Source organism: Berghia stephanieae, chromosome 1 (assembly GCF_034508935.2).
Source record: "Berghia stephanieae isolate SIO BIC M18660-M18661 chromosome 1, UCSD_Bste_1.3, whole genome shotgun sequence".
In the NCBI taxonomy this organism is placed as follows: Eukaryota; Metazoa; Mollusca; class Gastropoda; order Nudibranchia; family Aeolidiidae; genus Berghia; species Berghia stephanieae.
In genome coordinates, this window is record NC_088360.1 from 39,062,327 (window position 1) to 39,124,826 (window position 62,500).

At 35.5% G+C, this 62,500-nt stretch overlaps 2 protein-coding genes across 2 annotated transcripts in view; one reads left to right on the plus strand and one right to left on the minus strand.

Annotated features, from left to right (window-relative positions):
- The first annotated feature begins 3,161 nt into the window (after positions 1–3,161).
- On the plus strand, positions 3,162–35,190 carry LOC144974080 (uncharacterized). Its single transcript, XM_078916974.1, has 19 exons — positions 3,162–3,284; positions 11,353–11,562; positions 12,661–12,735; positions 12,975–13,163; positions 14,086–14,117; positions 15,219–15,291; positions 15,695–15,844; positions 16,255–16,348; positions 17,620–17,752; positions 18,139–18,247; positions 19,268–19,420; positions 20,216–20,346; positions 21,916–21,997; positions 26,670–26,728; positions 27,286–27,524; positions 28,610–28,655; positions 30,760–30,910; positions 31,438–31,542; positions 34,745–35,190. Exons 2-19 carry the CDS (start codon positions 11,382–11,384, stop codon positions 34,783–34,785), a joined length of 2,043 nt encoding a protein of 680 aa, XP_078773100.1. The 5' UTR covers positions 3,162–3,284; positions 11,353–11,381; the 3' UTR covers positions 34,786–35,190.
- Positions 35,191–54,016: 18,826 nt separating this feature from the next.
- The window catches only part of LOC144974258 (kelch-like protein 9), a 9,220-nt gene continuing 736 nt past the window's right edge, over positions 54,017–62,500 (minus strand). The window contains exons 2-3 of the mRNA XM_078917168.1: positions 59,679–59,884; positions 54,017–58,951 (exon numbers count right to left, since the gene is read on the minus strand). Of these exons, the coding sequence (XP_078773294.1) occupies positions 57,291–58,951; positions 59,679–59,877 (1,860 nt within the window). The 5' untranslated portion in view covers positions 59,878–59,884 and the 3' untranslated portion in view covers positions 54,017–57,290. The remainder of the gene's footprint in view (positions 58,952–59,678; positions 59,885–62,500) is intronic.

Sequence of the window (62,500 nt, forward strand, 5' to 3'; positions counted from 1 at the left end):
TTTCCATGGCTTGTTTCTGCAGTCGAGAAAAAACAATCGATGAGACAAAGCGGCAGTTAGAAAATGGATAATTATACTAAAATATATTATAAATAAAATATCCGATTCGCATTAGGCCAACTAATTTACAGTTGGTAAATAAAGGAATTTGAAATAAAAAATTTCTGAAAGAAAAATATTCTCTCTCGGATACCGGTCCATTCGATAGTGAAGCGAAAGATTTACCATCTGGGATATTAAGATCCCAAATTAACCGTTATCATGCAATATACCAAATTCAAATCAATCTGTAAAACTCAATTGTAACACGTTTTATCAGCTGACGTGTGTCATGTGCTCTGTATAATATTATTGTGATTTGTATGTGTTTTTTCTTCGTTTCATCACTGGAATTTTATATCAAATATTCCTCTAAAGATCCATTTCTTCGCCCAATATCCGCTATTTTTTTAAATATTTTATCAAAGGTACCAGACAGAGCAAGAAAGAAAAATACAAGAAAAAAAAAACATCCCAAAAAATAATAATGACCGTAGACAGCTGTCACCCGAGAAGCGGGGTATTTGACGAGGACCATTGAATGAGAATTTTTCTGGGCTTTGTAAATACGATGTAATTAGAAGGGAGAAAACTCATTTAAAAGATTAAGATATAATATTTACAGGGTTTGATCCCTGCAATGTTGAATTCTCTCGTTTTTATGACAGGGATGAAATGGCAGTTATTTTAAACAGCAGAGACATGAGGCCCTTGGAGCCGGTGTCTATCCCGGTTCCTAGAGCAATACACGGGCAATCACACTCACTTGCAACCCTTTGCTGTGAGTGGGGTTTCTAGATATTTTCTGTCTTGTCTAACAGGGGGGGGGGGGGGGGGGGGGGGGGAGTTCCCGAACTGCACCTAGGATACAGGTCACTTCGAAAGTGAAGCGAAAGATTTACCATCTGAGATTTTTAGACCCCAAATTCGCCGTTATCATGCAATAGACCAGATTCAAATCAATCTGTAAAACTCAATTGTAACAGGCCTTATCGGCTAACGTGTGTCATATGCTCTGGATATTATTGTGATTTGTATGTGTTTATCCTTCGTTTTATCATTGGAATTTTATATCAACTTGTATCTACTGTCTACAGGATCTCCTCGTGTAATTTATAATAATTTTTAAAAATTAGATTTTTAAAAATAGTAAACTGTGACTTATTTCATTTCAACGCAATGGATACAATTTATTTTACAACGTTTTGTCATCGTGATCTGTTTTTATCAGCTATTTTTGGAATCCCACTAATTGCCATTCTTACATCATTAGAACGTAATGTTTATTATCAATATTCGCAACGAAACATTCTTACCAATGTTCACGTCGTCGTAAATAACACACAATTGAATAGTAGTAGTAGTAGTAGTAGTAGTAGTAGTAGTAGTAGTAGTAGTAGTAGTAGTAGTAGTAGTAGTAGTAGTAGTAGTAGTAGTGGTAGTGGTAGTAGTAGTAGTAGTAGTAGTAGTAGTAGTAGTAGTAGTAGTAGTAGTAGTAGTAGTTGTTGTTGTTGTTGTTGTTGTTGTGGTCAGTTCTTGGACCTGTGATTTTTGTTCTCTACATACATCCACTTTCAAAGGTTATCAGGGGCTTTGGCCTGTCCTATCACCAATATACTGATGAAACCCAGTTATTTGGATCTGAATGTACTAAAAATGTCATTAGGACATATGAAAAATGTGTACTGGGTGTAAGGGATTGGACGGGTATCAACAGGTAAGGTTGAATGACGACAAAACGGATGTGATGTATTTAGGGAACAGAATATTTTGGAAAGGGAAGAAATTGAAAGTGGGAGAGGTGTCAATAGATATTGATGACAAGGTCAAAAATCTTGGAGCATTCTTAGATTCGGAACGGTCGATGGGCCATCAAATTAAGACAATGATCCAATATCCAATACTGATATGTCATTTGAAAAAAAAAAATTGGATCTATTCGACAGTTCCTTTCTGAGGATGTTACCAAGAAACTTCTTTTTTCTCTTTTATTTTCAAAGCTGGATGACAGTAATGCTCTGTTGTTTGGTGTCTCAGAAAATAAGCTCAGGCGGCTGCAAACGGTCCAAAAAAAATGCTGTGAGATTGGTCTTTCGAAGGCGGAGGGTTGACTCCATTACCCACATCTCCTCCGAATGTTGTCTGGAAAACACTGCCCCTCCATACATCACTCCTAAAGAGGTATTCGACAACCCGACCTTTCCGTTCCTCCAATGACACCACCCGTTTGGCTATCCCACGCATTCGTACAAAGGCGGGATAAGGTCCTTTTCTCATTTTGGTCCGTCTGTATGGAACAGCATTCCACAGAGCATCCCAGAATCCATATCATTGTCTGTTTTCAAGAAATCCTTGAAAACATAAATTCTTTTTTTTTTCCATGTCATGTACTTTCTATATTGTTTTGTGTTGATGTAATTTAAAGAGTCAAGAGCCTCATTGCTGAGGATACCGCGCGCTCTATAGCATATTATTATTATTATTATTATTATTATTATTATTATTATTATTATTATTATTATTATTATTATTATTATTATTTATTATTATTATTATTATTATTATTATTATTATTATTATTATTATTATTATTATTATTATTATTATTATTATTATTATTATTATTATTATTATTATTATTATTATTATTATTATTATTATTATTATTATTATTATTATTATTATTATTATTATTATTATTATTATTATTATTATTATTATTATTATTATTATTATTATTATTATTATTATTATTATTGTTTTATTATTATTATTATTATTATTATTATTATTATTATTATTATTATAGTAGTAGTAGTAGTAGTAGTAGTAGTAGTAGTAGTAGTAGTAGTAGTAGTAGTAGTAGTAGTAGTAGTAGTAGTAGTAGTAGTAGTAGTAGTAGTTGGTACAGTTGAATCCACATATAGTCATCAACTCTTGTCTCAAATTTTTTGTTCTTTATCTAAGTTTATTCCATTGATAATGAATGAAGTCATCCTCGCTTAAAATGAAACAATCTTTCTAGTCCAGCGGTGTTAGTTTTATCAGGATTCTACTGTGTAGTTATGCAATTGATAAATTAAAAAGTCGATCAAAAACATCAACGAAGCCGCCGGAAACTCAGTGTAGCCCTTGCCGATTGCCTTGTTATTCTTGACTTGATTCTTGCAAGAGACGACTGATGAGAGAAGTTGCAACATATCTTACAGCGAACTATTTATAAAAAACAATATTCGTTCTGAAAGGTTTATTCCTGCTTATAATCATTCATTTGCTATACATTAATTGCCAATTGTGTTATCCTCATAAATTATATACTTTAAATATGAGAGGAGGGTGGTCGTTGTCGTGGCCGAGAACGCAAGATGGCCAGTTAATAGTTAACGAAGTTGAAGTGGCGGGTTCGAATGGGTTGATTTTCTTTTCTTTTCTTTTTTTTTTTTTCTTTTTTTTTTTTTTTGTTGCTTAAATTTCAATCTCGAAATCTAAGCAATTTGTTTAATTGGTGTGTACATTCGCGTTGTAACTTTTAAAAATATAATTAATCACAAACTCAAAACTATCTTTTTTAAAGTCTATCTCTCTAGAACTTACAATAATACACAACTATTGACACTGATTGATTCAATTGTCAATTTTAATGTCACTGTCATTGCTGTTGCCATTTGTGCTATATAGATCAATGTTGTTGTTTTTTAGGAGGCCTTCCATAAGCTCCTGGTGGCTGTAGGGAAACAACCCAGACCCATAAATGACTGTCATTAATTCCCAGACACTGGGGATAATTAAAATTCGTTATCCCCAGACACCTGTCTGGGGATAACGAAATTTCGATATTCCCAAACACATATTTGAAACTGCGCTCTTTTAAACAATTATCCACATTCCAGAATATGGAATTAGGTAGTTGCATGAAAATTTGAGATTGCAGCAATTGTTTTCAAAATAGTCTCATGCTATTCTGCAAGAAATACACTTTTCAATGGTACCAAAATTATGACAATGTGACAATTAGAACCAAAGTTACGGGATTATTAGTCCGCAAAAGTGGACCAAAATACTTAATATAATTTAAGAGGAAAAAAGAAACTAAAACTGTGACCAGAGAGCAACCGAAAAGCGGGGGAAATGGAAAATCACGGTTATTTGGGGTGGAATACATATAAAACCATATATCAAAATGATCGCAAAGGAAAGACGAAGCAAATTTTTAAAAAATTAAATGATTATTATGCAATATTATGCAACGTCATGCAATTACATAACCCTAGAAAATGAAAAAAAAAGACGCGAGGAACGGATAATAACTTTAAAAACAGATTTGAGGGTGGTCTTCTTCCAGAGCATGCTTACAATACTATGGCTATGATTAATTTTGAACACAAAAATTGTTAAAACAAGAGGAAAGGAGCGTAAACGTATGAATTTAGACACTAAAGTTGTGTCCTTGGGGAAGGCACTTAATATTTGGCATTGGCAAATGAGCAACAGACGAAAGATGACTGGTATTCGGAGAGAAGAAAAAAAAAAACAAAAAAAACAATGAACAGGGCTAGAAATAAAGTTGAACAAGTGTCAGTAAATGCAACTTGCAAATGTACTGCCCAATGTTTTTGCATCCTTGGACAAGACATTTGGGCACCAACAGTACTCGGGAGAAACAAGCTTGCCGCTTTATATATGCAAACATGGTCAGTGATAAAAATGCAAAATTAAAAACAAGAACTACATAAGAGTGGTAGAGAAAACTTAACCTGAAAATGCAAAATTGAATATTACGTAACATATTACATAATAACAAACAATAAGCCGATAAATACCGACACTTTGCAAACTTTCTGCAACATGGGCATGTCATATATCAAACTGAACATCTCGAAGAGATGTATCATATGACTAACTATTAAACTACATTAAAATTGAAATGAACTTTAGAAAATTTGATAATTGCTTTGCATTCAACATCACTAAGAGAACAGATTAAAGGGTACTCACGTACTGACTCGCTTAAATCCATAAGATGGCTGATATGTGGCAAAAGACAGAAGACAACAAAATCTAGGCACTCTGGGTTGTTGGCTGCATGGAATGTAGACACAGGCAATATCCAGGTAATGATACTGAATAAATACATCGAAGTCCAAGCAATGATACAGAAGTAGTTGGGGGAGACTGACGATCGAATTCATGTTGTTACTTCAATTTCATATTTAAAATACAAGGCAGATTATTGGAGCTGGAGGAGGCAGTCGACGGGAGTTGGAGGTGGCAGACAATCAAATTCATGTCGTTATTTCAGTCTCATATTTAAAAATACAAGACAGACGACTGGAGTTAGAGGCGGCAGACGACTGGAGTTGGAGGTGGCAGACAATCAAATTCATGTTGTTATTTCAATTTCATATTTAAAAATACAAGGCGGATTATTGGAGCTGGAGGAGGCAGATGACGGGAGTTGGAGGTGGCAGACAATCAAATTCATGTTGTTATTTCAATCTCATATTTAGAAATACAAGGCAGATTATTGGAGCTGGAGGCGGCAGACGACGGGAGTTGGAGGTGGCAGACAATCAAATTCATGTTGTTATTACAATTTCATATATTCAAAAATACAAGGCAGATTATAGGAGCTGGAGGTGGCAGACAATCAAATTCATGTTGTTATTTCAATCTCATATTTAAAAATACAAGACAGACGACTGGAGTTCGAGACGGCAGACGACTGGAGTTGGAGGTGGCAGACAATCAAATTCATGTTGTTATTTCAATCTCATATTTAAAAATACAAGACAGACGACTGGAGTTCGAGGCGGCAGACGACTGGAGTTGGAGGTGGCAGACAATCAAATTCATGTTGTTATGTCAATTTCATATTTAAAAATACAAGGCAGATTATTGGAGCTGGAGGAGGCAGACAATCAAATTCATGTTGTTATTTCAATCTCATATTTAAAAATACAAGACAGACGACAGGAGTTAGAGGCGGCAGACGACGGGAGTTGGAGGTGGCAGACAATCAAATTCATGTTGTTATTTCAATTTCATATATAAAAATACAAGGCAGATTATTGGAGCTGGAGGAGGCAGACGACTGGAGTTGGAGGTGGCAGACAATCAAATTCATGTTGTTATTTCAATCTCATATTTAAAAATACAAGACAGACGACTGGAGTTCGAGGCGGCAGACGACGGGAGTTGGAGGTGGCAGACAATCAAATTCATATTGTTATTTCAATTTCATATTTAAAAATACAAGGCAGGAAATGAAACATGAAAATGTGGTGTCATAATGAACGTCTGACTCTGAAAACAAAAAAAGTACTTCGATTATGATTAAATCAACAAAATTAAAAGTTATATAATAATTTTTGTTGTGGTAAAGAGTAAAGTAATGAATGAAATATACTTGAATTGGCTCTATCATGCTATTCTGTATTATTTGTATTGAAATTAACCACATTAAATTAAACCAACACACTTAACCTGCAGAACAAACAAAAATAAAAGATAAAAAATAATATCAGTGGAACATAATTTTTAGTTGTCCGGTATCATCCCAGTTAAAAAGTCATTTCAGTTTCAACATTCATTCATAAAATAAAACTAAAATTATGGATGGGACTATTTTCAGTCTTTTTACAGCAATTATTTAGCTTGAAATTATTTATACAAGTCACAAAAGCAAACGCAGTCGATAGTTTACAGACTGCACTGTACACAGGAGACTCGGGGATACATCGAGAGGCAATCCTGGTTGGCCGTCGCCAACTTCATGAACACGCATCGTATTTAAAGTCACTAAAAGACGCTTTCGCCAGCATCAATCACCACCAAAATTCACACAAATAGAGAAAAATGGTTGGCGAATAATATAACATTAATTAAAAATAGGTAATATAATGAAAAATGTATTTAAAATGAAGTTAAAACTTACCAAATTTTCAAACAGCTGGCATCTGAACAAAGAATGAACGGATTAAAAATCTGAAAACGCCGCCTGATGCGCTGGCTTCTCCCTTTAAAATGAGACCGGAAGTGACGAAATTAGTGCACAGGAAGCGATTCCACGGCAATGGAAGTAAAACTATGTTCACCGGTAAACACAATTTTCACTCCAGAGCCGTAACATCGATATCGGGGCTCGATCAGCGGCTCAGCCACGGGCGATGCGACTACCTATGGAATGTTTCCAAATGCACATATATGTAGTAGAAATAAGGAGAGTTAATAAAAATAAAATATCTATAAAAACATAAAATTAACCAACATTAAATTAGTTGTTACTACATATACTATATAATATGCGTCGATTTCGAAGTGGGTGTCATGGCCGAATGGTTTAGTTGTCTGCCCTGGAATTTTTACCAGAATCGACGTTGCGGGTTCAAATCCTGGTTCCAACACTTTTTTTTTTTTTTAAATTCCGTCTTCTTTTTACAGAACATTGCAAGGGATAAATGTCCCATCCATCCTCCCCCCACCTCTTTTATTTTTTAAGTCTCTCTCTCCCTCTCTCTCTCTCTCTCTCTCTCTCTCTCTCTCTCTCTCTCTCTCTCTCTCTCTCTCTTGGTTCCTTTCTAGTTTTTAGCAAATTGTCATATTCGTCCCCACTCCGATCTCAAAAAGTGTCTAAAAAGAATAAATAATTAAAAAGCAAACAAACATAAATATTCAGAGAGCGACCAAATGGTCAGATAGAGGAGAAAAAAACAAACAATATTTTTTTTTTTAATAAAAACTATTTTAAGAAATTCATGCTCAGAAACGGAACAAATGGCCAAACAAAAAGGAGAAAAGAATAGACTGGCACCAAAAAAAAAAAAAAAAAAATTGAGGTGGGGGAGGATGGATGGGACATTTATCCTTTGCAACGTTCTGTGAAAAGAAGACGGAATTTAAAATTTAAAAAGTGGCGGAACCAGGATTCGAACCTGAACCCACAACATCGATTCTGGTAAAACTTCCAGGGCAGACGACTAAACCATTCGGCCATGACACCCACTTCGAAGTCGACGCATATTGTGTATATATGTAGTAACAACTGATCTAATGTTGGTTAATTTTATGTTGTTATAGATATTTTATTAACTTTTCTTATTTCTATGTGCATTTCCATATTCACAGCGTCCATAAATTGCTTTAACCGACCCTAACCCTAAGAAAAAAGTAAAACCTAGACTAACAATATCAATAGGAAAAACAAACACCCTAGGATTGGATCTTTACTAAGACCTATATATGTACTAACCCTAATAGAAAAAAAAACAGGACTGTTTTGCACTACCTTTCAATACTTCAAGGCAGTGTCTACGTACACGGTAACCGGGCACCTAGCCTCAGGATCTACGTACACGGTAACTCCGGTAACTGGTTTGCCGCTACAATACAAGCAATGGATGGACCTCGCTCTGTATGTGTGTGTGTGTGTTATTTAAAAAAAAATCAAACATTACAATATAATCCATTAAAGGCGAGATTCAAGGTTACCATGTATGTTACTGTTACCGTGTACGTAGATCCTGAGGCTAGGTGCCCGGTTGGTAACGAAAATAATGATACCAAGATATCTGCGATATTCCTCTTTATAACGAAGTTATGCATCTTTAATTGAACCCCCCAAAAACTTAGTAAAAGGGAACGGCAATTTCCACTCAAAACTTTCTTATGGGCGAGTTGGGTCACAATTTGACTCCCACTGCTGCTGCTCACTAAACTGCCTAAAGTTACCGTGTACGTAGACACTCCGATACTTCAATGACAAAATGGTGGAGAACCAAAACAATGGTCATGTTAATGTTAAGAAATTTTATACTTTCACTTTCACTTATTTATCAAGGTTTGTTCTCGAGTTTTTAAAATGCTACTATAATATATAAGATAATTGAATAAATAAACACTTGACAAAAGATCCACGGTGAAAATACTAATTGAAAGAGATATACTTTTTTTATTAACAGTTAATTAAAACTAGTAATAAGCTGTCATTTTCCGCAGACATCCTTAAATTTAAAATGTTCATCCTTTCTGGGACTACGCAGCGATAATGATAACAACATCAACAAGTGTATAATTTGGATGTTACTTTTATAGGGTGGGGTGTTCCGATTTGGACCACCAAAATGGCTCTCTCAGCTCAATGACTTCTATTGGCCGCACACAGAGTAATTGTGAAAATAACTGTTGCATATGTTGCAAATACGACCATTAATCTAAAGTGTTAGATAAAATGCTAGTCCATTACCACATCTCATTTGTGTGTTAGGCCTTGATTCATGGGCCCTTGTCACTTGTCCCAATCCGGACACCCTGTGTTCCAATTGTGATACCCCTTAATGCCAATTCTGACACTCCTTTGACAATTGAGACAAATGCAACTAACTTTTCGTAGTTTGAGCTAAGATTGATGTCAAACAAGCTTACTTTCACGATTTGAGTGAATTCATTTGATAAGATTCAACTGTAAAGCTAGTTTCTTTATGAATTTAAGCATTTGGGACAGCGTGGCTCAGCAGTACAGTCTTTGCTTCATACCTAAAAGGTACCGAGTTCAATCAACCGCTGCACTGTGTGGTGTCCGGGGTCCCTCAACTGAGAGGGTCAAGAATAGCCCAACGCCAAGCCAGCGTGTCGTAAAAGGTGACTAATGGTGTGTGATTCCCCCATCTTTGAGTCACCTGGTCCTCCAGGTTTGGGGTTGGCAAAGGGTTAACACCCCTTTCCGTTAAACTCAAACCGTCACAGAAACGCAGACGGACAAACCAAATCCTTTTTTTTAGCTTGGGCGACCAATATACAGAGAAGTGGTAAGACCTGGAATGAGATAAAAAAAGTAGCTCAGGATAGAGAAGGATGGAAACTGTTTGTCTGTGGCCTATACCCTGACCCAGGGTGAAAAAGGCAATGATGATGATGATGACTGTGTGGCCTTGAGCAAGTCACCTCGCCCTAGCTCACTTTGCGGCGCTGCACTGCTGCTGATGCCTGGGTTATTCCAGTCTTCCCTTGGAATAGACCCTAAAGACTAATTTCCCGATGGAGATGAATAAAGGAAATTTTATATTTTATTAAAAAGAATGGAAAAGCATTAATGATTATGAAAAAATATTGATTTGACGATCTCAAGAAACAGTGACGTCATTATAAATTATCCTTTTTTGGTAACAGTCTACTGTACGACGAGAGGAGACTTCACTCATAAATAATTCAAATTGATTGTTTTCACAGAAAACCAATATTTTATTCAGAAGAATATTCAAATTAATAAGAAAAAAAAACTTTCAGACATTAAAATTGAAAACAAAAGACGACAAAACAGAGCAAATTGAAAAAGTCATGTTTGAAGTGTTGACAAATGGGTGTCTAAATTGGAACGACTGGGTGATTTGGTGGCAAACATTTTCAAGATCTATATTAATAAATATAATTTTTTAAAAAATACATAGATATACTTACTTTTTGATTCCAGATGATGTTAGCGCAAAAATTTCAAAACAAAATGTGAAAACTCCTTTTCAATTGTACAAATGTTTCTTTATATTTCTACTTCGACTTGAATTCGTGAAAAGGGGATGGGAGAAGCTTGTATCCGATCTTCCGAGTGAGACAAGGAATTTAAGAGATGATTTATTTGATTATTTCTGACTGTGTTAAATTGGAACTCAGCTTTATGTCATAATTCTTATTAAAATTAGGTGTTAAAATAGTAATATGTAAGGGTGTCCGGATTGGAACATCCAGCTCAACTACAATAGCAAACCCGCTACATCCCTGAGTGAAGGCTGGTGAACTCGCCTTTCAGCATTTTGGTCCAAAGTTGTGGAATTTGCTACCATTTTTAGATACGTTCATCTTCACTGGATGATTTCATGCGTCGATTGAAGACATTCTTATACCGACAGGCTTTCTTTTGATTATGTGTGTAATTAGCGTTATGTTACGCACCCAGAGCCCTCCAGATGAAGGGATGTTTGGCGCACTATAAATCTATACCATTATTATTGTTTCATTATTAAAATCTTTTTATTTAGCAATGAGATTGGGCTTTTATATAGCTCTGCAGTGCAGTATAAATTCCTCGTACTAATCTTAATATCTGAAATTTAGAAATTTCTCTGCTTTTTTTTTTTTCTCTCATCTTAAATATTCTGTCCAAGCAAAAAAGAGGAATACGTGTTGTACTGTATATATCCACTACAAAGTGATCAACAAGGAGTCCCTAGCTAATAATTCAATGACCACATTTAACATGTAGGACAAGACAAGACACTATATTACTATTACATTTGTTTTTTTTAAATTGCCTTTTGTTTACAGGCTGGCCTTAAACCAGAAAAATAATCAAGATGCCCAAGGCCTGCAACCACTGTGGTTGTACTGAGATTGATACAGATCCATCCCGAGGAGATGTCATCTGTACAAATTGTGGTACTGTATTGGAGGACCAGATTATTGTGTCAGAGGTCCAGTATCAGGAAAATGCCACTGGAGGGGCTTCAGTAATTGGGCAGTTTGTTTCCAATGATGGTGAGCTTCATTTATAAAATAAATAATGAATGTATATATAGCGCCAAACATCCACGTTAATAGTGCTCTGCGGCGCTTTACATAATTTTTTTTTAAAAATCATGATACTACATAATATGCATGAATACAGAAGCAAAATCAAAGCAACATCTATTTCATAAAAAAATAAGCCCTTCACGTCTTCAGACATACCCTGAAAGATATTAAATTTTCACAGGACTTTGTCTGAGGACTGAGTGCGTTCCATAGGTGTGGAGCAATGGATGAAAAGGCTTTTTTTAAAACCAAAAGTGGATTTTTAGGTGGTAACCTACTTCAGAAGTTGGGAATGAGATGATCTTAAAGTTCAAGTAGTTTCATATTTTTTAATTTGTTCCAGCATATATTCAGGTGCCAATCCATCCAGACATCTATAAACAAAGCACAATAACTTAAAGTCTATCCTAAACTTCACAGGAAGCCAGTCCAGTGCATTTTTTTTTTTGGGGGGGGGGGGTCGATATCAATACTATCCTAGTGTAACATACATTAGAATGGTTTGTTGGTATTAAAACATAATTATTATTGTTGATATCATTATTTTTATTATTAATTTTATTGTAATCATAAATAAAAGATAATGGCAATAATGTTTATAACCTTAATGCTATGGTAAAAGTAAGTAAAAAGCTCTATAAAAAAGAGAGTTGATTTAAAGGGAATATTTCTACATTGATCTTTTGTTTACAAACCTATCAATGAATGGAGCAAAAGGAGGGAGGAAAGATGATGGAGGTGTACTGGCTTTTATATTTATAATAAAATTCAAGTTGTTTTTAGTGATTGTTAGTATGCATTTGAAAAAATAGTATGAATCCTTCATATTATACTTTTTTGAAAATATGCTTTACCATCAAAAGCTGTCTGTGATTGTTCTTTCCCTTGAAGTTGAAATAAACCAAAGCAAAATAGGAGCATGCCGAAGAAGGATGATTTTTAAAATTCATCTTACAAATGTTCTTAAAAATTTTTTTGTTTTTTTTTTCATTTTGGTTTTTACAGTTTTCAGTGTTGGTGTTAAGAAATCTTTTTAATTTAATTAAAAAAAATGTTTTGCAGGTACTCGTGCCCAGTCATTCCGTGGGGCTTATGGTTTCAGTTCTGAAGATTCAAGGAAGATCACTTTAGAAAATGGTAGGTTTGTATCACTTTTTCTTCTTTCATTTCTTTAAAATGTCCTTTAGACAATAGGAACCATCTCTGTGTTTCACCTCGCCTTTTATGAGCTATAATTATCTGAACTAATAAATATTGAAATTTATTTTTGGTGGTCTCTAACTCTCCTTATTTTTATTTCACACTGAGTGTTGTTCCCTCAAATTACGTATTTGGGTTTCACATAATTTGATTTTGTATATCTTTTAATTTCACAGGTTACAAGAAATTGAAGGAGTTAGGTCACCAGGTACGCATGCACCAAAGCAGCATTGATACAGCTTTTGGATTTTTCAAGATAGCTGTCGCCAACAAGTTTACAAGGGGACGTAAAATGGATTACGTCTTAGCTTCCTGTCTTTACTTAGTATGCCGTGTTGACCCAGGTGGCAGTGAGGACTTGGAATATATCCTTTGTGGTTGCTGACTTGGTATTGCTTAGACTCAGATGTGATAGTGTGTATTAGTTGGAAAGAGATGATATTTCTTTCCCCTTAAATCATCTCTCTTTTAAAATTATCTCTTTTTATTAATATCTGAAACCTTTTTTTTTTTTTTTGTTTTTTGTGGGACTTTTGGGCGGCCTTATGCCAGCATTGGTTATCAACTATAATTTTTATTTGGTAACTGCAACTCACTGAACACTAGATCAGCCATAATACTGTTCTTTTGGCATTGTATACCATCTTCCTTCTCTCAGACAGTGAAAATTCCTAAAAGTTAAAGTGCCATTATAACTTCTAAAGCTAAAATCACCACTATCGCAACATTACCACTTATAACTACCATGTTATCATAAACAGCATCATTATCAATGTGCATTAGCAGAAATTTATGTAATTAGACCTTGGTAACAGCATTTCATTTGCTGACAGCATTGTTTGATATTGAAATGGAGATTGTTATACAATGCATTCATGTATTTTTTTAAAAAATGAATATCTGTTTCAATTGATTCTGATATTTTAATGATTAAGAGGTAAATGGAATCCAACTAATGTAGTACATTATGAACATTTTCATTTATTTTATTTTTTTTGGTCTCATTTGATTAAAGTACTTTTTTAATTTTTTTTTTTTGCTTTAACTTTGCTTCTGATAGCAGAGTGTTCATATTATTAAAATTAAAGGAAATAGGAATCAAAGCCATCAGTGAAGTATTTATGTTTTCCCTGAAATGACAAATAAAATGGATAAAGGATACTCAAAATTAAGGCAATGGTCAGACTAAGGTTTATTGTTATAAAAGTTGGAATTAATATCTTGTGTTGGAATAAAATTCAGGTTTGTTACACCATGTATGTTGTTGTCAACCTTGACTAAAATTACTGATGCTAATAGACTTCAGTGATCTGATTCAGGTACGTTAAATTTTTTTTAAACCTGACTAATTATCTTCGGGCCGTTTTACATGTCACATGTTAACAAGTTAGATTTGTTTTAAAAACCTGTGTTCAGCCATTTTGAATGGATATGTACTGAGAGAGATTTTCTACTTTACAAATAAAAGCGTTATTAAACAGTTCTGTTTTTTTTTAATGCAAGAGGAAAACGGTTGATGGCTCAGGTTATTTCAGTTTGTTGTAAATCTATAGTTTATTCTTTATCATGATATTTTTATTAATGTTTTGGCATATTTGGGTATTTAAATAATCATTAATATCACATGCGTAAAATAGAATAACGTTCATTAATTCAAATTTCAAAATGTTCTCATAGCTTAATTCAGAATTGGTGTAGGAGAAATATTGATTCTTGTTTCAAGTGGTATACATAGATTGTTATCTTTAAATCTCATAAATTTTGTTAAACTACATGTTTTTTTTGTTTTTTTTTCCAAAATAAAATCCAAAATTTTGCAAGCAAAAAAACCCAACCAAATTTGCAATTGATTTTCTTAAAAAACTAACCATAAGTTCATGAAAGAGAAAAGCGTTGTGAGCCTGAGTAATTGGTAGAGAGAGATTTAACTTTAAAATGATCATTATAAAAAGCTTATAAGGTTTTTAAAAATCCTCCCTAACAAAGCTGTGTAGCATGCCTACCCCCAATGTCAAATTTCAGGGACATTCTACGGATAAAACCTCACACTCCAGGAACAAAATGTTCTCGCTGGTGACCATATTACATCGTCCTGCATTCACTCCCCAGTGACATCTCCCTCTCATAGCCCAAGGTTCACTCCCTACTAGTGTCCGCCTTCCATAGTCCCAGGTTCACTTCCCACTGAGTCCATATTCAAAAGTTGCAGATTTTGAGGCTGCAATGATTTTTTGGGCCACGTTGCAAGCTATGCAAAAATCCGCCATGCCAGGTTATATATCACAGCTTAATGATCGCAATATAGATAAGCTTTGCCTTCATTTTCTGAATGCTCTCTCAATAAGAGTAGTTCTAGTACTGAAGAATGAATGTCATTGTTTGTTGTGTGCTCAAAGCTAATCATCATTTCTATTTGACAGGTAAATGTTCATGTGTTAGGCAGAACTTTTGTACAGCTTGCCGCAGAGTTGTGTCAGAATATCAGAATTGTAGGTAAGTCACAAATGTACATCAATTTTCATCATGCATTATTTGATAAGTAAATATATAGCCACCAGTCTTTGTATCTGGTTTGGTCCTTTTGTGAATCATTTAAATTGTGTTATTGTGATATTTAAAAATAGCCATTATGAATATATAAAATCCTGTTTGTTAGCTTATTTGAAAAGGAAACAGAAATTCTTTGTAATACATTGTGTGTTTGAATGTTATTCAAAAAAATATTTTGCAATATCCTCTTATTTTTGTTTATTTACAGTTATAAGATTATGCTAGTTTTGTTAACTAGAAATTATGTATTGATTTGTGTTCTGGATTAGCAAACTGCCTGAAATAAACTTTGACTTGAATATATTATATTGATTATTTTGCCTAATATCTGTATTTTTGTTTCTAGACCCCATAATCTACATTCGTCGGTTTGCAAACCAGCTTTGTTTTGGAGACAAATTAAACAAAGTCGTGGAGTCGGCAACCAGACTGGTGGCAAGGATGAAGAGAGACTGGATGCATACAGGAAGACGGCCTGCTGGGTTGTGTGGGGCAGGTAAGCATCTCAAGTGATGTTTTAAATGTCAAAAGAAAATGGTCACTGTTTACCTTGCCTCAGAAAATAATGCCTGAACAGCTGAACAATACCATATCAATTCTAAAGCATTTTAAAGGGATAGTTTATATAGAGTAATGGCCTCGCCATTTGAATTAATACAGATTTCTTCCCGAAATTTACAGATTTAAAATTTTTTTTTTTTTTTGCAAGTCTATTCACTGCATTCATAAAGAACAAAAAGCTTGAAGTTTTATTATTAAAAATTGATTATTTATGTTTATGACTTAAAAGCGGGGGTTCAAATTTTTTATTTTATATTTATTTATTCATGTTGAGACAGTCCTCATAGTTTGTCATATTAATGAAAAGCTCTTTTAATTTAATTAAATTTTTTTCTTTGATTTCAGCTATTCTCATGTCAGCTCGCATGCATAATTTTAATCGGACAATTGATCAAGTGATCAAGGTGGTGAAAGTTTGTGAAAATACTGTACGGAAAAGGTAACTAGTATATGAACTTGGGCCAAAAGGTCGCTTTTGTGACATTCAACACCTAAAGACATTAATATTTACTTATTTTGACCACTATGAGGTCCCAATAGCTCTGTGGAGCATTCACTTTATATGCAAAGGGACCAAGATCGATCCTGGGTGCAGTTGAGATTTTTTTTCTCACCCCTTCTGTCTACCCTGCAGTGAATGGGTAGCTGGGTCTGTTAGATCTAGAGGAAAGTACTTTGCAATAGACTAGCCCCCTATTTGAAGGATAGTAAGAAATTGCTATTGTCCATTTCACAATAAAGAAACCTGGATAAACTTCGGCTCCATGGGCCTATTGACTCTTAAGCACTACTTTTTAGAATGCTACGGAAGGATTTTGTCGTCATTAATTTCTTTGCGTTGAATTGTGATTGGTATTAATTAAGAAGATGAGAGTTTGCTGCTAAAAATTACAGCAGTAAGAGCTTTTTAACTTGTCGAAAAAGACCTTTTTTTGAAGCTGATTTGGCAATTCTTTTCGTGCCAGTATATCTTTTTTTGTCATTCACATTATTTAACCCAAAGAAAAAGATTAACCTTGGATTGTTTATATAATTCTTTGAATGATTTAGTAATGATGTTTTTTGTGTTCATCTATTACAAAAATAACCTTTTGCCACAGCCCCCCCTGGCGGGTGGTTGGATGGGAGCATCACCCTTGAATCATATACCAATGATGTTCGCATGGGTGTACGATCCGATAGTGATGTCGTTTCTTCTTCTCTTTACTAGCCTATCCTGCTTCTTTGGTTTGTGATTGTATTTTTGACAGGGGATATTTTTTTTCTGTAAATCTTCTGCCTGTTTGTTCTTGGTTATTTATAATTTAGCTTATGATATCTTTAGGTTATGATTTTGATTTACATTTGTACTATTTTTGTTGGATTGCTTGTTTTTTTGTTTCAGCGGTCTCTCATATAACCTCAATTGTGTTGAAAGAGACCTAAAGCAAAAAAAACAAAACAAAAAACAAAAAAACAGCCCCCCTGTACATTTTAATCAAAATGATCATAGAATAAATTCCTAGATGCTTGTTTTGTGACAACAACCTCCATTTTAGGCAAATTCAAATATCTTATTCAAAGTGTTCTTGTGAGTTTTGTCTTCCATAAACAATTTTACTGCTTGTCGTCTTTTAGAATTTTTAATGAGACCTAGGATTTATTTTCATTTTTGTAAATAATGTAATGTGTTTATTGTTTTTTTTGTTTTGGTTTGTTTGAATTTCATAGACTGTTGGAATTTGATAGCACCCCGTCTGCCCAGTTGACCATTGAGGAGTTTGACAATGTGGACCTGGAGGCTGAACAAGACCCTCCATGCTTTACGGAGGGGAAGATAAAGTCGAAATTGGCACAAGAAAAGGTTTGGATATTATTCATCTCATGACATGTTACTCTTTGGTAGGATGAAACTTCGAATCTTTTTCTTTTCCATAATTAGGTTTAAGTTTTCCTTTATTTATATTGTTCATATTTTTTTTTTTCACATGGAAAATGTATCAAATTAACAAGATGATGTTATTCAGATGGACTGAATGCTTTTTTTTTTTTATAAAGAGATTGGTTGAAAATCCAAGTTAGGAATAACCTCATGGTATTAGATATACCCAAACGTCTTTCTTAAAGATATGTCCTTTTTTTTATTTGAATCTGTCAAATTTTAGAAGCCCATTAATTTTGTGGTTGATTGTTATGCAACCTATAAATTTGAAATCCGGTTTAACTTTTTTTCGTTTCTTTTTCTTCCAGATGTTGCAAAATGAAGGAAAGCTCTCTGATGCTGTGATAAAAGAAATGAACAAGTTTCAAGAGAACATCACTAAATCCCTTAAATACAATAAGAAATATCCCGTTCAAGGTGATTCATGGCTTGGAAATTCAATATCAATATTTCAGGGATGCTAAATGTCTGTTTTTTCCAGATTTTCTCAGGGTTTTTTTCACATCTCAGTTCACGCCAAAGAAGCTTTTCCTGTCTGCAAGACCACAGAAGGGACCTTCTTCTCAAGACATAGATATTATTATTTGAATTGATACAACAAAAGCCCCATGCACCCACATAGGCAAGGGTAGTGTTAGGAGAGATTATTTTGTTTGCTCATTTACGAGGTTTAATGGAAGCTCAGGCCTCCTGATTACTGGTGATCTCTAAAATGAAAATTTTTTTTAATTGAGCTTTTGTATAGCGCAATATCCACTAAAAGTGCTCAAAGTGCTTTCAATGGGTCCCTGACCAACAGCAACATGTAACATGTAGAACGAAACATGATACCTGTTGGGCGATATTACAATTTTTTCTGACAAAGACAATGCTGTTAACGGCCAGGTACTCATTTTAGACCTGAGTACGGTGAGAGAATGTGAGTAAAGAGTCTTTTCCAAGGACTCACCTATGCGCTGAGCGAGGCTCGAATCCAGGACCTTCCGATCCGAAAGTGAGTGTCATACCACTAGACCACATAGCCGCCCTAGTCAGAGCAGGCTGAATTTCTGGGATTTTTTTTTTTTTTTCTTGTATTTTTCTCTCTACTTTGTCTGGCACTGTTTCATAACATTTTTCAGATTTTTATCTGTGTATTTCATTGAGAAAAGTGAATATAATTTCGTGCCATGTTTTTTGAACGACATGAGACCATACAGAATCAACAGTACCATTCAAGCTCATCAACGTAAAAGGAAATAATACAACTCGTAAAACACAAAATGAATGAATTAACAGAAAGGACAAATATTTAAATGTATGTCTTAACTTTAAAATTTCCCTTGTGATGTTACAATGTTGGTAACCAAGATAGTTTTCTAAGGATTCTCATGGTCATTATAGCAGTTATCCTTCATTAATCGTTGTCTTGTCCTATTTTGTTCTTCATCAATGTAGATAAGGAAGTGGTCAGAGATGAGGTGAGTGCTGTGAAAGTTCTGGATGAGGAGATTGTGAAGGAAGTGGCAGGGCAAGACTGGGATGGCTCACCTCAAGACTCTGTTGGAAATACTGACAGTATAAACAACACAATGATTGTTATTGATGATGGTATGTGAGATATGACTTCTTTCATTGAGTAGTCACCGGATGCTGTTTATGTAATCAATCTGATTCAGGGTGATGTATTTAGTGGGGGGGAAATATAATTTGTCTCTTTTAAAATATTTGCCATGGTAACGTCGTTAAAAAAAATTATTTTCCCCTTTATGGTAGGTTGTTTTAAAAATTCTTAGGATTTATAATGTCTAAATATGATCATATTAAATATTGCACAATGATAGTATACCTCTTAGTTTACGTTATTTATGGTCTTAAATAATCATTTTCTGTTAAAACTTTTAAAAGGATTAAATTGTATGGAAATACTCTCTTCATTATGAATAAATCAGCAAAAATATATGCATTTTGCTTTCAATTCTCATTACTATCCTATTCTTCCTTTTCCCCTTCTTAACAGTGCTATCAGCACCCATTATGTATCATAATGCAGTATTAGAACACATGGTGTCACGATACAAAAATTATGTCTTTTTCACCATGACATCAGAAGATATCGTCGTCTGGACATTCCACGAAGGAATATAGATAACTCTTCAAACAAGATGTCTAATGTTAACAGGAATCACCCATGTTGTCCAAGTGAGCAAATTGGGGGTTAATAATCTTGCTCAAGGAAAAAAACGAAAGTGCCTGAAGCGCAGCTCGAACCCGGGTACTTCCGGGTCACAGTGCAATGCCTTAACAACTCGGCCACTTCACCCCCAGGATACAAACTTAGCACAATTACATTCAATTTTGTATAAATTACTATTTTCTTTTCACTATAATTCCATTTTCTGTCAGATGATCAAGAGTCAATGAAAAAAGAAGAAATAAATACGGACACAGAGGAAGACAGCAAAAGTTGTGTGAAGACAAAGATAGAAGATGGAGAACTTGACTTGACAGGGATTGATGACAATGAAATTGACAAGGTGAATCTTTCTTACTTTGTCCCCTCTTTGTTTCTCTTTGAATTGCGTATAATTATCAACAGGCTAAGGAATAAGATTAACCCCGAAATCGCAGAAGAACAATATGGATTCCAACCTGACAGAGGGACAAGGAACGCAATATAACTCCTCCGTGTTTTAAGTGAAAGAGCTATACAGGTTCAGACCCCACTATACCTCTGTTTTGTCGACTACAAAAAAGCTTTTGATAGAGTACGCCACGAAGAAATACTAAAACAACTGCACTCCATTGGCGCTGATGAGAGAGACCTCAGACTCATGCAAACATTATACTACACCCAGCAGGCATCTATCAAAATCGGAAACTCTACAGGAAATTCCATTCCTATTAAGAAAGGAGTCCGTCAAGGGTGTGTTGCCTCACCAGATCTGTTTAATCTATACCAAGAAACAATCATGAGGGGCATAAATAATATGGAGGGAATAAAAGTAGGAGGTCACAACATAAATAATATAAGATACGCAGACGATACGGTACTCATTGCAACATCAGAAATCCAACTTCAAAAGATTGTTGACAAAGTGGTAGTAGATAGTGAAGCCAAGGGAATGGAAGTGAATATCACCAAAACGGAATGCATGGTAATACAGAAAAACCCGAAAACAACAACACCTGCAATATAACGATTCACGGCGAGCAACTTACCAACGTAGAAAGTTTTAAATACCTAGGTTCAATAGTGACAACAGATGGAAGATGTAACCGAGACATACGAGCAAGAAAAACTCAAGCCAAACAGGCCTTCATGGACCTGGGAAACATTTTGAAAAACAAACAGATGTCGTTCAGGATTAGATTCCGAGTCTTGAAGTGCTACGTGTGGCCAATCTTGTTATACGGATGCGAAAGCTGGACTACAAATGCAGAAACACAAAAGAACATTGAAGCTTTTGAAATGTGGTGCTTGAGAAGGATGCAGAGAATATCGTATACTGCACACAAAACGAACGAAGAAGTGCTAAAACAAACATACCAACAAAGGAAACTAATGCCCTTAATAGTGGATCGACAACTATCCTTTTTCGGACACATAGTAAGGAAAGATAAGAATGAATACCTGGCAAGTTGTGGAAAAATACCTGGTAAACGCGCCCGGGGGAGACAAAGAAAAACACTCATAGACCAACTGAAGGGCTTCACCAACCTAACAATCCAAGAGCTGTTTGAAAAAGCAAGAGACAGGGAGGAATGGAGAGAGATAATTCATGCAGTATCCGAAGCCTGGACCAGGCATGGAACCTAGAAGAAGAAGAAGATTTTCTGAACTAAGATTAAAAGTAATGAATTTATATAGCATCTTTTGCCTGGGCCTCAATGTGCTTTTACAATAAGTTATATCGTGGTAAATATTACAATAATATGTCAAAGGAAAATTATAAGGTAATACTGCTTTGATTATTTTTTGTGGGTTGCTTATTTTTTGTTTGTTTTGTTTGTTATTTTTTGGGATTTTTTTTTTGTATGTTTATGTTTTGATTATTTAATCATCAAATTTTATACACCAAATAATTTTATTCAATTACTTGCAGTTAATTATGTCAGACGAAGAAGTGAAACAAAAGTCACACTGGTTTGAACTGGAGTTTGGTGAATTTATGAAGATTGTTAAAGGTGAGTACGTCTCTGGTATCAATTTTATACTCTCTTTTTTTTAGATTTTAATAAGGTGGGGTTGGGGGCGGGGGGGGGGGGGGGGGGGGGGGGGGGGGGGGGGGGGGGGGGGGGGGGGCGAGGAATCATGTGGAATATGTTAGATAGTTTTTCTCTTTTGCATACTTTTAATCAAGTCATATTGATTTGCTTTTGTTAGTGAATAAACCCGATCGAATATTGAGTCATAATTTCTTAATAAAATGTTGATACAACATACACATTTTGTGGAACACCCCATTTATTTCTTAAAGCAGTCTCCATGTAGAGTCATGCATTGTTCTAATAGTTGCTTTTAGTTAATGGTCTGTCACTAACTTCGAAATTAAAGACAATATCTGTTAATTTGAAGCATACATGTTGTGTTTTATTGTTGCCAATGGCCGAGAATTGTCGGTACTGAACTGCTGATTACTGCCATTGTTCCAACAATTGTTGACTAGCTCTGCTTTTGTGCTTCTAATTCTATGCACAATTTCATTTTTAATCAACACTTTTATTGTCTTTTGAGCTCTCTGTTGCATACGAGCCATGGTGCATACGGAATGCTGTGGACTTTTTTGGGGGGGGGGGGGGGGGTATAAAAATGACCATTGTTCAAAAAGCTCTAATTCCAAAGTATTTGACCTACATACAAACATTTTAGTGTCTTAAAATGTAAGGGAATGGGAATTTTTTGAAAACAAGGCAAATAGTGCAGCACGAGAAGTTGGAAGTCTCCGGAGACCTTAGCAGTCTGGGAGTTCATGAGATTAAATGGTCTGATCAAAATAATATATATCAATACCATTGAAGTCAATTTTATTAATATCAGTTGAAATAATTAGATGTCAAACTTTTGATATTCCTCCTTTCAATGTTAATGGTTATTATCACTCGTTTTTGTCACAACTATTATTGTGCGATAGATTTTTAGATTGATTATTCTTTTGTTAATCTCTCATACACATTTTAGCTTTCAATTTTTTATTTTATTTTTTTTTCAGAGGGAGAGGGAAGAATCATGTGGAATATGTTAGATAGTTTTTCTCTTTTGCATACTTTTAATCAAGTCATATTGATTTGCTTTTGTTAGTGAATAAACCCGGAATCACAAGAATATAGAGTCATAATTCTTAATAAAATGATTGATACAACATACACATTTTGTGGAACACCCCATTTATTTCTTTAAAGCAGTCTCCATGTAGAGTCATGCATTGTTCTAATAGTTGCTTGAGTTAATGGTCTGTCACTAACTTCGAAATTAAAGACAATATCTGTTAATTTGAAGCATACATGTTGGTTTTATTGTTGCCAATGGCCGAGAATTGTCGGTATCGAACTGCTGATACTGCCATTGTTCCAACAATTGTTGACTAGCTCTGCTTTTGTGCTTCTAATTCTATGCACAATTTCATTTTTAATCAACACTTTTATTGTCTTTTGAGCTCTCTGTTGCATACGAGCCATGGTGCATACGGAATGCTGTGGACTTTTTGGGGGGGGGGGGGGTTAAAAAATGACATTGTTCAAAAAGCTCTAACTTCCAAAGTATTTGACTACATACAACATTTTATGTTTAAATGTAAGGGAATGGGAATTTTTGTTAAACAAGGCATAATAGTGCAGCACGGAGAAGTTGGAAGTTCCGTAGCTTAGCAGTTTGGAGTTTATGAGATTAAATTGGTTATCAAAATAATTATAATCAATTACCAATTGAAGTCAAATTTATTACATATCAGTGAAATAATTAGATGTCAACTTTTGATATTCCTCCTTTCATGTTAATGGTTATTATCACTCGTTTTTGTCACAACTATTATGTGCGATAGTTTTTAGATTGATTATTCTTTTGTTAATCTCTATACACTTTCTAGCTTTTCAATTTTTATTTTATTTTTTTTTCAGAGAGGGAAGAGAATCATGTGGAATATGTTAGATAGTTTTTCTCTTTTGCATACTTTTAATCAAGTCATATTGATTTGCTTTTGTTAGTGAATAAACCCGGAATCACAAGAATATAGAGTCATAATTCTTAATAAAATGATTGATACAACATACACATTTTGTGGAACACCCCATTTATTTCTTAAAGCAGTCTCCATGTAGAGTCATGCATTGTTCTAATAGTTGCTTGAGTTAATGGTCTGTCACTAACTTCGAAATTAAAGACAATATCTGTTAATTTGAAGCATACATGTTGGTTTTATTGTTGCCAATGGCCGAGAATTGTCGGTATCGAACTGCTGATACTGCCATTGTTCCAACAATTGTTGACTAGCTCTGCTTTTGTGCTTCTAATTCTATGCACAATTTCATTTTTAATCAACACTTTTATTGTCTTTTGAGCTCTCTGTTGCATACGAGCCATGGTGCATACGGAATGCTGTGGACTTTTTGGGGGGGGGGGGGTTAAAAAAATGACCATTGTTCAAAAAGCTCTAACTTCCAAAGTATTTGACCTACATACAAACATTTTAGTGTCTTAAAATGTAAGGGAATGGGAATTTTTTGAAAACAAGGCAAATAGTGCAGCACCGAGAAGTTGGAAGTCTCCGGAGACCTTAGCAGTCTGGGAGTTCATGAGATTAAATGGTCTGATCAAAATAATATAATCAATACCAATTGAAGTCAAATTTATTACATATCAGTGAAATAATTAGATGTCAAACTTTTGATATTCCTCCTTTCAATGTTAATGGTTATTATCACTCGTTTTTGTCACAACTATTATTGTGCGATAGATTTTTAGATTGATTATTCTTTTGTTAATCTCTCATACACATTTCTAGCTTTCAATTTTTATTTTATTTTTTTTTCAGAGAGGGAAGAATCATGTGGAATATGTTAGATAGTTTTTCTCTTTTGCATACTTTTAATCAAGTCATATTGATTTGCTTTTGTTAGTGAATAAACCGGAATCACAAGAATATAGAGTCATAATTCTTAATAAAATGATTGATACAACATACACATTTTGTGGAACACCCATTTATTTCTTAAAGCAGTCTCCATGTAGAGTCATGCATTGTTCTAATAGTTGCTTGAGTTAATGGTCTGTCACTAACTTCGAAATTAAAGACAATATCTGTTAATTTGAAGCATACATGTTGGTTTTATTGTTGCCAATGGCCGAGAATTGTCGGTATCGAACTGCTGATACTGCCATTGTTCCAACAATTGTTGACTAGCTCTGCTTTTGTGCTTCTAATTCTATGCACAATTTCATTTTTAATCAACACTTTTATTGTCTTTTGAGCTCTCTGTTGCATACGAGCCATGGTGCATACGGAATGCTGTGGACTTTTTGGGGGGGGGGGGGGGGTTAATAAAAAATGACCATTGTTCAAAAAGCTCTAACTTCCAAAGTATTTGACCTACATACAAACATTTTAGTGTCTTAAAATGTAAGGGAATGGGAATTTTTTGAAAACAAGGCAAATAGTGCAGCACCGAGAAGTTGGAAGTCTCCGGAGACCTTAGCAGTCTGGGAGTTCATGAGATTAAATGGTCTGATCAAAATAATATAATCAATACCAATTGAAGTCAAATTTATTACATATCAGTGAAATAATTAGATGTCAAACTTTTGATATTCCTCCTTTCAATGTTAATGGTTATTATCACTCGTTTTTGTCACAACTATTATTGTGCGATAGATTTTTAGATTGATTATTCTTTTGTTAATCTCTCATACACATTTCTAGCTTTCAATTTTTATTTTATTTTTTTTTCAGAGAGGGAAGAATCATGTGGAATATGTTAGATAGTTTTTCTCTTTTGCATACTTTTAATCAAGTCATATTGATTTGCTTTTGTTAGTGAATAAACCCGGAATCACAAGAATATAGAGTCATAATTCTTAATAAAATGATTGATACAACATACACATTTTGTGGAACACCCCATTTATTTCTTAAAGCAGTCTCCATGTAGAGTCATGCATTGTTCTAATAGTTGCTTGAGTTAATGGTCTGTCACTAACTTCGAAATTAAAGACAATATCTGTTAATTTGAAGCATACATGTTGGTTTTATTGTTGCCAATGGCCGAGAATTGTCGGTATCGAACTGCTGATACTGCCATTGTTCCAACAATTGTTGACTAGCTCTGCTTTTGTGCTTCTAATTCTATGCACAATTTCATTTTTAATCAACACTTTTATTGTCTTTTGAGCTCTCTGTTGCATACGAGCCATGGTGCATACGGAATGCTGTGGACTTTTTTGGGGGGGGGGGGGGGGTAAAAAATGACCATTGTTCAAAAAGCTCTAACTTCCAAAGTATTTGACCTACATACAAACATTTTAGTGTCTTAAAATGTAAGGGAATGGGAATTTTTTGAAAACAAGGCAAATAGTGCAGCACCGAGAAGTTGGAAGTCTCCGGAGACCTTAGCAGTCTGGGAGTTCATGAGATTAAATGGTCTGATCAAAATAATATAATCAATACCAATTGAAGTCAAATTTATTACATATCAGTGAAATAATTAGATGTCAAACTTTTGATATTCCTCCTTTCAATGTTAATGGTTATTATCACTCGTTTTTGTCACAACTATTATTGTGCGATAGATTTTTAGATTGATTATTCTTTTGTTAATCTCTCATACACATTTCTAGCTTTCAATTTTTATTTTATTTTTTTTTCAGAGAGGGAAGAAAAGAAGAAAATAAAAGAAGAAGAGGCTATGAAGAGGAAAGAGAAAAATGTAGGTAACTTTGAATAATCCAGCTAAAGTATTGTACTTATTGCTATCAATATTTGAAGATTGCAGGCATTTATTTGGAAAAAGAAGGAAAAAAAACCTATAATTTTACTGGAATCCATGATATATGAAACTTGATATACCAGTTTTAGTTTAAAATTTTGCTTTTATTCAATCTTCCTACTTGCTACTTTTAAACCATTTTTTCCTATAATTGAATTTAGAATTGAAATATATCATATAAAGATATCTTGTTGTTCTTTGTTGGATTTTAAAAAGAATTATTTGTCTACAATTGCATCTTCCAGTAGGAGCCACTACTAGGCAATATATGATAAATCCTGTAATAAACTTGTTGAATCTTGTTAGTCATTATATTGAGAAAAAAATTGATCTCAACTTCTTTTTCTAAATTTTAGGAGAAATGCTTTTTATAATAATAATCAAAATATTTGTCATGAAAGTTATGAAAGCTACAAACGTAATCTTTTATGAGAGGAAGTTAGCACTTCATGCTACTATGTGACTACAATCACGAAAGATGATTTCATTTTTTACAGCCTCGGAGTAAAAAGAAAAAAAGAAGAAATGACTTTGACGTTAACTCAATGAGGGCAGAATGCATGGAAATTCTGAAGAAGGACATGAGAGAAAAGAAATTCTCAGACAAAATCAACTACAGTGTATTGAGTAATCTTGGCGCGAGTGAGACATGTGACAATAATAACACATCAGAGAAGGAACCCATTGACATCACAGATGAGGGGGGTCTTTTCTCCAAACCACATCTCATTAACAGGTAGGAAAAATCAATGTCGTCCATTGCTACAGGAATCAATGCTGTGCAGTCTTTACAATGAGACTCACTCTAAAGACTTGGGTTGAATTATGGAATGTATGTATGAGTTGCATTGAACATTAGTACGGAACCTATAAGGTGCTATGCTACACCAGCATAAAAGTGTCAGGGTCACAGGGAATTCACATATTGGGACCGAGCACGTCTGTTCCTGGCTAGAGTCACAATTTCGTCAATGGGTATAGAATCCAGCCCATGTAGTAGTGTCTGCTAGTCTAGTTGTCGAGCTCTTCAAGTAGGCAAGAAAAGTTCAACGCAGGAGGAATTATGGAATGATCATCCAGACTTTTTATAAAAAATGTATTTAAGGTTATTATCTTGATATACTACAAAGCAACTGTTATTGTATGGGTTTGCTTACACGTTGTTAATGGAAAAGAATCATTATTTGTCAAACTTTTCCTAATAAAGGTCCCTCATGTAGACCATCTCTCTTTATAGGTAATCGTTTCATTATGTTATGGTATATGGCAAGGCTTTAAGTGCATTTTGAAAATTAAACAAACAAAAAATTTGAGCATTTGTATGGCGTAATATCCACTTAATGGGCTCAGAGTACATTACAAGGGGTTCCAAGCCAACAATAACATTTAACATATAACAGACATGATTCCTGCAAGGCGCTATAACATAAACATAATAATTTTCAATAAAGGCAATTCTCATAGTGGCCAACCGATTTGACAATCTGGAGGAAAGGGGGGGGGGGGAATAGAATAATATAAAAAGCAATGATGATATAATTTAACGAACAGTGAATCTGTAGAAAAATCAATGTCATCATGTCTTGTATCATAAGTTTTCCGGCCAAGTACACATTTTACAAAGAGTCTGATGAGGAAATTGAGTAAAAAGCCTTTAAAACAACTATGGATTCAACTTTGACCATCTTCAATGGAACTGGAATGTCGGATTTGTATGTCACAGGTCATGTTAATACCTCTTGACATCAGACCTGCAGAAAACAGAAAGCAATAATGAATATTGACTATGTCTTCTTTTAATTTGTTTTCTTTTTCTTGCAGATTCCGTAAACCATCAATATCAGAACCTCAAAGTGACAAGAAAAAGGTATGGAAAATATGATTTTCATGTTATGCATGTCTCTCTGTTTTATTAATATGTTATAGGCTCTGTTATTGAATTTTCATAAAATGAAAGAATGTGGAAATTGGAAGGAGAAAGATTTATAAGGGATTTACGTTAATGATAATAATATAATAATCATACCCATTTATACAGCGCTCATTCTCATGTAAAACACAAGCTCTGGGCACTTTACAATATAAATTATCAATTTTGAAAACAAAAAATATACAATTTTATAACCAAATCAAGGGTTCATAACGTCAATAAAAGCAAATACAGAAAAGATGTGTCTTGCGATTCTTTTTAAAGGCAGGTAAGACTTGCACTCCCTCGGCTCATGTGGTAGTTCCTTCCAAATCTTGGGATCGAAACAAGCAAACGATCTAACACGAAATTTTGTTCTTGATCTTTTTTCAGAAATTTTCGTTTGGTCATTACATAATCTTAAAGAGTAATTTTCAAATTTACACATGACCACGTGATCTGTGAGATAAACTGGTGCTATACCAGTCAAACACTTATAAACAAGACACGCTGCTTTGTAATATGTGCGCTTTTCAGTGGGCAACCAGTGGCATGATCAAACTTTCCTTTGCCAAAAACTAATCTTGCTGCACTGTTTTGCAGTAGTTGTAATTGTTTTATAGAAGCCTGAGGCAAGTTGACAATGAGGGAGTTACAATAATCTTGTTTCAAAAAAATGAGGGAGACAACCAATGTTTTTACATGTTCCAATTGTAATATACTGACGGATTGAACTGATTTTCTTCAATTGAAAGTATAAAGATTTACAGAGAGCAGAAATGTGAGCTGACATTCTCATTTCTGAATCAAAATAGACACCCAAATTTTTCAGTTTTTGAAACTTTTATCTTTTCACCCTCTATCAACATCTCAAGACCATCATTCACCTTCAACTGCCCTCTATTTCCCACAATCATCACTTATATTTTTGACTCATTCATTTTCAACTTGTTTGCATCCATCCACTCTTTTACATCTGTCACACATTCTTCCACACGTTTCAAAACATTTTCGAGAATTTTAGTTTTATCAGTAGCATAAAGTTGCGTATCATCTGCATAGAGATGATACGCAGGCCATGACCAGTGATGGCATTAGATAATGGAGAAGTATACAAAACAAAAAGAATTGGACCCAAAACAGAGCCTTGGGGAACACCAAAAGACAATGTATGTTGACGAGAAAGTTTATCTGAAATCATAACATGTTGCTTTCTGCTATCTAAATAAGATTCAAACCACTGCAAGACAATCCCAGACAAGCGAAAAGTTATATTAAGTCTTTTAATGAGAATGTCATGATCAATAGTATCAAAAGCCGCCGAAAGGTCATTAATGTCAAAAGAGAAACATAACCTTTATCTAAAACATCAAGCAAATCACTCGCAACACAGCACAGAGCAGTTTCTGTGCTGCGGTAAGAATGATAAGCTGACTGAAATTTTTCCCATAGATTGTTTTCTTGGAGGTGTTGTGAAAGGCGTCTGAGTAAACTTTTTCAAGGATTTTAGAAAGAAATGGCAGATTTGAGATGGGACGGTAGATATTAAGGTCATTTACATCGAGGTTTTGCTTTTTTATGAGAGGCTTTACAATTGCATGTTTATAGTTATCTGGGACTTGTCCTGAGATAAGTGACTGATTTATAATATGAGTTATGCCGGGTAACAATTCAGGAAGACATAATTTCAAAATATTAGTTGGTAAAGGATCTAAATCACATGAGTTCGAGGAAGATGAACAAATTATTTTAGAAATCTCTTCTTCTGTTGTTTCTTTAGTTGTTTCTTTAAAACAGGAGAGTCCCTGTGAACGCGAAAAAGGGTGGAAATTTATATCTTCATTTGGTAACAGTTCTTTGCATTCAGAGAGGACAGGGTCTTCACCCACTCGTTTTTTTTACTTTCACCTTTCCGTATCATTTCCATCATCATCATCCATGCCCCCCCCCCCCCTCTCTCTCTCTCTCTCTCTCTCTCTCCTCCTCCTTTTCTCTTTAATCTCTTTGCCTTGTCCTTTACAAGATATATTCTTACTTATGAGCTTTTATTATATTTTCACAGAATGATAGGTCAATCAAGCGAGTTCGAATCGATGAGAAAGTAATCAAAGAAGATGTGAAGAAGGCAAAGATTGAAGAGGTTGAAGACGTGAAGATTGTTACTCCAGATGTGATAGAAATTAGTGCAGAACCAAAGCCTTACGAAGAACAAGGTAAGGGCCTTTTCAACGTGCAATATTTAAATAATTTGTATTTTTATATGGTTATGAATGTGAAATTCCTTTCGCTTTGGAGGAAATGCGTGTTTTTGTTTGTTTTATTCCATGTAGCAAGTCATCAATTTGTCTGTGTTTTGTTTTTTTTGTTGTTTTTTTTCTTTTTATGGGGAGGGGGGGGGGTTGTTGATGTTTTTTTTATTATGTAACCATGTTGGGTGTTTTCTTTGGTGGAATTCCATGTGGTCTCAGACTATGTACATAGTCAGGCTGTTGTAGCAGCCTCTGTTTTTTGTTTTTTTAAAAATTATTTCAATTCTACAGTGATCTAACATTTCTTTCTTCTTTTTTTGTTTAAGCATTGATATGACTAAAGAGTGTCAGTGCCATTTGATTTCTTTATGTATAGAAGGCTTCAATGATGATTGTTTTAGTAGTCATAAATATTGGTCATCACATCCACAATCTTCTTCATTATCAACGTTGATGACATCATAACATTGTTATATTATTACTTATTACAGAGGAACCAGAAGATTTAGCTATGGAAGATGAAGATGAGGAGGATTATGATGACGATGAAGGAGAAGAAAAGATAATCAGTGCCAGACAGCTGCTAAGTCAAGACAGTAAGTGCTTTTGTGTGATGTGTGTTAAATGTCATTTGACAATGTCTTTTCCTCAAAGGTTTCAAAACTATGGTTTCAGTTTACATGGCTAGGTGGGGTCTTTTGGCCTCCCACGATGGGCAGGGAGATATCCTTTTCCTGGCTGCTTTCTGTCTTTATATTGGAATGAGATTTCTTGGTTTTGTCCTGGCCCTGACCGTAGTCCTTGGCTCAGAGGGAAACAGTAAAATGTATTTTTACTTTTGGGAGATGATGTTTTTTTCCTTGTAAATCATCTCTCTGACATTTACTGTTATATTTTTGTTTTTAATAAATTAAATAAATAGAATAAAATAAAATTTCCTTTATTCTTCCCATAGGGGAAATTTTTCTCTATGGTCTATTCCATGGGAAGACTGGAATAACCCAGGCATCAGCCGCAGTGCAATGCCCCAAATTGAGCTAGTGCTAGGTGACTTGCTCAAGACCACACAGCGCAGCAACGGGTGATTGAACTCGGTACCTTGCGGGTACGAAGCAAAGACTGTACTTTTTTTTTTTCTTTAATGTATTGTAAGCATTTGAATGGACTCTGTGCCATAGATGAAAGTTCGCCGGCATATGCCGGAAATTCCGGTTTTTTAGTAAATGTAATAATTGCTTTCCGGCATTTTGACTCTTCTGCCTGCTTTATCATTATTGCACCACCCGAACGTTAACTTTTAATACTAGGAAATACCGATGTCTTTCAAAGGTGACAATTGTGACAAGGTGTCACTTTTCTTTCATACATTTGATCTGTTTACACATCAGCTGATTTTTTTTTTCTAACACATCAGCTGATGAGTCACATTTTGTACTAATACTATATTAATCTTTTCAGTTGGTTATTAAACGCTGGTTTTCACTATGACCTTTCACACCACTTTTGAAGATTTGCATTGAATTATGCATATAAGCTTATTTTATACTTCAAATGATCTCAGATCTCATTTAGGCTTCTAATTCTTGTTAAATAGAACTTGTCAAGTGAAAATAAAATAGAACCAACATCTTTGACAATGAAGCCTTCAATCAAGGACTGTATTGCCAATAAATGTTAACATAAATGGGTTATTTCCCTTTATAATACAACTGAAAATACTTTATTTTGATTGTTTACATTTATAATATTTTTTTCTTTAATATTTTGCATGAGTCTAATTTTTGAAATTATTATTATTAAAGTGGGGAGCTGTAAGAAGGCTGTAGGTTTTTAAAGAATGCACTAAGACTATTTTTGGGGTATTCAACTTGTATATCACATAGGTGGGTATTTCCCATTTTTGAACCAAAAGTAGTAGCAGTTTTAGTAGTAGTAGTTGTCACCACTGCTACAACCACTACCACCACATCATCATCATTATCACCACGACCACTAGAGCATCATCACTACTACAACCTATACCAACACTAGCATCAAAACAAGTATCATGGTTGGGGTCTATTGATCACTTCTTTGGGGTGTTTCGAATTGTAATAGCCCTTGATTTTGCAATTTCTGAGCCTCTTACTATACAAATTTAATGTGATGCCTTATCTTGGTGTCTCCATAAACCAGGTAATACTGTAATCACTAGAGATTGCTTCGAATGAGTGTTTAAATGATGAAGATCATTTTGCTTTGGGTTTGGTGTTAGCTTATAATATATATGAATTTTGTTTTCAATCATGCAGACTAAATACTTTTTTATTATTGCTTAAAAGAAAAACACATTTAGGGTCATAGGATTAAATGTACTTTTCACTCTGGGAAGGTTGGCACTCAACCGGCGAGTCGTAGATCGCCAAAAAAAATTAAATTAGCATCTTTTTCAGGCAAACCGGCTCACCGGTCTGTCTTTCAGGCAAATTGATCCCCGTTAACTTTCACCCATGCTCTGTGCTTGTGTTTGGATGAGACTTAAAGGTGATCTAAAAGTACACAGATGGTGTACTCTTGGAATCTTCTTCTGTTTCTTATGTGAACCAGTCCCATTTGTCTCTTTTTTTTCCTTAGAAGGTGCTTTGAATTGTAAATGTAGAATTCTTTTACTTCCCCATATTCTTTCTTTTAACTGGCACTGATAAGATCTAAATGTGTCACAAGTGTCGCAAAACCCTTAAAAACATAATAAAGCAAAACAAACAGTACACACATCTTTAAGTAAGCATTTGGGCACTTTTACTCTTGCATATTTTATCTATTAAAAGCTAACAGGAACATGTTATAGCATATTGCTTACCTCTCTACATCAATTGACTTGGGAACAAAGTACATGTTATCATAATGGCGAAAGATGTTCATGAAATAAAAGAACAGCTAAATAGATATGGAATGGAATTTTTTCATAAATCGAAGACCAATTCACAGGGTTATTCACTTTGTATATTCAACTTCAACCAGACCTGCCACTACTACGAAAAATTCGTAGAATGATGAAATTTTGGCTCCAATTTCAGAACTTTATGAGTGTTCTAAGTCATTAAATCTTATTGGAAATGAAAGTTGATGCCAGACTATAATACTCTTAAAGATTTTGAAGTGTTATGTAATCCTTGTGATTGGTAAATTGTTGATCTATAACATTAAAATCTCGACTACTGTTTTTATCTCATGGTTTGTTCAACTGATTTTAATTGAACAGAGTATGGATAATAAGGTTCAGTCAATTCTATTTTTTTATTTTTTTTCCTTTTTTTAATTTTAGATTTTTGTTTTGTTGTTGTTGTTATTTTGTGCGGCTCGTTGGTTCAACATTACGGTTTATCGTCTTATCATAAAAATCAAGTTTAACGTAATCAGTGGCCAGATGGAAGACAGTGATCATGGAAAACTCTGGTCCTGACATCGTATCCTTGAGAAGGCACTTTACTGATTACCTCACTCAACTTAGGTGTGAATGAGTATCTGGTATAGGCAGCGACAGATAATGTAAGACTGTTAGTACAAAAGTATGCCTAATAGGTACTTATCAAATAGAAATGTGGTTCCATATGGCCTGAGGGAATAAATGAATCATTGTGAAGCACATTAGATATGATAAATCAATGGAAATGCACTTTATAAATGTTCATATTTATTTATTTTGTTGTTTGTTTTTTATGTTTTTAAAATTTATTTCATTCTTCCATTCTCCATTCTTTGAACTAGGGAAAATGATGGCAATGAAACTTCAGATTTATTCAACCTTGTTTCTTTCAGTTTCAGGATATGAAGAGGAGGAAGATGAATACTTGTACTGAATGAAAAAAGCAAGAAGAAGTGTCATTTAGCTGGAATAATGATGCAACCCTGTAAAAATGTTGGAATGAATTGTACAAAAAAAGTGCTTTTCATATTTCCACATTGCAGCTTATGTCCATAGTTGTGATAGATAAAGGCAGCAAATACAACGAAGAATCCAGAGATCACATGCTTCCGCCCTTGCTCTGCTCTTATTATCATCTGAAGATGCACCTGAGAGAGGTTTACAAGTGACTTTGAGAAGTGTTATTGGAGTAGTACTTCAGGGTGACTTCAAACTCAATGAATCTCAATCAATAATTATCTATTAAAATCTCAATGTTTGAGTTAGATTCACAAGGATTGCATTTTTAAAAAAGGATATCGATATCAGATAATAAACAAATCATGGGCCAGACCTAGTATATTGAGTGAATGTGTTTGTTATCAAATTCAATCATGTGATTGGTATCTAAATAATAATTACAAAAATCTACGTAAAAGGGACCAGTATCTTAGTGCTGTGGCTTATTGTGTGTTTTTCTTAGTTTTGCCATTTGTGAGTTTTGTTCATTGGAAATACTGTTTCCATGCAAATCACCCTCAAAATAGTACAGTGGAGTCCATTAATAACGAGTCCTGGAATAACGAGAAGTCTGTTGTAACGGCATCTTTCTAAAACCCCGTTTTTTTCCCCTTCTTTATCTTTGTAAAAAAAGTATCACTATAATGCAATCGGACAAATACGCGAGTCGGTTATAACGGAATAGTGCTGCTGACTGCTGCTGTTGTGTACAGCGCAAAAGCGAATAAAACCTGGTCGATTGGGAAATGACATAATGCGTCGATGGTGTGTATAGCGAATGGGATATCCTCAGTGTGCAAACAAACAATGAAGACTGCGTGGAATGAGTTAGGAGGGGAGGGGTAGAACGATAAGGTAGGCGCATCGCATGAAACACACTAGCAGTGTTTGCTGTTAGGCTTCGCTTACAAGAGCCTGATGTTAGGCAAGATGACTAGATGTAATCGCTTACACCAGGCTCTCACTTCTTTGATTACGATGGAGGATGAGTTGTAGGCGGGAGGGAGAGACTGTAACCTTACAATGGACCGAATGAATGCGAGTGGAGGGCATGAGATGTGCAAGCGAGCGGAACGAACTCACGACGTAGTGGGATGGGGGTGACATGGTGGTGTTACACGATGCCTTGGGTAGGGGAGAACACAACTTGTGAGTCCCTTTCTTTCTTATTGCCAACGCTGAGCAGTCAACATCGCTAGTGCTAGTCAGTTTTAATTTAATTATCATCAGTACCAGTCAAGACATATCCTTGTTCAATACACCTTTATAATGGCCTCTAACTCTACATCATTTATCAAGAAACGTAAATGTTTAACTCTTGAGACCAAAGCTATGTTGATTGAAGAGGTCGATAAAAAGATCCGAACAAAAGCAGAAATTTGTCGGTCGCATGACATCGCTTCAAATACCTTACACACCATCTTGAAAGATGGAGAAACCATCATGGCGGCGTATACCAGTGGACGATTCCAGCAAGAAAGGAAGAAAATAAGAAAGCCCGATTTTGAAGACGTTGACCGCAGTTTGTTTTTATGGTTCAACCAGGCTAGGAGCCTCAGTGTCCCGATTTCAGGCCCCATCTTAATGGAAAAAGGCAATGAACTTGCAAAAACCCTAGGACACCAGAACTTTGACATGAGCATTGGTTTATTGAATCACTTCAAGGCCAGACACGCCATTTCAATGAAAGTTGTTTGCGGCGAATCAGCTTCAGTTTCAACCGAAACTATTGACAGTTGGAGGAAAGGTCAGCTGCAAGAAATCCTGAGGAAATACCAGCCCGTTGAAATCTTCAACGCGGACGAAACTGGGCTGTTCTACAAGTGCCTGCCAAACCGCACTCTTGCGAGACAGGGAGAGGTGTGCAGCGGCAACAAGATTCCAAAGGAGAGAATCACACTGTTAATCGCTGCCAATATGAATGGGATGGAGAAGTTGCCACTCCTCACAATAGGGAGGTTCGAGAAGCCGCGGTGTTTCAAAAACATCAAAGCTCTTCCAACAGAGTATAAATTCAACAGAAAGGCGTGGATGACAAGTACGATCTTCGAGCAATGGGTGCGGAAACTAGATAGAAAGTTCGTGCTGCAAGGAAGAAGCGTCGCACTCATTGTAGACAACTGCTCTGCGCACCCACATAATATGACTGATTTGAAGGCCATCGAACTGTTTTTCCTGCCGCCAAACACCACAAGTGTACTTCAACCCTGTGACCAGGGGATTATCCAGTCCTTTAAAGTACTCTACAAAAAGAGGGTACTAAAACGACTTATTGCCACCATGGACAAGGATGGGAGTGCCGACAGCTACTTAAAAATGAGTGTGTTGGATGCAATGTACACCTCTGCTTCTGCATGGAATGATGTCAAGATGGAGACCATTGCAAAATGCTTTCGCCACGCTGGATTCAAAACCATCCCAACTACTCTGTCTCCAACGGTTGATTTGGACAATGATCTGTCAATATCAGACGCCGCGCACGATATTGTACCCATCACCGATTGCACCGATATCGACAACCTTTTTGACAGACTGAGAGACATAATGCCTCTGAATATGACGGCCAATGAATATCTGTCCGTGGATGAGAGTTTTACTCCAATAGAGGAGTTGTCAACTTCTGACATAGCACAATGTGTAACTGGAAAGAGTTCAGAACTAATAGAAGAGGAAGACACAACAGAAGAAGTCGCCATCATTCCGTCAAAAGCAGCACTGCAGGCATTTGAATTGGTTCGCCAGTTTTGCATGCAGCAAGAAAACGGCATGTCAGTGATAGGGAGCATCAACGTCCTAGACAATTTCATCAATGACGTTGCCACCAGTACAAAGAAACCGTCAACAGTTGACTCTTTTTTCAAACCAAAATCCATGATATAAGAACAAATGTTTTTTATATATGATAACCTATTATATTACCCATGCTATGTATCATGAATTTGCTTAAGATCTCGAGATGAGTGGACGAATGTGGTGACTTAATTTAATCATCAGCAATGTAGAATTAGATTGCGATTGTTAATATTTTTAAAATTCATGTTAATTTTTAAATTGTCTGTCTGGAGTTTTGGGTGTGTGTTTGAATTTGTACTTTGTTAGATGGGATAAATAAAACTGGAACAATCCCCTCCCATAACGTACCAAAAAAAACGTACCCCCCCCCCCCCCAGGAAAAAAAAAAAGGGACAAAAAAAACCCCCCAAAAACCACCAAACAGATTCTTAATTGATCAACTATACTTAATGCCCAACGGTCGTGTTCAACGATATCACTATCAGGGGAGATAATACAAAGAATAATTATAACCCAATATCCAGAGTAGGCCCGCGTAATTATTTCCCTTGAGTTTATTACAGGATCTCTTATAACGAGAATCCTGCTATAACGGATTTTTCGCACCAGTCCCATACACCTCGTTACAACAGGATTCCACTGTATTCAATTTGATGGACACAACTAAGGGACGGAATCAGTGTCAATCGCATTCTCTTAATAATCTTAGGATTAGATTATTGAAGGCTAGAACATTAATCTAGCCTTATCTTCTTTAAAAAAATATATATTTCATTGTGACAACTACAGTGGAATCTGACAACGCCAACACCACTGGACCAGAAAAATGTTGACTTTATCCATTATCAATGAGACACATTTAGATAAAGAACAGAAAATTTGGGACCAACAAGGGGTTTGACTTTAAAGCAGAAGTTGACTTGATGCAGATTCCTGGACTTTATCAACTTTAAGCAGCACATGGTGGATCTTTGTGGCCTTGTGGCATGACATTGCCTTTGGAGTTTGAGTCCTGTTCATGGAACTGCAAAATTGAGTCCCTTGGAGAAGGCTCTATACTAATGTTGTCTCACTGCACTTAGGTGTAAAATGAGTACCTGATGGATAACAGTTCTGCATATGTCGATAAAAATTGTAATAAGACCTCACAGGCATCGTGTTTTATCCTATGTGTTGACGTTGGCTTGGGATCCGTTCTAAAGCACCTTGAGCACATTTAGTGGTCATAATAAAATATTACATGGTATATATATATATATAATATATATATATATATATATATATATATATATATATAATATATATATAATATATATAGATAGATAGATATATATAGATAGATATATATATATATATATATATATATATATATTATATTATAATATATAGATATATAGATATATATATATATATATATATATATTAAAATATATAGATATATATATATATATATATATATATATATGTATAATAGCTCATTTTAAAAAAATAATTTCATTAGTGTTAATGAAACTGCAATATTGGAGTTTTGTTGGGGTTTATTTTATTTTTTTTACATAGAACAGTTTTACTATTTTAGATTTTTTTTTTTTTTTTTTTTTTTTTTTTTGAGTCACTCATTATTTATTAAGAGAATTAAAACACTTGACTACAGAGGTAGTGCTTTGATCTCAAAAAGCAATATTTGTTTCACTATTTGTACATAGTGGGTTTTTTTACGCAAGTTTCGCATATCAGCCCAAATAGCTTTTCCACTTTGCTTAATCCTTCCTCTCCATCCTTCCCATGGTGGGCATGAGGTCACTTGCTGTGTCTTCTATCCCTCTATATCCATATGTTTTCTGAGTTGCTTTCTGTCTTTGTCGTGAATGGGATTACATGGTTTTTTCCAGGCCTTTTCTGAGTTCTTGGCTGAAAGAGAAACAGTCAAATGTATAGTGTTAGCTATTGTAAATCATCTCTCTGTTATGCATTGTTATTTTGTTTTTGTTTTTTTATAATGGTTTGTAAACATTGGATGTCCCTTTGTCTTACTTTTTCTCTTGTGCTTTCAATTGCAAATCTATAATTTTTTGACAATCCCATTTTCTTCCTTTTTACTGGCGCTGAAATTATCTAAATGTGCAAGCACTGTAAAACCCTTAAAAACAAAACAAACCTCTCCACCATTGATAAGAAATGGTGGAAATACCCCACTCTTGACATAGATGTGGGTAAAGTCACACTATTGCTTGATTTAGGGATTGTTTATTTATTTATTTTTTCCTTATATGATATATTATTTCTTGCCGGCAAGAAAATTGAAGAGTCTCACCTTGTCATATGTACATAACATATTTAAAATATTTAAGTTGTACCTAAGTTTATGTATAAGTTCTAATTAATTATTCTTTTGCCTTCCAGAATAGGTTAGCTTTTGTGGAAACTGCATATTTTCAGTTAAGTAAGGGATCTTCCACGAAAATGGAAACCATAAAGATATATATGACCCTCCGCCTCAAAATGGTATTAAGTCTGGGTGCTAAAAGTTGAATTTCGATGGTCAGCCGATCAAACCTCTGAGGTCTACACATCAGAGGTCTGATCAGCCCAAAATTAAATAAAACATGGTGCGCAAAGCTCTTATGTAGACTTCAGAGGTTTGCTCCGCCGACCACCAATTTATCGTTTAAAATATGGGACTTGGGTTAAGTTTCTATTTTTGATTGATGAGAATGGATACAATGTCTTAAAGTGACATAATGTAAAATTTCACTTTTCTTGTCATTTTAATTTTAACATGCTTTTTCACCCAACAGTTTTGAGGCGATGGGTCACATGTTTTTTATTGCCACATGTATTGTGTTAACTCATAGAGGGCACCAAGTATGCAGAGATTGCATAATTTAATTTTAATTCAAATTTTTAAAAGTTATTATTATCACATATTTTAGAGTGTCATGTTTCTTGTGAAACAGATGGAAGGGATGTGGCTGATGATCCACTTTGACCAAACTGCCTATTTCACGTTTATTTTTATACTTTGTTTATAAGACTGAGATGTGTGTCTTTATCAGGTCACTTTCTAATAAGAAAAATAACCAAAGCTTTATCATTTCAGTCATTGTATTAATTAAATTTTTCTCTTTTCTTTTTTTTTCCTGACCAAGTGGATTTTCGTGAGCTTTTTAAAATAAAACAATCTATAGGACCAGCAGATTGTTTTTTTAAGCCTAAAGACAAATGTGCTGTATACCCATCAGAAATATAAGGATTATTTAAGGAACGCAGGTTATGGGGATACAGTCTGGAGTAAATGTTTAGAAATATATCCATAATTTCTAAGTAAAGTTAAGGAATATATGAGCATGAGCGAGATGGAATGGTAACAGACCTGCCAACCAGTACGATTTTTGGACCCAAATACGCAGATACGATTCCAAAGTACGATTTTTTAAAAGATATGAGATGTGAATGATGTTGATGATACATTTGATGCATTGATACACACATGTCGTATTTGATGCATTGATACACACATGCCGTACACCAACCGTTGACCGTGTTTCTGGATGAATGATGCATCACATTTAGTACTATAGTTATTAGTTCAGTTGCTTATATGATGCCGGTTTTCACCAATATTTTTCTCATACATTTTTGAGGATTTGCATAGACTTATGCATATAATAAGCTTATTTTATACTTTAATTAGTCTCAGACCACATTTTAGTTTTTGCCACTTATTACATAGAAAATTCTAAGTGAAAATTTAATTGATCCAACATCTTTGACTATGAAGCATTCATTTAAAAACTGTATTGCTAATAAGCTTAAACATAAATGGGTTATTTCCGTTTATAATAATTAAATTACTCTATTTTGATTTATAAAATTTATAATGATCTTTTTTTTTCTTTATTATTTTGTACAAGTCTTTGAATTACAAAGTGGGCAGCTTTAGGAACGGTATTTGCTTCTAAATGAATTCTCAAGAACCATTTTAGAAGTATTTAACTTGTGTCTGCATAATATCATACTTTGCGAATTTCCCATCATTTGACCAAAGTAATAGTATTAGTAGTAGTAGTATATTGAAGTAATAGTAGGAGGAGGAGTAGTAGTCGTGAATGCTCAAGAAAAAAAAAAAGAGAGAGAGAGATGGATCATTAGATAACATATATGGAAAATATCTTGCTACTCTTGCAAAATGTCATCTGTTGAATTGAAGACCACTCTCCCAGATATTTTATCTCAAAACTTATAACTGGGCTAGCAGATATCACCATCTCAACTTCATTTGGTACATCAGAATCTCTTACCATCACCATGACATGGCATCACCACTTCTACAACTGCCATCACAGCATTGTCACTGCCACAACCACCACCACATCACTTCTACCACCACAGCTTCATCATCATCACCATCACCACCACTAGAGCACCATCGCTACAACAACCACCACTTCTTCCACTGACACTAGCATCAATACTACCAACATGTTAAGGGTCTTTTGGTCATTTCTTTGAGTGTTTCGAAAGCAATTTCCTTTGATATTGCATTTTCTGAGCCTTATGCTAATTCAAAATGGTCTTTAAGTTTTAGTTTCTCAATAAATCGATAATTTTGTAATCACTAGAGATTGCTTGAATGATGAAGATCAGAGTTTATTTTGATTTGGGTTTGGTGTTAGCTTTTATATAAATTTTTGTATAGTGCACACTTTTTTTCCACATATGCAGACAAAATCCACTTTTTTGCTAAAAAATACACTTTTTAGGGTCATGGAATACATTTTTCATCCTGGGAAGCGTCTAAACTTCTTTTTTTGCTCGACTTAAAAGGATCAAATTTTTGCAGATGTTCTGTGATGAATGTTGTCCTGAACTGTACTTAAATAAATGCTCCATATGTCATATGTGACATTAGATTCTGCCCTTTTGTACAGCCAATGTACTTACTGTAATGGTAAATGATAAAAGATAAAGTTGTCAATCTGCTTGTTGAAGGGATTAACTGCTAGGTTACTGGATGATAAGTTATAACGAAAAACATGGATGATTCTGTTAAGATTTTTAAAATATTTAATTTGATTTTTAACTATTCACAATTAGTGCGCAAAATTTTAAGTTATTTTAGCTTTGCTTAATTTAATGGCTGTGCTTATTTGTAAACTAAATTTTGATACCCCTTTTGTACAAACTACATTTTAGCAATGCATTTTGATGTCAATGAGAGCAAAACACGCATTTTTAGTTTAAAATCCCTCATAAGCTTTACATTGTGAAAAGATGGTGTGAATTTGAAGAATAAAAAATGAGATTTGATTATTTATTTTTTGTCTTCTCGTCATGTACATATTATGTTTAGGTATTGTAAATATTAATTTACATTGTACATTATATTTATATCCATCTATGACAATACACAATGGCAGCATTTGATTTTATTGACTTTATAATATGTATCCTTTAAGCTTTAGAAATTCATCATTTCAAACAATATGAGCAGTTGTGTTATATGGAGAATATTGCACAGGATATGACAATGTATTTGGTGGTAATCCTCTTTTTCACTGAGTAAAATATAGGCATTATAATAAATATAATTTTACACGTGCAAAAGCAATGAAATAAAAAAAAAAATATTGTGTATATGTGTGTGTGTGTGTGTGAATTTCCTTCTTTTTATCTCTGTAGCATACGTCAAGCTTTACTGAATGCGTCCTACCCTAACATTGTTTTCAGATCATCTTCAGCTGAAATTACCTTATAGTGTCGGAAGCATTGTAAAACCCCTAAAGACAAAAACAACAATGTATTGTTCCTTTTTGTTGAGAGATTATTTTTTCCCCCTTAAAAATCTTCTCTGTTATGTAGTATTTATAAGTTTAGATTTTACTTTGTAAGCATTTGAGAAAGTTCTTAGTTGGAACCTTTGCTTGTTCCTGGACGAGACTTTCCGGTATTATCAAAATGAGTGCGTTGATGGATTGCTTGTGGAATCTCGTGTTCCCTATTTCATTCAGCCCCCTTTGTCTTTGCTGATTTTAAATAAATAGGATTCAATAGTATGATGTCACGTCCGCCCAGCAACGAGCAGCTTGGTTCTAAACAGAGAAAATTAGTACTTTTTATTCTTCATGCTGGCTAGAACTTTTTCACAGATCATGTGATCAGAATGTATAAAAGTCAAAACATGATCAGACTTATAATGTTTTTCTCCTCTGGACATACTTTTATGCTCATCTGAAAAGTATTGCATAAGGGAGTCCGCCATTTTCCCGATAGTTTAGAACCAGTTACTAAGTTACTATTCATCATTACGAGGGAAGTGACGTCACAACTGTTGAAGCCTATTCAGATCTGTAACTTTTCCCGTATTGTTTTCCTTAAAGTGTCTCAAGCACCGTAAAATCCCTGAAAACAAATACATTGGTTGTCTCAGTCTTTTCAGCATAATTGCTCTTTCATTAAACTTCTCTTGTCTGAACCCTTTATCATCATATTCAACCACCAGTTCTCCCATCGTGGGCAGGGGTGGTATATACTGTGTCTTCTATCCCCTTATATCTGTTTTCCAACAAGCTTTCTGTCTTTGTCTTGGAATGAGATTACTTGGTTTTGTCCTGGCCCTGGCCGGAGTCCTAGCTGGGAGGGAAACAGTCAAATGCATAGTTATTGTTTTGGGGATGATATTTTTTTTCCTTGTAAATCATCTCTCTCTTATGTACGAGGCCTCTTTCAGAAATAACCGAAAAATGCCCATTGCTCAGCAACCAGTGGAGATTTTTTAATTCTGTAAACGACATGATATTCCTTATTTCCTTACGGATATTACCAGAAATTATGAAGTGCATAATTTTGCACAATGAATTTCTAGACGATTTTAAAGATGGCGGCCCACCTTGAAACTTGGTCAAAGGAGGAAATCAGAGCTGTCATACGTTTTTTGAACGCCAAAAGTCTGAATCCTACCGAAATTCATAAAGAACTTCAGAGTGTATATGGTGAGCATGTTATAAGCCGTACACAAGTCTATCACTATCACTGGTGTAATTTGTTTGAAGCCGGCCATTCCGACTTGACAGACAGGGAAGGGAGAGGGCGTTCGATAACTGCGACGTCAGAAGACAATGTGAAGCGAGTTGATGAGCTTATTCGTCAAGACAGGAGGTTGAATCTTCATGAAATCGCAAGCAGTCTTGAAATTTCGGAAACTTCTGCCCATAGAATTGTATTTGATGAACTTGGCTACAGAAAAGTCAGCGCAATTGACAGACAATCATAAAGAACAAAGATTGGACATCTGCAGGGAACTTTTGAGAAGAAGCAAGAGCTCACGCAGGGTTCACGGGCATACTGCCAACGCCGGCGGAGACTTTCTAGGGTACGATGTGACTTTTCTTGACAGCATAGTCACCGGTGATGAGACTTGGTTGCACCATTGCACCCCAGAAACAAAGCAAGATTCGATGATATGGAAATATCCATCCTCACCTGTCGCGAAGAAATTCAAAGTCATGCGGTCAGCAAAGAAAATAATGGGAACTGTTTTCTGGGACAGTCGTGGTGTTATTCTGTTCGAAACCTTACAACCTGGAGAAACAATCAATGCTGCAAGGTACTGCCAAACTCTTGACAAGCTTAGAGAGGCCATTCGCAGAAAGCGCCCAGGGCAGCTGACCAACGGGGTCACTTTCCAACACAACAACGCTACACCCCACACAGCACGAGTGACGCAAGGTTGGCTAGAGAAATATGGATGGGAGATTTTGCCACACCCACCACACAGTCCAGACCTCGCACCATCTGATTATCACCTCTTTGGGCCATTGAAACGTGAGCTGGCAGGAAAGCGCTTTGATGTCGATGAAGAGCTTGTTGACCATATGCGGAAATGGCTACAAAACCTTGACGGAAATTTCTTCCGAGAGGGTATCTATTCCATGGTGCGGCGTTGGCAGAAGTGTGTCGACAGACTTGGCTGTTACGTAGAGAAATGGACGAGTCAAGGTATGAACATGTGCAAGAATTTTGTTGATAGCATAAAAAACGCGGATTTTACAGGCATTTTTCGGTTTATTATGAAAGAGCCCTCGTATTTGTTATTTTGAATGTATAATGTTAGCATTTGAGTGTATTCCGCTTTGTTGGATTTTGTGCTTGTGTCAGGATGAGACCTAGGTGATTTCAAACTAAGTACATTGATGGTATGCTCTTGGAATCTACATCTGATCCCTATTTGTTCTCAGTTCCCCTGTGTCTTACTTTTTCTTAGGTGCTTTAATTGTAATTCTAGAACTTTTTACTATCCCATTTTCTTCCTTTTTACTGGTGCTGATATAACCTAAATGTGTTGCAAGCATCGTAAAACCCTTAAAAACAAACAAACAAACAACCACCAATTAATAAAAAGTTATAATAATAATAATAATAATAATAATAATAATAATAATAATAATAATAATAATAATATCATTGATAATCTAAATTTCAGACAACCCCAGCTTCATGTTCAGATCACACACCCAGAATAGATGCGACAATTGGCGGATATTCATGACCTACCACATCCAAGTGGTATTACTTCAGGATGAGTTAGATCTTAAAATTTGAATTTATAATCAAAACTCTTGAGTATGAGTCTTGGGTTAAGTTTCGCTTTATTGACGAGATTGGATTTAGTTTCTTACACTGCCAAAACATAAAGTCTCATATTTCTGATTATCGTACCATAAATTTCGCTTTTCGAAACCAGGTTCATCTGGGTGGGGCTTTCTGACCCCCCATAAAGGGCTTCTACTTCTATCCCCCTATATCTGTTTTAGGAGATGATATATTTTGTCTTATAAATCATCTCTGTTATGCGCCGTATTATTTTTTATTTTACATTTAAAATGTTTTATAAACATTTGGTGTGTTCTTCTTAATGGGGACCTGTGCTTGTGTCTGGATGAGACTTTTAGGTGATCTCAAACTAAGTACTTTGATAGTGTGCTCATGGAATCTACATCCATTGCCTATTTGAACCGATTCCCCTTTGTCTTACTTTTTCTTGAGTGCTTTACTTGTAGTTCTAGAACTTTTTTACTATCCCATTTTTTCCTTTTTACTGGCGCTGATATGACTAAATGTGTCACAAGCGCTGTAAAACTAAAACCCTTAAAAACAACAAACCGAGTTCAACACTACATAAAACAGATTTGGGGCATCGGATCACATTTATTTTTGCATCTAACAGTACATTTTATACTTGTGTTACATATTGAATTAATGATTTTACCATTCATGATATTATTATCTAATAAAAACTATGAAAACATGTACGGTGTGTTTTGTTAACAGTGCTTTACAATATTTTGGACCTCTCTGTTATCATCATTGACCTTTTCCAATGCGAGGACATTTTGATTTTTTAAATAACTAAGAACGCAATCCCTCCCATTGTGGGCAGGGAGGTACTTACTGTGTCTTCTATTCCCCTATATCGGTTTCCCAACTTGCTTTCTGTTTTTGTCTTGGAATGAGATTACTTGGTTTTGTCCTGACCCCGGCTGAGAGGGAAACAGTCAAATGTATAGTTAGTTTTGGGAGATGATATTATTTTCCTTGTAAATCATCTCTCTGTTTTGCACTGTGTTATGTTTTGTTTACATATTATTTATGATTTGTAAATATTTAAGTGTATTCCTCTTAGTGGGGACCTGTGCTTGTGTCTGGATGAGACTTTTAGGAGATCTCAAACTAAGTAGGCTTACTTTGATAGTGTGCTCTTGGAATCTACATCTTAAAACCCTTAAAAACAAACAAATTTCTTTGCACTGGATTATTTATTGTAAGACTGACATCGTTTGTTGTTTTTGTTTGTTCTGTTTTATGAGTGCTTAATCATAATCTGATCAGATGTTAGAAGATCTGCAAGCCTTCTTATTTGTTTCTTATGGCATCTGCTTACAAATGATGTCACGAAAATTGATGACCACCAAATTTCATATTTACCCAAGATCATATTTAATATAATGGGAATCTATTTAATAATGGGAGTTCGGCGTCTTCCTTCGATTTCTGGATGGGGTCCTCTGACTTCCCATGGTGGGCAGAGAGGTCATTTGCTGTCTTTGTTTTTGTTTTTAAGGGTTTTACGGCGCTTGCAACACATTTAGGTTACATCAGTGCCAGTAAAAAGGAAGAAAATGGTAAGACATGACCTCAGGTTAGATTAAAATCAAACCCTGCATGTAAATGTTGTTTTGTTGTTTTGTTTTTAAGGGTTTTACGGCGCTTGCAACACATTAAGGTCATAGCGCTAGTAAAAAGGAAGAAAATGGGATAGTAAAAAGTTCTAGAATTACAATTAAAGCAAAAGAAAAGGTAAGACAAAGGGGAATTGGTTCAAATAGGGAACAGATGTAGATTCCAAGAGCACACCGTCAAAGTACTTAGTTTAAGATCACCTAAAAGTCTCATCCAGACACAAGCACAGGTCCCAACTAAGAGGAATACACTCAAATGTTTACCAATCATATAATATAATACGTAAACTAAACATAATACAATGCATAACAGAGAGATAATTTACAAGGAAAAAAATATCATCTCCCAAAACTATAACTATACATTCGACTGTTTCCCTCCCAGCCAAGGAACTCCGGCAAGGATCAGGACAAAACTAATTAATCTCATTCCAAGACAATGACATGAAACAATTGGAAAAAAGGTATGGGGGGATAGAAGACATAGCATGTACCTCCCTGCCCACTATGGGAGGTCAGGATCCCCACCCAGCTAAATACCTCTACCAATAAATCAATAGCAAACAATCAATATAATTCATATATTATTATCATTCTTGTTTCACACTTTATTTCATGTTTAAGCAAACAATAAAATCAAATGCAAAACAAAATAATCCAAAATGTACATATTATATCACCATTAAAAAAATTAAAACTTACAACCGCAATCATTCTCACAGTCACAATGCTCAGTAAATGAGTTTTTACAGTGTTATACATCAATAGACGAGTCTTTAGCCAGAAGGTGACGGATAGAAAAAAAAAACATTACCAGACTTGAATACGCCGCATCCATCATCATAATTATGGTCAACCACTCTTAATAAGCAAACCCTCTGCCTGGCTACCCATCAATTTACTTATAGACCCAAGTGTTTCCGGAAGAAGTACCAATGGTATCAAACACAATTTTATTTTTCCTCATCAAAATATTGCAAGTTCTAACAATAGACATAATATATTTTTTCTTGCAAGACGAAAGTGAGCTGATATCTGAATTAAAATAATAAAGGTTCAGAGCAGTCAGAGGGAAAGCCACAATCAGCTACACCTTTAAACGACCTGATGACTCGAGACCCAACTATTGATTTGTCTCACTCTCATTCACAGCCCAAGACTTGTTTTTAAAAATTTCATTCACAGCCCCGGACATGTTTAAAAAATTAACATTTTCAAAGGCGACACTTTTAAAATATACTTGTGGTAGTGATATACCAGAACAGTCATGGCAAACTACATATCAGTCATGCATAAAGAAGGATCTATAGAAACCAGGAGTAGCATCTAAAGTATAGAAGTACATAACGTCATGCCCTGTGGTGGACAAAGTGCAAAGAGAAAAAATGTCTCGTTGGCTGAAGAAGAAATTTCAGTCCAAAATGTTCCATTGACGTATGGTGCCTTTTAAAAAAGCCAATTTAGAGTAATGATTTGAAATTCAGAAATCAACATTCAAAACTCTTATCTATAATCTGTAATTAGGTTCCAATATTAATCGATTCACGCAGAGAAAAAAGTTTTCTTACAGTACAGATCTATTCCAATTCTATGTTTTGTTAAACTGAATTAATTATATCCTCAATTCACAATTATCATATTGAACGGTCCTTTGAATACTGTGAATAGTCTCTAATCCTGTACTGTATATCTTCTGTAGACAATACCAATCAGAAGTAAATTTATATCATATTTGACTGGACAATTAGATGACAACCCTTTACTTTGTTCATCTGAAATTACTATTACCTTTTATTATGCACAGGCAAAAACATATAAGTGATTATTTATTTTAAGGGCTTTACGACGCTTGTGACACATTTGGGTCATTTCAGCACCAGTAAAAAGGAAGAAAATGGGATAGTCAAAGAATTCTAGATTTACAAGTTAAAGCACACAAGTATATGTAAGACGAAGAGGAAGGTTCAAATAGGGAACAGATGTAGATATCGAGAGCATACTATCACAGTGTTCCTAGTTTGAGATCACCTAAGTCTCATCCAGACACAAGCGCATGCCCTAACTAAAAGGAACACACTAAAATTTGGGCTGAGAGATGATTTACAAGGAAAAAAATATATCCCACACTATTACTAAGCTTTTGATTAACTCTCACAACTAAGGACCCCAGCAAGGGTCAGGACGATTTTTTGGGGGGTTTTTTTTTTCATTTTTCAGGGTTTTACGGCGCTTGCAACACATTTAGGTTATATCAGTGCCAGTAAAAAGGAAGAAAATGGGATAGTAAAAAGTTCTAGAATTACAATTAAAGCACCCAAGAAAAAGTAAGACAAAGGGGAACTGAGAACAAATAGGGATCAGATGTAGATTCCAAGAGCATACCACCAATGTACTTAGTTTGAAATCACCTACAAGTCTCATCCAGACACAAGCACAAAACCCAACAAAGAGGAACACACTCAAATGCTTACATTATACATTCAAAATAAAAATAATAATACATAACAGAGAGATGATTGACAAGGGAAAAAATATCTCCCAAAACAATAACTATGCATTTGACTGTTTTCCTCCCAGCTAGGATTCCGGCCAGTGCCAGGACAAAACCATTCCGAGACAAAGACAGAAAGTTTGTTTGTTCTTGTTTTTAAGGGTTTTACGGCGCTTGCAACACATTTAGGTTATATCAGCGCCAGTAAAAAGGAAGAAAATGGGATAGTCGAAAGTTCTAGAATTACAATTAAAGCACCCAAGAGAGAGTAAGACAAAGGGGAATTGGGAACAAATAGGGATCAGATGTAGATTCCAAGAGCATACCATCAATGTACTTAGTCTGATATCACCTATAAGTCTCACCCAGACACAAGCACAAGATCCAACAAAGAGGAATACACTCAAATGCTTACATTTCATTATACATTAACAATAACAAATATAATAATACATAACAGAGAGATGATTTACAAGGAAAAAAAATATCATCTCCCAAAACAATAACTATGCATTTGACTGTTTCCCTCCCAGCCAAGGTCGGGACAAAACCAAGCAATCTCCTACCAAGACAAAGACAGAAAGCATGTTGGAAAACAGATATAAGGGGATAGAAGACACGGTAAGTACCTCCCTGCCCACTGTGGAGGTAGGGAACCCCACCCAGAAAGACAGAAAGCATGTTGGAAAACAGATATAAGGGGATAGAAGACAGTATGTACCTACATGCCCGATATGGGAGGTCAGGACGAAATCAAACAATCCCATTCCAAGACAAAGACAGAAAGCAACTCAGAAAACAGGTATAAGGGGATAGACGACACTCAGGAAGTGACCTCTTGCCCATCATGGGAGGTCAAAGGACCCCATCCAACAAAAACATCTAAGAAAGTTCTTTCAACTATTTCAGATTCAGATGTATGAGATCTTCAATTGTAAACTGCAACTTGATATAATCCTTGTTAAGCATTATAAGTGGATCTTACCATCAAACCCACCAATGCAAATCATAAAGAAATGAATCAAGACTAGCGGCTTCTAGGCAGTATTGTATATGAGCTGATCGAATACCAAAGACTGATAAATTATGCTTTAACCAACAATTTAATTCATTCTGAAAACATAAAGGATTTTCTTTATCAACGAAAGGATAAGATCATATTATGCAAAACTTTGTAACCCTCTAATGCAAGGCTGAATGTCTTCCATACTTATATATATCTGACTAAACAATAGAATAGTAACAGTGAAGCAACTCAAGCTTCAGTTATGGCCAAGTTCTATAGACGTAACTGATCTTTTGTTTAACTAGATAATCATCACCACTGTTCGTTACTGCTCTCTCAGACCTTCACATTCCAAAAGTGGAATCAGAACGCCTGAAAACAGGAATTTGAGACAAAAAAAACAAAGATTTCACCTCTTTCCCCCCCCCCCCCCCCCCCCCCCCCTGCTTTTTTTATTCTTACCATTATCAACATTTTTGTATATCGGAATTTTAGAGACAATGGCGGAATAGTACATGAAGAGGAAAATAGGAATGAACCCGCCAAAAGCGGAAGGGTTGGCAGCTATGCTCTCTTGGTAAAAAATGATAAGACACGACGTCAGGTTAGATTAAAATCCTGCATGTAAATGTTGTTTGTTTGTTTTGTTGTTTTGTTTTTAAGGGTTTTATGGCGCTTGCAACACATTTAGGTTATATCAGCGCCAGTAAAAAGTTCTAGAATAACAATTAAAGCACCCAAGAGAAAGTAAGACAAAAAAGAACTGGGAACAAATAGGGATCAGATGTAGATTCCAAGAGCATACCACCAATGTACTTAGTTTGAGATCACCTATGTCTCATCCGGACACAAGCACAAAATCCAACAAAGAGGAATACACTCAAATGCTTACATTACACATTTAAAATAACAAATATAATAATACATAACAGAGAGATGATTTACAAGGTAAAAAATATCATCTACCAAAACAATAACTATGCATTTGACTGTTTCCCTCCCAGCTATGACCCGGCCAGGGCCAGGACAAAACCAAGTAATCTCATTCCAAGGCAAAGACTGGAAGCATGTTGGAAAACAGATATAAGGGAATAGAAGAAACAGTATGTACCCCCTTGCCCACTATGGGAGGTCAGTTGTTTGTATGTTTTTTAAAGACATTTTGTTAAACCAAACATATAATACACTATCTTTGGTCAAACAAAAGAGAGACGGCATATTTAATTAAAACCACGTTTGTAAATACTTGCAGGATAAAATGCCAGTGACACAACTGTTGTCACACAATCAGGCATTTTGCTCATGGTAGAATGAGAAGCATTTATTGAAATAAAGCTCTGCACTCATCAATCATCTGTATTCAATTTATAAATTTTCAATTCTGGACTAATATGAATAAAGGTATTTATTATGCAAGGAAGTGATCAATTTCGTTAATTATCTTCTGTTCACATTTTCAAATGGAGAAAAATTAAAATTACATAACAGTGAAAACATACAAGTACAGTTGTGACTTGTAGACCAACCACGAATATTAAAATTACAATAAAATAAAACTTAACTTACCAAAATTGACCTTCAAAGCTCATAAACGATTTTTAAAATACAGGGATTTTTAGAATTTAACATGTCATTTAAAACAATCTAATTCAATATCTAACTTATTATTTTTTTTAAAAATAAATTTTAGTCTCGTTTTAAACACTCAACAAAGGAATCGTTTCAGTATGTATAGCAAATGTCCTAGTGCAATTTAGAATCATGGCACAGTCAGGTTTGTTTTTGTATTTTTGATTTATCTTTCCTCTCTTTTCCCAACCCCTGCCTTATTAATAATACTATGAGTAGTGAGTCTGTTAGATCTCACAGAAAGAATAGTTTCTGATCACTTGCACTTATAGGTCCATAATCAAGCTAAGCATGATAAAAAACAAGTATGAGTGAAGATGGCTCATTTGAAGACATTACAAAAGTTGGGTGATGCAGTAGAAAGAACCAAGGTTCATCTCTCACTCACCAGGAACATTTTTATTCTCTTTTAACTTCTGGCAATTCTATACTCTTTTCATGTCTAATCAGCAATCAATATGATGAGCATCTTCAGTGACTTCATTCTCATTCTATCTATCCATTTAATGCTACAGAAAACAAGATCAGCTTCTTTTGGGACTTATGATTTTGAAGGGTAGTGTGCATGTTTTAGGAACAAACAACACAAACATGTTTATAAAATAAGTTATCATTTCATTAAGCCAAATAGGTATTTGCCATAATAAAACATTTGCTAACAAATACCTCTTTCAATATCAAAGCTTATAAATTTTCGCACTCATTCTGAAAGATCCTAGAGTTGTAGATTAGTATTTTCCAATTGTCATAGTCTATAATGAAAACAAATAGAAAAATTTGAACTGAATTTTTTGACATATTATATCTTTGGCTGTCAACATTTCGAGTTTCATGCTCATCACAGTATTCACTAAAATAAAATGATGTTTTAATGATAAGAAGTTTTTCCTCCACATTAAAAAAAAAAAGAGCAAGAAGTAGAATAATATAGTGATTACCATTTCTTACAAAATGTTACATATCATTTGAATCCTCATTTAAACTCAACAGGCTATTCTAATTTTTAAAATTTTATGGGGATTTTTTGTTTCTTTCCCTCAAACTAAACATCATACATGTCACAAGTGAATCTATCCCGTAGATAGTGACTCAACAAAAAGTGATGAAAGAGAAAATTGAGTCCTGGGAGTTATTGTACAAAATCTTCGGATGGTTATAAATTTTTTTCTTCAAAACCTGACTGCATAGCATTGCTACAATCTCTTTTGCATAGCACTGCTTCAATCTCTTTGTCTGCCCACCCCATCCCCCCCCCCCCCTCCCCATAACAATATGAATGAAAATTACTACAGTCAAACTTTATATAATATTTTTGAATACCTGCCTTCGATTTTCATTAACAATATTTTTTTTAAACAGAAATACTTGTGACTGCTGCAAGTGGTGTTTAACATACAAGTGAGCTGTTAACTAAAATTTGAATACAGCTGTTCATCAAATTATGTACTATTCATAGCTATAAAATTGGAATGAATGCACTGTAACAGTTTTTTTAAAAATGTTCTTGCACAATCTTATTGGCAAAGAAATGGGTATTAAGCACTAAACGACTAAGGTAAAAAAAAAAAAAGAAGCAAATCACATGACGATATTCTGTAACTATTCTCAATTCATTGAATGCAAATGTTGCAGTTTGAAGAAATAAATGATAGCAATAAAATGGAATGGAAATTTCAATTTAATCTCCGAAGACAGATATTGTGGACATTTCAGATTTCCTCGTTGTCAACAAAACACAATACGCATGTTTTGTTGACAAAGGGAAAACCGAAACGTCCACATATGTCTTTGTAAATTAAACTGAAGCAAGCACGTTATTGCTATTTATTTATTCAATTCAACGAAGGACATGGAGCACTATAAGTATTTCAAATTTACATTTGTGTGACCAGTTGCAAATAAATGCCGTTTTGCTTTAAATTAAGATTTAAAAACGCTTCCAAAACATTTTGAATAGTTCCGCCATTGAATGCACTAGTCAATAAAAAAGAAAAAGATTCTAAAATATTATTTATTTAAAAAATTAAAGATAAAACAGGCGCACAGAGAGAGAGAGAGAGAGAGAGAGAGAGAGAGAGAGAGAGAGAGAGAGAGAGAGAGAGAGAGAGAGAGAAAGAGAAAGAGAGAGAGAGAGAGAGAGAGAGAGAGAGAGAGAGAGCGAGCTTATGATACAATAGCAAAGTACAAATATTCTCAGCCTCCCATTTTGTTATCAAAGCCAGATATCCGGATCTGATAAAAACTACAAAGGCTGTCCCATGGAAAACTGGAAAAGGTAATTCAAATCAATCATTTTAATCCTATTGTGACAAAATGTTTAAATAACATAACTCGAAAAGTGCTTATTTCTCTAAATAATCACCATCCCACAGGACGCATTTTTCCCTATCGCTTGGCAACGGAGACAATACCCTGAAAAATGTTCCGTCAAGAGACTCCAACCAGTTTTTCACAGCTTCCGCAAACTCATCATCACTAGTGAACCACTTTCCAGTTGCAAGTGGTAATCTGACCGAGCTAAGTCAGGACTATGAGGGGGGGATGGGGTAGAATCTCCCAGCCAAACCTTTGGATCAAATCATTGATAGTGTTTGCAGTGTGGGACCTTGCATTGTCATGCTGCAAAATGACCTCGCTGGTCTTTTTCGGCACACTCTTCTCAAGAGTGGCAGTCCCTACCTCTACCTGTTAGCATTGAGAGTTTGTCCTGGTTCTAACTAAAATGTCAAAAAGCAGAACACCCTTAGCATCCTAGAAAATTGTGGCCAAGACTTTCTTCACTAAAGGCTGAACCATTAACTTTTCAGGGGCGGTGGAGACTTCCACATCATTGAATCCCTCTTTGTCTCAGGGGTAGTGCGATGTATCCCAGTCTCGTCACCCGTAATAATGCTACTGAGGAATGCTTCATCATACTGATGGAGGTCACTGGAAGTGTTCAATACTCCCGTAACAGCTTGGATAGCAGTTCAACAGTCTCAGACATGTCAACTCATCTTGGCAACAGGTCAGCTCTTTCGGGACCCATCAAGCAGAGAAACGGCGATAGTGAAATTCATCTAAGACTATTCTTTGGACGGTAGACTGAACTGAACTGATGATTCTGATATTTCTCTCTGATTTTAAGCCGCCTATCTGCTTGGATGAGTTTATGAACACGACTTGTGTTATCCCATTTTTGCAGAAAGACAAGGTTCTGGGTGAAATTTGTCTTGGACATCTGTATGCCCGGTTTTGAACTTACTGCACCACTCATAAATCTGAGACTGAGACTTCCCCAGTGCTTTCTCATCGTAAACTGACTGTATTTCAGTGTGAATTTCACAAGGTTTCAGACCTTTTGCAGCCTGAAACCGAATTACAGATCTTACCTCTACCTTTGACCACTTTTTCAAAGGGGTAGCCATGATTGTTGAGCCGCCATGTTCCATTTGCAATGCACAATGCTCATGGTGATCTTCTTTTTTTTTTTTTGAGGGTTTTACGGCGCTAGCAACACATTGAGGTCATATCAGCGCCAGTAAATAGGAAGACAATGGGATAGTAAAAAGTTCAAGAATAACAATTAAAGCACCCAAGAAAAAGTAAGACAAAGGGGAATTGATTCAAATAGGAAACAGATGTAGATTCCAACAGCACACTATCAGTTTACTTAGTTTGAGATCACCGAAAAGTCTCATCAAGATACAAGCATGTCCCCACTAAGAGGAATACACTCAAATGTTTTACAAATCATATATAATATAAAGAAAACATAATACAGTGCATAACAGAGAAATGATTTACAAGGAAAAAAATATCATCTCCCAAAACTTACTATACATTTGACTGTTTTCCTCCCAGCCAAGGTATCCGGCCAGAGCCAGGACAAAACCAAGTAATCTCATTCCAAGACAAAGACAGAAAGCAAGTTGGAAAACAGATATTGGGGGATAGAAGACACAGTATGTACCTCCCTGCCCACTATGGGAGGTCAGGAACCCCACCCAGCATGGTGATCTATCGGAAATTCCCAAAATGATTGCTCTACAAGTGTGTGTTGAAAACTAGTCAACATTTCTTAATTATGAGAATTAAGAAATGTTAACTAGTTTTCAAGATATATTGTTTTTCCAGTTTTCCACGGGACAGGCCCAGTACATGGAGATTGTAAACTATTATTAATAATCATTACAATGTCTGTCTTTTTTAAAATTTCATATCGTTACTATTTTGAAAGAAAATGAAAAAGTAAATTTTACATTTAACATCACACCTTACATTGAATTGCTCGTATTGCGGTTTTAGTCTGACTCTGCTTGAAGTTCTTCAGGGTCGTAGGATGGAAGTTTAATTGTACAATAACCGACACCTGTTAAACTACGTGGCAATGCACCAACAGTCTCCCAGATCTGTGTATAAACATCATATCTGCTAACCATTTTCTGTCCCGTTTTAGTCTGAACATTATAACCTCCGAGGACATAAATATGATCTTTGTACACAACACAAGAAGCCTCCTTGTGAGAAATAGAAAGAGGAGTCACATTAGTCCATTGATCTGTTGTTGGATCGTAACATTCTGATTGCATCACCGGCTGGGCTTGTTGATTTACATTCAAATTACAGCCACCAAATACAAAAAGTTTGTTGTGCGACGCACACATGACATGCCACCCTCTAGATGTGAGCATGGGTGCCATATCCTCCCAGGAATTGGATTGTGGATCGTAGCGTTGCATATCAGGTGTAAAGTGATTGCCAGAATAGCCACCAGATACAAAAATATGATTACCAAATGTAGCCCCCGCATGAGCGTGATATGACATAGGCATTGATGCTATCAATTCCCACGTGTTTTCAGCAGGGTCATAGCATTCTGCAGTTGCCAGACTCCCATCCTTAAACTTACCTCCCACAGAGTAAATCTTATTGTTCAGAGCTCCTGCGAAAAAGTATGCCCTCTTATTTAACATGGGACAAACCTGGAACCAAGTGTCAAATCGGGAATCATAGCGTAAGACAGAATTCACAGCCGACTCACCATGTGCACACTGCGTGGTACACCCACCAAGAACATAAAGGAAATTATTGTATACTAACACCTGCATATGACTTAATGCACTGGGAAGAGTCGCAATCTCCTGGCGGTTTAACAAACTGCTAGAGGTTATTTTAGAATCAAAAACCAACAATTCATCATGTAAGCATGGATTAGGATGGATTTCACGACCACCAACGCTCACTAAACGCTCAACATATGATCGTAGTTTTGTAGATGTAGTGTTTAATAATGGCTGAGAATGTGGAACAACATGATAGTTCAAGGCTGTTAAAACCATTTGACGTAATTCTGGGTTGGACATCATCAAGTCGACACGTTGAACTTGATGCACTAAATCAGCAGGATTAATGAGGGGAAAACGAATCAGCTTCATGAGTGCTGGAGCATGAACCAGACGTTTTGGCTCCATACGAAGCCATTCCCAAGTAATGTGAAAAATGTCCATCTCACGAAAACACAATTTATCACTGTTCAAACAACTCACCATCTGGTCATAAGTTAAAAGGTTAAGAGTATTTTCCTTTGCTATCTGCATCAGGTTACGAGCTATGAATACATCAATCTGTTTTAAAGCATTATGCATACTGTACAGTTTGGCTGTGTTGATAAAGTCATAAAAGTTTGTCATATTCATCCCACTTAAAAAATTTCTCTCACAGAATTCAATAACTGGAGTAACTTGAAGGTGTGTTGCCGCTGCTATGACATCAAATATATCATCTCCTTCTAAGGTGGTTGTGGAGGTGTAGACAACTTCCAGAACTTTTTCTAAGCCTTTAGCAGTGATACCTTTCAGCTCTATCTCCTTTTGATTGCATTCACGCATACCACTGGTGAACATGGACAGGAAGTAGTCTGAGCAGGACACGAGGATGACTCTATGGCAATTAAATCGGGTACCTGAGGAAAAACAATTAATCAATCAAAATTATTTATAAAAATCAATAAAAATGAGGTGCTCTTACCTCAACTTCAGATCTTTTTATGTTTCCTAAAGATTTACATAAATATATAATCACAACACTGATTAAGCTCAGGTGGTACGAAATAATGCTGCCAGATTCATCTTTCAAAATTCAAAAGCAGAGGTTTGAATCTGCCACACCTCTGCTTCAAAGATTTCACTAGTTGCCTGTTGAGAAAAAGGGTCAAGTTCAGAGCATGTGTAATAGTTTATTGTTGCTGGAAAACATTGCCCCTCCCTACCTTACAGAACTCCTTAAGAAATATTCAACAACCCGATCTCTGCAATCCTCAAATAACCCCACCCGTTGGATATTTCACAAAGACGAGAACAAGGTCCTTTTCCCATTAGGTCTGCCTGTATGGAACACCATTGCACAGAGCATCTGATCATTGTGTGTTTAAGAAATCATTGAAAAAATCCCATCCTTGATGTCATGTTATTTCTTTAATGTAAATGTTGTTGCTCGTTCATTTGATCTGTTTTTGTAATTAAATTGAAGCTTATATTCAATTTCATTTTGTTATTTCTTTTAAAAAATGTTGTGTTTATCTAAAAACACCAAGAGCCTCTTGGTTGATGATGTCTATAAGAAACAATTATTATTACTGTCCTCCTTTGACACATCCACTGATAACCCTGACATATTAAATCAAATCTTACCATCAGCAATGAGAGTAACATCACAAAGTATGCCTTCTTGTTTTAATTTGTTTAGCCCTTGTAAAACTTTCATGCCATGCTCTGGCCTCTCCTCCATCCTGAAGACATCAGTGGAAGAGGCCTCTGACATCTCACCACCTTCTGCCATTATGTCTATTCTTCGCTTTTTTCTCTGGTCTTGAAGTAGTTTACCAGGCATCTAACACCTGAAAAGAAAATGAGTTATTAGATGGTAGTTATAACGATGGTGATATGGTTGTGTGGTAGTGATGATGTGGTGGTTGTAGTAGTGGTGGTAATGATGATGATGTGTTGTTGGTCATTGCAATAGTGGTGGTAGATGATGATGATGATGTGGTGGGAGTGGGATTGTAGTAGTGGGATTGTAGTAGTGATGGTTGTGATGATGATGACACAGATGCCAACTTTAAATTCGTATCACAGGAATTTCAGACATCACTCTGAGGAATTTCAATGTCAAAAGAGGAATTTCCGCACAGAAGAAAAGGGAATTGGGATGGTATTTGGCATTGTTTAAATATAATTTTTATGTATAGTTCTAAATAGATAATTGATTAGAACTATATTATGACATATAAACACAATGCCCAAATACAATCTCAAAGTTTCCTTATTTCAAATGAAGTAAAGCTCCAGTTACGGTTTCTGGGGCATATGTGGAGAAGAGACGGAATAGAAAAGTTGGTAACATCTGGGATGATTGAAGGAAAGAGAGTTAGAGAAAGACAAAGAATGACATATCTAAATAACCTAAGAATGGCGAAATGTGATTTAAAAAGCAACACAGATTTCATGGGCATCGCAGAGGATTGTGATTTGTGGAGACAGCTGACTGACAACATGCTCATGAGCACAAGCCATGATGGATGATGAAAGCTCCAAAACCTAATGGTAGTGATTGTAGTACTGGTGGTAGTGAGGACCATGTGGTGTTGGTGGTTGTAGTAGTAGTGGTAGTGATGATGATGTGGTGGTAGTGGTGGTTGTAGTAGTAGTAGTAGTGGTGGTAGTGATGATAATGTGGTGGTGCTTGTAGTAGTAGTGGTATTGATGATTATATGGTGGATGTGGTTATTGTAGTAGTGGTAGTAGTGATAATGTGGTGGTGGTGGTGGTAGTAGTAGTGGTGGTACAGATGATGATGTGGTGGTGGTGGCTGTAGTAGTAGTGGTAATGATGATGATGTGGTGGTGGTGGTTGTATTAGTAGTGACTAGAGTTGGGGGGGGGGGGTATCCTTGGAACAATTTGACCTCACCAGAATATGACAGGTTGCCTGTAACCCAGAATGATTTGCTCCAGACCGGATATTCTTCTGATGAAACCGGAGTTTTGGCATCACTGTGGTGATGTTGATGATGTGGTGGTTCTAGTAGAAGTAGTAGTGATGATGTTGATATGGTGGCTGTTGCAATAGTGGTGTTAGTGATGATGAAGTTGATGTTATGGTGGTTGCAGAAGTTGGTGTAGTGATGTTGATGATGATGAGGGTGATGATTTGGTAGTGGCCGCAATAGTGCTGGTAGAGATGATGATGATATGGTGGTTGCAGTTGTGGTTGTAGTTATGATGATAGTACTGTGGTTGTGTTGTAGTGATGGTATGATGATGATGGGTCGTTGTAATAGTGGTGGTAGATGATGATGATGTGGCGGGAGTGGGGTTGTAGTAGTGTTGATGATGTTGATAATGATGACTCTGATGATGTGGTGGTTCTAGTAGTGGTGGTAGTGATGATGATGTTGATGTGGTAGTTGTTGCAGTGGTGGTGGTATTGATAATGAAATTGATGTTATGGTGGTTGCAGTAGTTGGGGTAGTGATGATGATGATGATGATGATGATGTGGTAGTGGCTGAAGCAGTGGTGGTAGAGACTATGTAGTGGTTGCAGTAGTAATGGTAGTTAGGATGGTGATGTGGTTGTGTTGTAGTGATATGTGGTGGTGGTGGTGGTTGTAGACGTGGTAATGCTGATAATGATGTGGTGGAAGTGATGATGATGATGATGATGTGGTTGTGGGAGTGGGGTTGTAGTAGATGATACAGTGGAACTCAGATACAACGGAAATAGTGAGACCAGCAAAAAATCTCAGTTGCATCCAAGTCCCGCTATATCCATGCATACGGAATTTGAAGCGAAGCAATACTGAGGGGAATTTTTTTTAACTCACAAGGACCAGGTTTTGAGCTAATTCCCCTTGTAAATAAATCAGACGACATGAATTAAACTTCCATTCGTGTAACCCCCTCAACCACCATTTCTCACTCCCTTTCCCACTTACTTCAGGACACAAGGCAGGTCAGAACAATGCAACGGTTAATTCTACCTTCTCTTCCTCTGTTTCCACTCATCCCAACTGCACTACTGACAGACACTAAATGCACTTAAAACTCAAGTAAACCTTAGACTTCACCATCTCACTTCGCATTGGGCCTAATTATCTGATCAGCCACGAGACACACATCCCTCACTCTAAGCATAACATACTACAGTGTAGTTCTGAGTGAAAGTGTATCAACATATTGATCGGCTAGTCACACACCTCTCACCCACCTTTTATTGCGTCGACACGGGTGCTCAAAGTACACAAAGAAACATCAATAACAAACATCAATAGTACACACAATGACTGCAATCCGCCCACTCCCACCTCATCTCCGTTCCCTGTGTTTTGTGTGCCTTTCCATTTCTTCTTACATCTCGAGTTTTTCTCAACTGGGTACTCAACTTGCAACTCACACCCCCGCCGTTGTCGGCGTATTCAAAGAAATATTTCCCAGTTATAGCCATGAATGATTTA

Excerpts from the sequence above, each read along its gene's own strand:
- LOC144974080 (XM_078916974.1), top strand. The coding sequence starts at position 11,382 with ATGCCCAAGGCCTGCAACCACTGTGGTTGTACTGAGATTGATACAGAT. Across the intron at positions 13,164-14,085 it reads TGGCAGTGAGGACTTGGAAT|TGATGCTAATAGACTTCAGT; the intron begins ATATCCTTTGTG and ends GACTAAAATTAC. Across the intron at positions 20,347-21,915 it reads ATGACAATGAAATTGACAAG|TTAATTATGTCAGACGAAGA; the intron begins GTGAATCTTTCT and ends AATTACTTGCAG.